Consider the following 70,860-nt stretch of genomic DNA (forward strand, 5'->3'; position numbering starts at 1 on the left):
CACAAATTATTACTTGTTCACTTGAAATATGACTCAAATGGTGGCTCATAATGCAAATGAATGACGAGTCTGTGACTCCTAAGTAAGCCTAAACCCTGCAATGAATTTTATTATCCACATCATGTTCATATCTGAGACAATCATACCAGATTACAGCATAGCAGCTTTGCAGAACTAATATTTTGCAGCATTTAACGATCAGGCAAACCTTTGAACTAGATGATCGCTTCTGCTTGATGATCAAAATACCTGCAGGCAGACGCTGTGTGGACTGGAAGAGTGGAGCTCAGTTTGCTGAGTGTGGGTTGTGATTGTATTCATTCGATATATATTTATAATGACCTTCTTTGAAACTTGGTTTGAATAACATTTCCTTGTGCCATTCACACTGTCAGTAGAAAATCAAGAAAAATCCTTTCATGGTTCATTTAGTATTATAATATTAGAAGTATTTCAACGAGCTCTATAATTTTCTACGTTTTTTTTCTACAAGAGACCCACCAGCCTGCTGGCTCATATTTATCCTGTCAAGGAGGGACTTTTCATCACACCGCACAGCAAAACCTCCAAACACCAAAACGTTCCATATGCAGTGCAAACTGGTTTCCCAAAGGTTTATGTTGAGGAGTGTTAAAACAGCTTTTTAGCTTTTTACAGTCTGATTCTGTGATCATTAAATTTGGCCTAATAGTGAGGAGTTGCGAGATGGAGACAGTTAATCAGGATTTTGCAATTGCTTTCCAAAACATTCTGCAGCCCATCTGCTTTCTACAAGGGCTGGTTCAAGCCTCTGGGGCCACGGGGCAGAAATGAATGCTGCAGGACCCCAGACACTGAACGAGATTAGCTATCTCTGGTTCTGCCGCATCGATTTAAATCCAATTTTTAAAACTATCCGTCCATTACTTTTATTTAAGTGCAGTGCTAATTACCAGGGGCACATGCTGAACTTGAGGCTCCCGCGTTTTGCAATCCATCTACCACATACAGGCTCAGAGTGAAGCCAATTTAATGCCTTGGTATCCTCTGCTCAAGACAAGCCAACTTCTTTTCATGCTAGAGGAATTTAGATAAGTGAAGCAACAGTTCAGCTCTTACTCTCCTGTATTTTTGATCATTAACGCGTGTCTTATCCTTTCGTCTCTGACATCTGTTTGTGGCTTTTCTTACTGCTCTCGCCAGTGTTTCTGTCACTTTTCCCATCCTTTCAGCCTCTGACTCATCTGGACTGAGTGGCATTTAAAAACACTGCAGCAGACACTGTAATTGCATGGAAGCAGACTGTCAGAGCAGCTATTGATTGAATAACATTAACAGTTTATTTATTTGATACTTTAATTTTAATCTATTTTTCTGAGAGTTTTTGCAGCACACTGAGCTTAACCGGTACAAATAAAACAAAACTGTTTGCATCTATAGTGTAAAAATCTGAGTCTTGTGAGCACTGGAATCTATTTATCACCTGTGTTACACGTGTTTGTCTTTTCCTTAATTTACATATATAATTTATGCTGGTATCCTATTTCTCCTCCCAGCAGTCCAAGCCTCTTCATGGCTGATTTCACTGCTATTATCGCTCTCAGCAGGGGACTGTGTTATTTGCTAATCTGAGACTGATACTACTTTATGAGCCAGGTATATTTGACTGCATATACAATGCTTATAAAAGGTATTCACCCCTTCAATGCTTTAATACATAAGATCATGGTCAAAACCAGAGGCGGAGCCAGACATTTGAAACACCCGGGGCTTAGCCCAAAGAGTAGTATGCATGTGGGATTTTTTTTTTTTTTTTTTTTTGGGGGGGGGTGTAGAAATGACTGAAAGATTAATAGGCTCTGTTCAAAAAAGAATGACTTCATATAGGGAAAAATATATATCACATGTGCAGGACACCTTAAACTAGTTTTTTAATTAAGCAGCAAGGCAGAACAAGGTCAGGGCTGTATCAAGACACGAGGACTGAACCCCAATTCAACCAGACCCAGAACTGATCCAGAATTAAAACAGGACTACAACAGTTCAAAATCAGGACTACTGAGGACTTAACCAAGACAGAACCAGAATCAGAACTAGATGATAGTAGCACTAAAAATCATCATAGACCTGCACTACACTTATTTTTTAATTCTACCAAAGTCCACTATTTAGATTGAGAAAAGTTTATATAATTATTTAGCCTTGTTGTGCAAACAAGCCTGCAGAACTTAATAAATACAGAATTTGAAAAATAACAAACCTAAAAAGAAACACTAGGTACGAGATACATGAGGACCTATGATACGGTGATACTTTTGGTAAACAACCATTTGACTAACATGTGTGTCTCACCTGCTCTTGTTCATCTGTTCTGTCCTCGTTCTCCTCTCTATCCCTCTTTGTGCTGACAATCATCAAATATACAGTTGAAACCAGATATTTACTCTTCAGATAAAAACACTTTTTTAATTGTAACATCAAATCAGACTAAATGTTTATTTTTTTAGATTGATAAATATAAAAACATATTTGTTAACTTTAAGAGTAAAGAGAGAAACTATCTGTATTTCTTAATTGCAAATGGCACCAAATTGTATTCAAACTTGAGCCACATTTATGGAGCTCCACAGTTCTTTTCCTGGTGTTTTGGTTGATATCTCTTGATTTTCCCATGTCAAAGAAACAGGCTCTGTGTTTTGCCTTATATGCATCCACAGGTGTGCCACCAATTTACTCACATGGACTCTACTAACCTATCAGAAGCTTCTTCAGCTCAGAATGGAATCGTCTGGAGTTTTCTTATTAATTAACAATAAACTTAGTGTACATGTACTCCTAAATTTGATGAAAGTGATAAAAATAGCTCTGTCTCTCTTTATTCTGAAATTTAACTAATTCAAAATATATTTCAATATTTATCTAAAACAAAAATTTACTCTAAATTGATGTTGTACAGTAAAAATGTTTTATGTTTTCTCCCTAAAGTGTATGTAAATATCTGGTTACAAATGTGAATATCCTGCTGTGTACTGAAATCCCTCTTGTTTTGCATAGAAATATACTGAACAACATACAAAGCATAATATATAAAATAACATTTACCTGAGTTTTTTCTTTGAAAGAACCCTCTAATGTCCATTCTTATGTTTCAGTACATAACTGAAACCGATTTAGTCGGGGAGGGTAAGAACTGAGAATATGAAATAAACACACGTAAGCTAAGACTCTCTAAAAAAATAGCATTTGTTCGGCTTTTCATTTCGCCATTTGTTGATTCACTTGAAGAGCAAGTAACGTAATATTGGTCAAGTGATCAGTTTCATATCAATCTTTCGTGATGCACCGTCATATTTACATTATTTGTACGGTACGAATGATTTGCTTTGGTACCTGGTCAAACTTAAGCTCTCCTTAGTATGGCTGGCTCCGTCTCTCCAACAGCGCACTCACGGGCAGCAGCTGCCCCGCCCCCTCGCTCAGTCGCTTAGTGCCTGAGCTTGGATCATACCAATATCAGGGGGGGATTCACGCACAGTCGTAAATTCCCACAGTGTGCACTATGTGCTTCGAATATTGTGTGTACTTTTTGTTTTATACAGTTGTCAGCCAGGCATCTAACTATGAAAAAATTACACTCCAAAATACCCCGGGCTTCTGACAAAACAACCCGGGCTTAAGCCCCGTAAGCCACCCCCACGCTCCGCCCCTGGTCAAAACAATGGTCAAGCTTCTTTCATGTTGATAAAATAATGCCAGTTAATTAAAAGTATATATAGTAAAATAAACATTTGATCTTTAAAGTGACAACCTAATTTATCAGAGGTCCAGCTGATTCCAGCAGTTGGGGAAATGGAGATCACCTGTGCATCTACCATGTATGAAGCGATTGTATAAAGGCACCTGTATCTGTAAGGTTCAGACTCTGGTTCATCAGCTGCTGCAAAAAGAAAACATAAAGGAACTCAGAAAACTCTGTCCTTGAAAGTTGGGAGTTGGCTACAAAACAATTTCCAACTCACTGGATATACCACAGAGTTCAGGTAAGTCCATAATTAAGAAATGGAAGAAGTATGGCAGTTGTCTAAATTTGCCTAGAGCTGGTCATCCTCGCAAACAGAGTGACTGGGGAAGAAAAACACCAGTGATGGAGGCCACCAGGTGTCCACTCTGAAGGATTTAAAAGCTTCAGGGGCATAGATAGAAGAGACTGTACATACAACTACTGTTGCCTGGGTTCTTTCATCAGTGAAAACTGTATGGGTGAGTAGCAAAGAAGAAGCCACTGCTGAAAAAAGCTGCCATGAAATCTCACTTGGAACTCACCCAAAGCCATGTGGGTGACTCCAAGGTCAACTAGAAGATGGTTATTTGGTCTGATGAGACAATTTCCACATATCACCACAAACACACCATCTCTACTGTAAAGCATGACGGTGGCAGCATCCTCTGGCCTTGCATCAGAGGAACAGGCCTTTGAAGGCTTGTAAACGTAGAGGGGATAATGAACTAAGAAAATTATCAGGAAAAGATTTATTTTCCAGCAAGGCAACGAACCCAAGCAGACAGGAAACGCCACACAGAAATGGTTCAGATTTTTAGAAATCATTAACCTCTCAATTATGTTGCTGTAGAAATCCAGGGAAAACGTGGGGTTGACTCACCTAGGAAGGGATCTCAATACTGCATTATAGGCAGAGGTGGTGCAAGACAGTGAGGTTTTTTAGGGCTGTTCTTAAGCCTTTATTGAGCGATGAACCATATTTGGTGACTTTATTGTTTTCCCCTTCTCTCTCTGCGATTGTGTAGGGACCACACAGCTGTCTCCCATTCAATCAGCAAAGCCCAGGTTATGTGACAGACAGTGACATAACCGCATCTGACCAATCAGCAGATGGCCTGAGCATTTCAAACAAGTAAGCCAGACTTTAGGATTCTTTATTTTTTATTAAGAAATCACACATTATGACTTAGGAGAGTAGTACTCAGTGGTCCATAGGATATTGTGACAGGTTTGTGTATCATTATAAAGTAACCCAGTGAGAAATTAACCCATTTATAGACGTTTTCGTCCTGTAAATAATGAAACGTGTGCGTGACTGTTTCACTCAGTTTTATGGCCTTATAGCAGTTTTTAATATACTTAAATTGCAGATGTCAGTGTTTGTTTTTACTGTGGGTCTTATTAGAACTATAATTGGTTTAGTAATTCAATATTTCTGATTTTAGTTTTTACTGATTTATAAGAAAAAAGTGGTATCATAAGTAATTGTAAAGCTTTTTAATGCTTTGAGTTATACATCTACAATTTAGCCAGAGGCAGACAGAGATGTATCCAGGAGAAAAGTGCCGTCAGCAGCCCGCAGACCTGAGGCCACACATCTGGGCGACATCTAAGCGTCCATCCCATCAGGACAAGGACGAAGGGCCCAGATGGGGTGCCCACAGCAAAAGGGGGAGAGTCCCAGTGAATCTGAAGCTGCCGACCCCGCCAGAGGCCGGCCACCATGGCCCCAGACACCCACGAACCACCCGGCACCAGAGGGAGCTCCCCCGACAAGGAAGAGGTTCAAGCCACCCCGGACCAGCGGCTCCAAGAGAGCGGGTCAAAATCTTTTTCACAAGAGTGTCCTGGCCAAGACAGACAGCAGCCCAATCAGTGGAACTGTAGTTAGTAGCACACACACCAAATCCACACAGGGGTAGGAACCGGCAACAAAAATGAGCAACAAGCAAAAATAATAATAATCTTCATGAATACCTTAGCAAAAGTAACTGTAAGATGTCAGAAACAAATTTAATAATATAATAATTTTATTCCGTACTTTTCCCTCTCATAATTTATTTATTCATTTTTTAGAAAGACGTTTACCCTAAATCAGGGGTGTCCAAACTTTTTTCACTGAGGGCCACATACATAGAAATATAGGAGGGGCTGGGCCACTTAGGTATACAGTGGGGCAAAAAAGTATTTAGTCAGCCACCGATTGTGCAAGTACCCCCACTTAAAATGATGACAGAGGTCAGTAATTTGCACCAGAGGTACACTTCAACTGTGAGAGACAGAATGTGAAAAAAAAATCCATGAATTCACATGGTAGGATTTGTAAAGAATTTATTCGTAAATCAGGGTGGAAAATAAGTATTTGGTCACCTCAAACAAGGAAAATCTCTGGCTCTCACAGACCTGTAACGTCTTCTGTAAGAAGCTTTTCTGTCCCCCACTCGTTACCTGTATGAATGGCACCTGTTTGAACTCATCATCTGTATAAAAGACACCTGTCCACAGCCTCAAACAGTCAGACTCCAAACTCTGCCATGACCAAGACCAAAGAGCTTTCGAAGGACACCAGGAAAAGTATTGTAGACCTGCACCAGACTGGGAAGAGTGAATCTACAATAGGCAAGCAGCTTGGTGTGAAAAAAATCAACTGTGGGAGCAATCATCAGAAAATGGAAGACATACAAGACCACTGATAATCTCCCTCGATCTGGGGCTCCACGCAAGATCTCATCCCGTGGGGTCAAAATGATCATGAGAACGGTGAGCAAAGATCCCAGAACCACACGGGGGGACCTGGTGAATGACCTGCAGAGAGCTGGGACCAAAGTAACAAAGGTCACCATCAGTAACACACTACAACGGCAGGGAATCAAATCCCGCAGTGCCAGACGTGTTCCGCTGCTGAAGCCAGTGCATGTCCAGGCCCGTCTGAAGTTTGCCAGAGAGCACATGGATGATACAGCAGAGGATTGGGAGAATGTCATGTGGTCAGATGAAACCAAAGTAGAACCTTTTGGTATAAACTCAACTCGTCGTGTTTGGAGGAAGAAGAATACTGAGTTGCATCCCAAGAACACCATACCTACTGTGAAGCATGGGGGTGGAAACATCATGCTATGGGGCTGTTTTTCTGCCAAGGGGACAGGACGACTGATCCGTGTTAAGGACAGAATGAATGGGGCCATGTATCGTGAGATTTTGAGCCAGAACCTCCTTCCATCAGTGAGAACTTTGACGATGAAACGAGGCTGGGTCTTCCAACATGACAATGATCCAAAACATACCGCCCGGGCAACAAAGGAGTGGCTCCGTAAAAAGCATTTGAAAGTCCTGGAGTGGCCTAGCCAGTCTCCAGACCTCAACCCCATAGAAAATCTGTGGCGGGAGTTGAAAGTCCGTGTTGCTCGGCGACAGCCCCAAAACATCACTGCTCTCGAGAAGATCTGCATGGAGGAATGGGCCAAAATACCAGCTACTGTGTGTGCAAACCTGGTAAAGACCTATAGTAAACGTTTGACCTCTGTTATTGCCAACAAAGGTTATGTTACAAAGTATTGAGTTGTATTTTTGTTATTGACCAAATACTTATTTTCCACCCTGATTTACGAATAAATTCTTTACAAATCCTACAATGTGGATTCATGGATTTTTCTTTTTCACATTCTGTCTCTCACAGTTGAAGTGTACCTCTGGTGCAAATTACTGACCTCTGTCATCATTTTAGGTGGGGGAACTTGCACAATCGGTGGCTGACTAAATACTTTTTTGCCCCACTGTATAACCTTAACTTTACTGTATTAAAGTTAGAAAAATCCCTTAAAAGTGATACATTTCAAGTTTGTTATTTAAGTTATTAGGCTTAGCAAAACATCTATTAACGTCCGTTTGAAACGATTATCAACATTAACAGACTGAACTGGACTTAATAACAGGAGTCCATATAATTTTAGTAAATTATTCTGGTGAGTATCAGCTGCGCTGGGTATGTAAATCGGGCCATCCAGCTGCGGTGCTGATCCGACGCCACTCTGCTAAAAATCCGGACAAATGTCACTTGATCAAGGAGCAGATCTGCATCAGATGAGATCAGCTGACTGCGTGTGCGTGCGCTGTGCACAGCGGTGTTAACAAGAAAAACGCTTATAAGAAAGTGGTGCGCAAAAGCAGGGTAGTGACAGAATTGATGCGCATTATAGATATTTGAAGCATGTGTACCTGCACATGCATGCTTATTAACCCACGGGTACTGTGGAATATATTTTTTACTCACCTAAAGCGCTCGTGCTCTCGTCCACTCCCCGCAAAAAATTAGCAGCTGTGCGGTGTCTGTGGCATCGTTGCTCTCATCTCATGCGATGGAGTAAAAATCAAAAGCACAGCTTTATCAGACAGTTGCAGTTTAATGTTGGCTGACGAGTCTTCATGCAGTGCGTCCTGCACTTTTTCCGGGCACATTATTTTGGTGACTTTAACGAGGCCGTGTTTTATGAGGTCTCCATCTGAAAAAGGCTTGCTATGTCTTGCGATGAGTTGGGAGACCTCATGCTATTGGAGCCTTTTCCTGGACAATTTGAGCACGAAAAAAATACTGTTGCTGACCATGCAGGAGAGCTACCCTTTGCTTTAATTTCTGCTCTCGCTCAGCGCCACACTCAGAAAAATAAAAGTGCCAACTGGAACCAAAAGTGGTTCTTTAGACTGATGCCATAGAGGAACCTTTTTTGGTGCCAGAAAGAACCTTTCAAACAATGGTTCTTTGAAGAACCATTTCTTTCCGTGGTTCATCGAAGAACCTTTAAAGGTGCCCCAAAGAACCATCAAGAAATGGTTGGGGCACCTTTAAAGGTCGAACCAAACCAAAGAACCATGAAGACATCTGAAGAACCATTTAAGAACCATAATTTTTCTGAGTGCAGTGTAGGATGCATAGGCCTCTTGTTTGGTTTCATATGACGTCGTACATTATACTCAAACAGACACACTTCCCCTTGAATTCTTTGACGAAATATTCACTCTCCCACCGTGTCTGAAATTTTCTGCACTCACTTTCTACCTTTCGCTTCTTTGGTTCTGCCATGTTTAGTAACTTGGGGGTAAATTTCTTCTGTGATTGACCTTTTTGGTGGAGCAACTGCCTTGATTAACAACAGCTCCCCCTGGTGTTAAAACTGAGAAGTGCAATACACTCAAGCAAAAGTTGAAGTGCGGGCCATATTCTATTCTATTTATAAAATTACTTGCGGGCCAATTAAAAATGGACTGCCCGCGAGCCGGAGTTTGGACACCCCTGCCCTAAATGAACAAGGAACCATATTTGGTGACTTCACTGACCTTGACTGGCAACATATACCTGAAAAATCTTCGAAAAAAGCTTATACAAGTAAAAAAAGCAAAGTCCTTTAATATCATCTAAGAACACACTGGGGTTTAAATTACGAATTTCCAAGTATTTAACAGAATGCTCTAAATGGTCGATACGTTTACAGGCCATCAGCTTAAATGTCTGTTGCCAAAACAATTCAATTATAAACCACCAGGCGGTTTAATTTGGCACGCATGGAGACCCGAAGCAGCCTTGGACTTGCAAATCAGCCAGCTTCACCCTGCATCACCCTGCAGGTAAACATCTCACTAAGAACGAATCAATAAAAGCACAGAAGGAAGGAGTCTCTCTCCCTCCCTCTCTCTCTGCTACACACAGACACACACGCGACAGTCTGAAGCTTTATAAACAGCAGCCTCTCCTGCTGCTGAGTCGCTTCACACAACTTGTTGCCCACGCTTCAGCCTCTCTCCTTTACTCCAGTGACACGAATGACAGAGAAGCAGCTGCAAACCTCTCATTCTCTCATTAAAACTACAGGCAGGGGGATGCGATAATTACACTGTTAATAATAATAATAATAATAATAATAAAAATGACAGCAGTATGTGTTTGGCTCTCCGTGGTCCTCTGGATGAGCCGGGCAGCAGCGGGACACAGAACTAACGACTCTTCACTTTCGGGAGAGGAGATACTTTCTTTCGCGGAGCGTTTCATGAACGTTTCGGGACAGAGAGGGAACGCGAGTTCCGGATTGTTTCTCCTGGACTTTGATGAGGGTCTGCTGGAGGGCTGGCGCTCTCTGGCCAGCAGCGGCGGAGAGTCTCAGGACAGGGGCATCAAGGCGCTGCTTGTGGCAGCCTATTCCCTCATAATCGTGATCTCCCTGTTCGGGAACACCCTGGTGTGTCACGTGGTGGTCAAAAAAAAGCGCACCTTGTCCGCCACCAGTTTATTTATCCTAAACCTGGCGGTGGCTGATATCTTCATCACAGTCCTCAATACACCCTTTACTCTGGTAAGACCACTGTGTGTGCGCGCGCGCGCGTGTGTAGGTGTGCATGTGTGTGTGATGGGTATGGCAGCTCTTATCTTCACACATAAATGTTTTTTTAATAACAACATTTGTAATGTCCTGCAATAATTAAACTAAGTCAAATTAGGGGAACCTGCTCTATGGGGCGCCGTTTGTAAACTGAAACATGCCGAAATTAACAGCAACATTTTTCCACATTTAGCTCTAAATCTTACAAAAACATGTTTTTTCGAGTCATTTTTTACAACATTTAGTATAATATTTGTAACTTTTCATATTTAAAACAGGATTTTAAATGTTAAATCTAAATGCTAAATGTTAAATGTAAATATTATATTTAAATGTAAATGTTAAATGTTAAATGTAAATATTATATTTAAATGTAAATGTTAAATGTTAAATGTAAATATTATATATAAATCTAAATGTTAAATGTTAAATCTAAATGTTATATATAAATCTAAATGTTAAATGTTAAATCTAAATGTTAAATGTTAAATCTAAATGTTACGTGAAACTAAATATTTAGCTAATATGCAAATTTATTGTACGGGTCAACGGAAATACCAAAATAAAAGCTTCAAGAAAACCTCCCGCGCTAAAGTGTGCCGGTCGCGGTCAGGTTCTGTGTTTGCGCTCCTCTTACGGTCACTTTTGACTGCCATGAGCTGCTTCGACTATTCCCTACCAGCATGTCCAGCGATTTAGCTGAAAACATTGGAAGAGCCGTTTTGTCGGCCATCCAACGATTCAGCGGTAATGCACCCTCGACCTCACAAACGCCGCAGCACTTGGTAAGTTTATTGTATAGCATTTTGGACGGGTTGATAGCAGTGTTAGCAAAACTAGCAAAGCTAAATTACTTAGCTAGTCCTCAATTATTTCATTTGGTAGGCAGCAGACAGAGATCGAACATCATACAACTCTATTTATTTATTTGGTAGGTAGGTAACAGTCGTTCTTGATGTAAATGTTTCCTTAGGAATCCAGCAATGCACCTGGACCAAGTAGACCTGCCGTCTCCACTGGGATACCATACTGCTCGGTAGGCCTTCTTACACATATCATTTAGCTGACTAATTTTTGTTTTTTCTTTGGTGTAATATGTCACCTTAAATTAAATCCTGTCAAAGTAATGATTCTGATTCTACATACATTTCATCTTCTTAGGGGTCCATCACTAGCAGTGTCACATCACCACCAACAACATTCACAAGTTTTACGTCATATTTTATTACTGTTTTTGCTGTGAAGTGTCTTTTGATTGCTCACTTTCATATTTTAAAACTATTGATAAAATATTACTCTAGCTAATCTGTCACAGTACAATTGCCTCAAATTACCCATCTTTTGTTATAGAATTGTGCTCATTGAGATTTTCTGTGCCGTGTTCTAGGATGGTTACCAAGGAAGGCTTCAGATTTCCAAAGAGGAATTGGAAAATGTTCTTTCCCTGAAAACATCTTTTACTGAAGCTGCATCTATCCTTTCCATCTCCAGGCCCACTCTGTATAAGTTACTGCAAGACTATAATATCTCAGAGTCAAAATTCAATGTAATCAGTGACCATGAGTTAGATCAGATAGTGTCCCAAATAAAAACTGAACATCCAAATGTTGGAGAAGTGATGCTGATGGGTCATCTGCGTTCCAAAAACATAGTGGTTCAAAGATGGCGCGTAAGAAAGTCACTGCGGAGGGTGGACTCGGCTGGTGTTCTATCCAGGAGAAGAACTGCAGTTGCTCGGCGAGTATATTCTGTGCCTCATCCAAATTTCATATGGCACATAGATGGAAATCACAAACTGATTCGTTGGAAGTTTGTTGTTCATGGTGCAATAGATGGATACAGCAGGATGTTGATGTTTCTTCGGTGCTCCAGCAATAATCGAGCTGAGACTGTGAAAGCCCTCTTTACTGCAGCTGTTGGACAATTTGGCAGACCCCTGCATATCAGGACTGATCACGGAGGAGAGAATGCTCAGGTTTGGGAGGACATGCGAGCAAGCAGGGGTGAAAGCTCTGTCTTAATGGGAAGTTCTGTGCACAACCAGAGGATTGAGCGTTTCAACCGAGACTTAAACAACAACTGTAGCCGCATTTATGCACCTATATTTTATGAATTGGAATCACTTGGTATCCTAGACTTAGAAAATGCAACAGACCTATTTTGCCTTCATTATGTGTTTCTACCACGAATCAACCGCACTTTGAAGGAATTCAAAGCTGGATATAACAATCACTCTGTTTCCACTGAAGGTAATAGAACTCCCATCCAGCTTTTTGCCTGCGGAACTCATGTGTCTCATCGTCACAACCCAGAACTTTCTACAGCAGAGGTCTCCATACCCTCCTTGTCAAACTCTGAAAGTAGGTTTGTCCCATTAAATGACAGCGATTTACAAGAGCTATATACAAGCATTCACCCTTTTGAAGAAGACAACAATAATGGTAAAACATTGTTTCAACGAACACAGCAGTATATTTTTAACAAACTTGTAAATGTGTGACCTCAACCACAGGATACCAGCGATGTTCTAAAGAGTGATGACACTTAATATTCTTAAATGCTGTACAGCAAATGCAGTTTTTGTACTACTGCAGAAGCCCCTCCCCTCTAGCAGTGATGCCTCCTGCCACATAAGGACTCAGAGTTAATGACTGACAGTGACTCATAGGCTATTCAGAAGGCTACAACCACTTTTAGTTTATGGGTAAAACCAGTTATTCAGATTGAAGTAAAGATCAAATTCACACTGTAATACAGTATAACAGTGAAAATTATCAACACGGAACAGTCAGTCTTTAAATCAATTCACAAGATTATCTACAGTATTGTTTTAATCATTGTAAAGTTGCAATAGTCTTAATAAATGTTGCTGTTAGATGTCTAAGTAATCCTGGCTTGTTATACAAAGCATGTTTAGTATACTCTGTGCATAAACTGTTTTGAAGTGTCCTTGTTTAAAAAAGAAAAGCTTAATAAAATTGTATTACACCAGTGACTTTATTGATTTGTCGTTGAAAATACAGAGTTAGCATTTTTATAAATCTATTGAAGCTTTGAAAATTATTACATTTCAACATTAAATGCAGTCAGAATTTATTTCAACTATCTTGTATGAAGCAAAGTTACTTGAAACTACAATTAATGAACAGGATTAGAGTTAACAAACCCACCATTTTAATTTCACTTTTTTTGGAACATGTTTAGATGGTGCTGAATAAAGCTCCATTCATGAGTGCTACTAAGAAGCAGTAATGAAAAGCATCATCATCAGCCATTGTTGTTTCATTCACAAAAAGCTGAAGCTCATTTGCACATGTGTGTGCAATCGGGAGATGTTTGCTTTCATCGTGAATGAATGTTATTTTAGGAGCTGGTTGAAAACCTATGGCTGGAACCTTGCTGCTCCCGGTGGCAAAAGCCAAGATGTGACCAGGCCTCAAAGCCTTCACAAATGCCTCTTCATCCTTGGTAAGAGTCCTTTCTCCAAGTGAGTCTCTCAGCTCTTCATCTAAAAACAAAGAAAAACCACCGTTAACCTGGGGACACTAAAATAGTTAAAGCTTGAGCTAACAACTAAATGATGGCTAATGTTTTTATAAAAAATACAGAGGTTCTGTCTTTGCCTTGCTTGTCAGTTGTAAGCTATCATACATCTTTATTCCTGTTTTGTGTGCACGCATGTGACATAAAAAGACAAAGTTTTACTTTAGTGTCCCGAATTGTTTCATGGCCAGACTACATTATGTGAATTTCTGCTTACTTTCGACACACTGGAGAAATTCCCGAAATTTGACCACCATCAGCTCCTCTCTAACTCTTCTGTTGCTCCCAAGGACAGAATAGCTTGGCCTGAGAACCCCAGCAATTAAACTGGCTGTCAGATCTTTGTCCTCCCCCCGATAGGTCAAGCAGAACACGCAAACTGGGGTTCTCTCTCAGGAGTGATAAAATCTAGACAGAAAAGTTTAAATAATGGTTAAATTCCAGTTTTAAATATAAAAAGTAGCTCACTCTAAATGATTATAAAATAATGACCAATTGATACAGAAAAAATATAACTCTCACTCCATAGTAGGACAAGCCATCAGTTAGTTGATCGAAACAGCTTTGCCGTTGCAGAACTGCAAGGTATAGAGCTGCATTTTTCACAAACAGATCTTTATTGGCCATGGTGATTGTGAGTGGAAGACCTTCAACTTGATATCGCCATGAGTCGCAGCAGCTGACTGCTTCCTCCAAATCATGTTGAGTTGTTGCATTTACAACCTAAATATTTAAGAAAAACACTTTAAATGTTTGTTTTTTACCAGTGTACACAAATACTGCAGATGGTTCATTTTAATTGGACTCGAAACGTTTTTGTTTTGGTTTATTTGGCTGTATTTCACCAATATTTTTTTTTAACAAAAAGGAAACAAATTGAAAATATAATACATGGAATTGCCTCTAATAACCAAAAGTGTATTTATTATATATTATAAAAGAAGACCAGAAGACTTGTGAATATAGGAAATATTACAATATTCTTGTTATAATATTGCAATTCACCTTTTTCAGATTCTCTCTTAACTCAGGGTCACCTATATCATCCGGTGTTAGGTGTACTTGAAGAATGTCTCCTGACACAATGTAGTCTACTACATGTGGAGAGAGAAAGGCAGGTGCTTCTCCACCTTGCACTATTATCGTGGACAACATCCTGCCAATGGTTCGATATACTCCATTTTGCAAGTGTAGGATGTTAAATTTCAGTGTGCATCCATTTGGTGTAGCTGAAAAATAACACACAAAAAAGTATATTCTGTACAGACCCCAAACTGATATCTTGAGATTGACAGACAAAAATGTATTACTTTTTTTTTTTTTACTGTTTCAGACACACAGAACATAACAGATTTATTATCTGTAGTCATTTATTAACTTGTTAATGTTCTGTCAAACAATGTTCAGATCAGGTGGTTGTTGCGTTTGTAACATTATAAAAACGAGTGTCGTCAACAAGCCTTTAGGCCTTGAGTAAGTAAGTAAGTTAGTTAGTTTGACTGTGAAATCCTATTACCTTCAAAAGCACCACTGTCCTGAAAGATGGCCTTCACCAGTAAACGGAAAAACTCCCGCCTTGGCCCCCCAAGGTCAGCAGCATCTTCCTCTGTATCATGTTCATCGCTTGCAAATGTGACATAAAGCATCTCACAGCTTTCTGCAAACTTGGGTCTCTTGAACTGACGCAAAGCAGTCGACCACACATTGGCTCGACTGATATGGAGTTGTCTTGTTCCTGGTGTAATGACTTTCTCACTATGAGCTCTAAGAAGACCTTCAATTTCTTCTTTGCTGAGCTTCTTAAAAGACCTATATAAAAAAGGGACAATGACAAACAGATCTTGGGGAAAAATGGAAATTTGCTGTACATTTGACTCAAGTGCACAGAGTTACAACATATAATTATGTTGTGATAGTCCATATTAAATTAGTCAGAAATGAGCAATTACCTTTGTAATTGTGTAACTGCAAAAAAATGATGCAAGTAAAGATGCAAATAAAATATTCAATTATCAAAGGTTACTTTCAAATCTTACCTTGAAATATGAACTTCACTCTGTCTATCAGACTCTTCTAGGAGGCTACGCTGAATTGCCTCTTCAAGAGCTTCATCTTCCTCCAGAAAAATAGGGCTAAGTAGATAAGAGATATTAGAAATCATAAAACATGTCAGCCTTGAAGAATTTCTCACACTACATCATTAAAAAAAAAAAAAATTAAATGTAAATCCTAAAGTTGCAGTCATTCAGCAAAAAAACCCCAAACATGCAAATTGGAAACTTGCATCAAAACAATATCCTAAACAACATCTAAAATGAAGGATTTCTTTAACCCCTAGACAACAGCTTACACAAATTCTGCCACATTATATGGAAACATCTGCTGTCCCTCTGCCTGTCCCTCATTTTCACTCTCTTGAATGCAGCTCTCTGTTTCCTGATGCTTGGCCTCACTTTCACCTGGTGTTGTAGACAACGCATGATGCACTGAACAAAGGAAAGAAGGTCAGCATGACTTGCTTCATAATGTTAACAGCCTTTATATATCCTTATATTAGTTTAAGTGAAAGTTGGGCACATATTCCTCCTTGGCTGTAATCACCTGTGATAATTCGTAAACATTAAAATGGTAAATGGCCTGTATTTGTATAGCGCTTTTACTAGTCCCCCCTAAGGACCCCAAAGCGCTTTACACACCCAGTCATCCACCCATTCACACACACGTGGAGGCTACAGTTGTAGCCACAGCTGCCCTGGGGCAGACTGACAGAAGTGAGGCTGCCATATCGCGCCATCGGCCCTTCTGGCCAACACCAGTAGGTGGTAGGTGAAGTGTCTTGCCCAAGGACACAACGACCGAGACTGTCCAAGCCGGGGCTCGAACCGGCAACCTTCCGATTACAAGGCAAACTCCCAACTCTTGAGCCACGATCGCCCCAATCGGACAAATTAACGATGCTCTCATCAAACAAACCCCCCAGGAATTATTACGCACTGCAGTAACAAAATCTAACTGGTCATCGAGCTTAGAACCTCACTAGGTTTTCATTCACATCACATACCTCGTCTTCTCCGGCAGACTGGACTTTCAAAGTCACTGTCAGACAGCTCTTCTGGTTCCTCCTGAGGGAAAAGAAAGCATGTTCTACATAAAATCAAATACAGTTGCACCAAATCACTGGTAACACAGAGGCACATGGCTGCACTAAAAACTGTTTACACCTGCTGAAACTGCAATATTAATTAATACAATTAATAAAATTATGTTAAGGGAACAGACTCACTTTTTAGACAAATATTTCTGCACTGCAATATAAAATGTTTACCTGTGCAGGTTTTTGTATCCCTGCCATTATATAGAGGCAGGTGGTGGAACAAATCGAGCCAACTTCTTGGCCACCCCAAAGAAAACTGCTAGAAACATTTGGTTTCATTAGTCGTTTACATCCTCTAATTGTACTCAAATACTCAAAAGGGAATGTCTGGCCAGTTGACAGTGCAAATGTTCTTCTGAAGATTGCTGCTATTTCTTCTCTAAGTTGTGCTTCAGACCAGTCAGATGTAAAGGAGATCTTCCCAATAAGGCCATCTTGTGCTAGTTTTGCTCGTGAATCTCCTCTCGGTATGAGAAACGTTGATGCTGAAGACAAGGGCAAGCACACAACATCTTTTGTATAGTGTTTGCAGGTCTTGTTTTTTCTCACAAAATGTGAGCGCGTAGCATGAGCTTGAGGAACTGATGGAAGAGGAACCTGAAATGAATTCAAACACAGATAGACACCTATGCATTACAATACATCCGTAAGGTTTCTGTTATCTGTTCATTAAAACAAACAAACAAACTGTAGACTCAGACCATCTTACTATTGTCTACCCATTACACAGAAAACTGAACCTTTTGTATCTTGTAGATTAGCATTTGATGATTGTTGGTCAAGTTGGTGATTCAGTTCCCAGGTGCTCTAATCTAGAGCTCCCAATGAGTTTATCCGACTATGACTGTGTGCGAATGTTGGACAGAAAAAGTGCTTGTATTAATCTGTGCCTGTGAATGGGTAAATGAGATCTGTTGTATAAAAGTGCTTTGAGCACTCAATTAGAGTAGCAAAGGCCTGCAATTAGGTCAGTGTGTATTTGGACCCTAACAAGTTTTATTTTGTTGCCCGTTTACTGAAACATATTCCAATCAAAATTATATCATGGACATGATGTGCAGACTCAGCTTTAATTTAGGGTATCCATATTAAAATGATGATGTCATTACCAATTAAGCAGATAAAAGGCCTGGAATTGATTTGAGACGTAGTGTTTGCATTTTGAAAATTTTACTGTGAACAGACAACATGCGGTCAAAGAGAACATAACAGAAAAAAGAAAATTAAGAAATTAATACAGCCACTACAGTGACCATCAAAACGATGAAAAATATTGACGTAAAATTTATTTTGCGACACCACAGAACAAATGATAGCGTATAATATGAAATGATAGATGTTTTCATATTGTCATATCGAACAGCCCTAATACAGAGGGTTCACTGCAAGGTGCAAGCCACTCATAAGCCTCAAGAATAGAAAGGCTAGAATGGACTTAACAAAAAAAAAAAAAAAAACATCTAGTAAAAGCCAGCTAAATTTTGGAAAAACATTCTTTGGACAGATAAAACCAAGATCAACCTCTACCAGAATGATGGCAAGAAAAAAGTATGGAGAAGGGTGGAACGACTCATGATCCAAAGCATACCACATCATCTGTAAAACATGGCAGAGGCAGTGTGATGGTTTGGGCGTGCATGGCTGCCAGTGGCACTGGTAGTGTTTACTGAATATGTGACACAGGACTGAAGCAGCTGAATGTGTTCAGAGACATACTTGTCTGCTTAAGTCCAGCTAAAAGTAGTCACATTGATTGGGCAGCATTTAATAATAAAGATGGAAGATGACCCAAAACATACAGTCCAAGCACCCCATGACTTTAATAAAGTAAAGAAATAGAATATTCTTGAATGGCCAAGTCAGTCACTGGATTTTAACCCAATTGAGCATACATTTCAGTTGTTGAAGACTAAATTTAGGACAGAAAGGCCCACAAACAAACAGCAACTGAAAGCCAATGCAGTAAAGGCCTGGCAGAGCCTTAGTAAGGAGGAATGCCAGCATCTGGTGGTGTCCATGACTTCAAGACTTAAGGCTGTCATTGCCAACAAAGGGTTTTGAATAAAGTAATAGAAATTATCATTTTATTTTCAGTTATTTAATTTGTCTAATTACTTTAGAGCCTCTGAAATGATAGGATTGTGTTTACAAATTAATTTTTCCCCCTCACATTTTTATGCATTCATTTAGTCCAACCCACTGAATTAAAACTTAAAGTCTGCACTTCAACTGCATTGGAGTAGTTTCATTTTTAATTCATTCTGGTAATGTACAGAAGCAACATTAGAAAATGTGTCTGTATCCAACTACTTATGAACCTGACTGTATATCAAAACCAGTCAGCTAAGATAAGATAACATACCTTTATTAGTCCCACAAGGGGAAATTTCATGATAAATGAATTAAATGATATGTGTAAGAAGGCCTACCGAGCAGTATGGTATCCCAGTGGAGACGGCAGGTCTACTTGGTCCAGGTGCGTTTGTGAGGTCGAGGGTGCATTACCGCTGAATCGTTGGATGGCCGACAAAACGGCTCTTCCAATGTTTTCAGCTAAATCGCTGGACATGCTGGTAGGGAATAGTCGAAGCAGCTCATGGCAGTCAAAAGTGACCGTAAGAGGAGCGCAAACACAGAACCTGACCGCGACCGGCACACTTTAGCGCGGGAGGTTTTCTTGAAGCTTTTATTTTGGTATTTCCGTTGACCCGTACAATAAATTTGCATATTAGCTAAATATTTAGTTTCCCGTAACATTTAGATTTAACATTTAACATTTAGATTTATATATAACATTTAGATTTAACATTTAGATTTATATATAATATTTAGATTTAACATTTAACATTTAGATTTATATATAACATTTAGATTTAACATTTAACATTTAGATTTATATATAACATTTACATTTAACATTTAAATATAATATTTACATTTAACATTTAACATTTAGATTTATATATAACATTTAGATTTAACATTTAACATTTAGATTTATATATAACATTTAGATTTAACATTTAACATTTAGATTTATATATAATATTTAGATTTAACATTTAACATTTAGATTTATATATAACATTTACATTTAACATTTAACATTTAGATTTATATATAACATTTACATTTAACATTTAACTATAATATTTACATTTAACATTTAACATTTAGATTTATATATAACATTTAGATTTAACATTTAACATTTAGATTTATATATAACATTTAGATTTAACATTTAACATTTAGATTTATATATAACATTTACATTTAACATTTAAATATAATATTTACATTTAACATTTAGCATTTAGATTTAACATTTAACATTTAGATTTAACATTTAAAATCCTGTTTTAAATATGAAAAGTTACAAATATTTTACTAAATGTTGTAAAAAAATGACTCGAAAAAACATGTTTTTGTAAGATTTAGAGCTAAATGTGGAAAAATGTTGCTGTTAATTTCGGCATGTTTCAGTTTACAAACGGCGCCCCATAATGTCCTGCAATAATTAAACTAAGTCAAATTAGGGGAACCTGCTCAACACTCCGAGCACTGCTCCAAGTTCTGTATTAAACTGCTACCAAAAGATGGCGCTAGTGGTGTCATTGTGATATCTCTCTTTGGCTGGCTGTGTTGTATTATATATCTCATGTGTGAGTGGGGTAGTTACTTTAAAGCAAAAAATATCACACCCTGTTTCCATTACCAACTTAATATTAAAAAACCGCTTCATAGTTGAAAGTGTTTTTAGCTGGGAGCTAAACCGTCCCGTGAGGTAGAAAACTGTTTAGAAAAATGAGCATTTAATAGGTTGAAAATGTGTCACTCCTGCTTTGAATCATCCTGGAGCCTGCAAACTCACAGCTGACATTGAGTTTGGGACTTACTCTGAATGCATGAAATGTATTTATTAAAAATGCTGCTTTAATCAGACGTGGGCAGCCCACCACCTCCAGCCTCCGACCTCATGTTGGAGTCCACGAAACAGAGTGCGTTTCTGAATATATGCTAATTGAGTCTCTCCATGCAAAGGATTTTTTTTTCTAACAACCTTACTTAGCATTTTTTTCAGTTTGGACTTGTGTTTTTGACATTTGTATAGTGAAACCCCGACTACATGGAGTATTTTTCCCTTCCCACTCCTTATATTGTTCAGCAGTAAAGTGTCACGCATATTTGTCACACTTAAAAATTCAGATAATCAAACAATAATATTAATATTATATACAGATAACCAGAGTAAACACAAAATGTGTGAAAAGTAATTGCCCCCTAAACCTAATAACTGGTTGTGCCGCTCTTGGCTGCAAGAACTTTAGTCAAGCATCTGCAAAAACTGGCAATGAGACTTTCACTCATCGCTGTGGAGGAATTTTGGCCCACTCTTCTTTGCAGAATTGTTTTAATTCAGTCACACTGGAGGATTTTCAAGCATGAACAGCCTGTTAAAGGTCATACCAAAGTATCTCAATTGGATGTAACTCCAGATTTTGACCAGCCCACTCCAAGTGTGTGCCAGAGTGTTTTGAATCATTGTCTTGCTGCATTACTCAAGTGCACTTAAGCTTCAGGGCACAAACTGATAGCTGGACATTCTCCTTCAGGATTTTTGAGCCTTTATGTTAGTTTTGGTCAACAGTGTTTTTTTTCCTTTGGAACTCTCCCATGGATGACCTCTCACCTAAACTGAGACAGGTGAGGCTGGCAGTTCTTTAGATGTTTTTCTGGGTTCTTTTGTGACCTCCTGGATGAGTCTTTGATGTGTTCCTGGAGTCATTTTGGTGCATCGGCCACCTCAGCACTGTTCCAGGTTTTCTCCATTTGTGGATAATGGTTCTCTGAAGTGACAAACCCCTAGAAATGGATTTGTAACCCATTTCAGACTGATAGATATCAATGACTTTTTCACACAGGGCTGGTCAGGTTTGGAAAACCCCTTTTCCTTAATAAATGAAATCACTGTTTAATAATGGTGTTTTGTATTTACTCGGATTATCTTTTTCTAATGTTAAAATTTACTTGATAATCTGAGATCAGATTATCAAAGAGATCACGAATGGGACAAATAATCTTTCAAGGCACTGTAGCTGCAAATGACAGAGAAAGAGAAAGCTTGGTGTTTGTGTATTAGTGGGGCTGGAGCAGCAGCTCCAGTTTGAGGACTGGCATGTGTTATTACGGAGATAAAAAAGAAAAAGAAAAAAGCTTCACCTTGAATGAGCCCTCTGTGGCATGCCAGGCAACTCAATATTACTCTCCATTCTTACCTACCCCAAGGATCACTAAACAACTCCTGCCTCACACACCCTCACCCCACCTTCTCTCTCTCTCTTTCCGACAGATTTTCTTTCAGCACTTTTTGAAATAGTGCACTTAGGCTATTTAGAACATTTGATCATATGTGCCGAAAAATCTAACACGATGGCTGTATCCTGCATGACCTGTACAGCATGTGTCACTGTAACTGTGATTATAAACACTAGAAGAAGCAGGAGCATACCTCAAGTGGGGATGTCTGACAGTGCAGGCTATAAACTGTAATCTTGTGTTACAGGTGCGTCTAAAATTGCTCCCATCTTTGCTGACATTTCCTCACCTGAATCAGAGCAGTGTAAAAGGTTGCTATGCTATGAAAGCCTCCAATGGAAAAAAATCTATAACAAAGCAAAATGTTCCCCACATGGCATACACTATTTTTAGGGGTCTACACTGAACTGCAAGAAAATTACTAATAATTCTGATTTGTCTCATTGGTGCACTAGTATTCCAGAGCTGTTACTTAGAGTTAAGGCTTATTGTTGCTGTGGGAACTGGAGTATGAACATAGTTAGCGCATGTCTGTTTAGTGGCTGCTAATCAGAGGTGGGACCAAGTCATTGTTTTGCAAGTCTCAAGTAAGTCTCAAGTCTTTATCCTCAAGTCTCAAGTCAAGTCTCAAGTAATGTCAGGCAAGTCAAAGTCGAGTCTCAAGTCACTGGTGTAAAAGTCCGAGTCAAGTCACAAGTCTGAAACTTTGAATTTCAAGTCCTTTCGAGTCTTTAAAAAAACAAAAAACGAAAAAATAATGTTGCAGTTATGCTAAATGTAAATATTAGACCATGTAATTTTAAAATCTGTGTTTTTCTCAACACATGACAAAATAGTGAACTTAGAAAATATACACAAATTGTGAAATTGCACCTCTTTAAAATGCAGCTCAATTAAACCTAGCTCCAAGAATAATTTTCACCGACAGTTCTGAGATAAGCTGCATGTTATTCTTGGATGCGGTTGTAGGACCGGCTTTAAAATCGCATGACAAAAATATCATACATATTAAAAAAAAACTGTATCACCAACGTAGCCTGGACAACATTTGCTAGTTAGATGAAGTCAGCTATCTCATCGTAGCATATTTATATGCATATTTATAATCATACGGTTCTTGGAGTGAGTGCATACACTCATGAAGTTTAGTAACTTCAGGTCACTGCAACAAGCCCAGGTACAGTTTACCGACGGATGGGTACAGGACCTTGAAATGCACCGTGTAGAACGAAAGACCATCGTACGTATCATAAGTTTACCAGTCTCACAAATCGTCTTCATAAATACACATTCCTTAACCGTTTATTAATATAACCTTTGAGCTCAACGGTAATTAATTAGTAGTGGAAATAATTTCTGGTAGCATCACAGAAATGTAGCAGTGACAATAATACTGTATGCTGTAATCGTACTGGGCAATTAGTGATACAAAAAACCTGTTTTATCCTGTGAATAAAAGCATATGTTTTTGTCAATGTACCATAATAACAGAAGCGAAACGCAATATTGTGTCAGGACAATTCACTATTTATGCACAATAAATAAAGGAGCATAGCGCGACAATTTCTGTTCAGCGCCAGACTTGCTTGTAACCTATATCACCAATTATGTTATGAAAATGACGTATTAACTACTAAAAAACACTGACCTTCGTGTAAATGCTTGGAGCAGACTAACCTGTGAGCTGGAGTGTTCTGGGACGTTATATTTGGTCTTTGAATGGCTGCAATCCAGGCCATCCGTCGCATCTTTGTTACTTCGGAAACATGGCTCGAACAATTTCTCTTCAACGACGTAATCCGATAACAACCGATCTCTTTACCCGTCGGCTTCCCGTGGCTGTCATGCGACCGGCTATTGCAGTTAATAATACATCGGCTTCTTGACATTTTTGTGTTTCTTTTTATCGCTGTATAACTGATTTTAATTGAAAGCCTGCGTGCGCTAGTACCGCTTGCCACGAGTTCCCAGAATCCTTTGCGGTTCTACCCCTGAATGACGTCACATTTTCAATCTCTATATAATATGCATGTTAAATTTTATATTTGGGGTAAAATATCAAGTCTTTTCAAGTAAACCGGTTCAAGTCCAATTCAAGTCCCAAGTCATTGGTGTAAAAGTCCAAGTCAAGTCACAAGTCTTAGAACATTTTTTCAAGTCAAGTCTAAAGTCATAAAATTAATGACTCGAGTCTGACTCGAGTCCAAGTCATGTGACTCGAGTCCACACCTCTGCTGCTAATCATTATAATCATAATGAGAAGTACTCTAGAGAAGTACTCTAAGAGCAGCCATGTTAGGCTGCTCTTAGAGTACTTCTCATTTTTGCAGTTTTAAAAGTTGACGTTCCTCCCAGTGTGTCTACCTGATGAGACCGTTGACATTTCTCATTTTGGCCTGCCCTGTGTGTGTGCACTCCTTTAGGTCCGCTTTGTGAACAGCACCTGGGTGTTTGGAAGAACTATGTGCCACATCAGTCGCTTTGTACAGTACTGCTCACTGCACGTCTCCACCCTCACGCTCACCGCCATCGCGCTGGACCGACGACAGGTTTGTCTATAAGGGAGTTGGGGGGATGAATCTGTGCAATTTTTCAAATTTTAAGGATACTTAGGAGCTTCAGAGAGTCTCTGTGAGTTCTATGATGCACAAAAGCAATGGTAAAACAGCAACAGTTGGTGAAAAGTATTTGAGTATAAAGCATAGTAAAGACAGAAAATTATATGCTGGGAAGTCACCATTTTCATATTGTGAGCACATGAGACAATTACTCCACTTTTATTATCACTAGTACTTTCGGGTGCTCCCTATTCCCCAAGTGGTAACCACAGTCGATGGATTCGCATATTTGATTTGGAACAGACTTCCTGCTGAATGTCCTTCACAAAACCTTCAATTTTTTCTGGAATCAACATTAAGAGTACACTAGTTTGTGACCCCATGAGGCTCAGTTTGTGTCTCAGTCTTTATTTTTATATTTATTTTACTTGCTATAATAAATCAAAGAAGCAGACAATAAAGTTTATCTATGAAGGGCAATTAGTGTGTGTGTGTGTGTGTGTGTGTGTGTGTGTGTGTGTGTGTGGTATTTCTATTTTTTCAAACTGTAATGTTTATTGAACTTTCTAAATAAAAAAAGTAATTTTACATGTATGATTTTTATTTTGTATTGTCCTTGCTATGTTTGGAATTTTGGTGCAATTTATTGAGGTTTTTCTGGGGAAAAAAAATCACACTGACGATATAGAGGTCTTGAAAGCTCACAAAAAGAAATGTATCAAATTTTATATACTTGGCAGGGCTATTGTGATACAAAGTGCTACTGCTATTTTTCCTGTCAGATTTTAGTGCCTTTCATTCCATGCATTGCTGCCAGCTCTTCCATAATCCCAAACTCTGTTATCCCAAGTGCAAAGACGAGTAACTGGACTGTGTCACAGCCCAGGATAAAAAGAGTAAAAAGTGTTATTTTTCACTCCACATTTCCCATAAAATCCTCAATCAAACTTGTTACGGTTCACCTGGAGAGGGGCACATTATCAAATGCTTCTTTTGTCTCACTGTGGCTTACGGTGGGTTTGTGGGAAATCACAAAGCTGGTCTCCACTCCTCCATTCCTGGATTTGTAAAGCTTGGTGAAAAGTCCTTGCTGCACTTGCAGCATTGCTAGCAAATGGTCAGATGTGCGTTTTCGCTCTGCATCAGTCAAATTCAAACTGTAATGCTTAAACACAGCACTCTACTCTTTACAAAGTAGGCACTCACTCTTCCTGACTTAAGTGGTTAAATACAGTGGGGCAAAAAAGTATTTAGTCAGCCACCGATTGTGCAAGTTCCCCCACTTAAAATGATGACAGAAGTCAGTAATTTGCACCAGAGGTACACTTCAACTATGAGAGACAGAATGTAAAAAAAATATCCATGAATCAACATGGTAGGATTTGTAAAGAATTTATTCGTAAATTAGGGTGGAAAATAAGTATTTGGTCACCTCAAACAAGGAAAATCTCTGGCTCTCAGAGACCTGTAACGTCTTCTGTAAGAAGCTTTTCTGTCCCCCACTCGTTACCTGTATGAATGGCACCTGTTTGAACTCATCATCTGTATAAAAGACACCTGTCCACAGCCTCAAACAGTCAGACGCCAAACTCCGCCATGGCCAAGACCAAAGAGCTTTCGAAGGACACCAGGAAAAGTATTGTAGACCTGCACCAGACTGGGAAGAGTGAATCTACAATAGGCAAGCAGCTTGGTGTGAAAAAATCAACTGTGGGAGCAATCATCAGAAAATGGAAGACATACAAGACCACTGATAATCTCCCTCGATCTGGGGCTCCACGCAAGATCTCATCCCGCGGGGTCAAAATGATCATGAGAACGGTGAGCAAAGATCCCAGAACCACACGGGGGGAGCTGGTGAATGACCTGCAGAGAGCTGGGACCAAAGTAACAAAGGTCACCATCAGTAACACACTACAACGGCAGGGAATCAAATCCCGCAGTGCCAGACGTGTTCCGCTGCTGAAGCCAGTGCATGTCCAGGCCCGTCTGAAGTTTGCCAGAGAGCACATGGATGATACAGCAGAGGATTGGGAGAATGTCATGTGGTCAGATGAAACCAAAGTAGAACTTTTTGGTATAAACTCAACTCGTCGTGTTTGGAGGAAGAAGAATACTGAGTTGCATCCCAAGAACACCATACCTACTGTGAAGCATGGGGGTGGAAACATCATGCTATGGGGCTGTTTTTCTGCCAAGGGGACAGGACGACTGATCCGTGTTAAGGACAGAATGAATGGGGCCATGTATCGTGAGATTTTGAGCCAGAACCTCCTTCCATCAGTGAGAACTTTGAAGATGAAACGAGGCTGGGTCTTCCAACATGACAATGATCCAAAACACACCGCCCGGGCAACAAAGGAGTGGCTCCGTAAGAAGCATTTGAAAGTCCTGGAGTGGCCTAGCCAGTCTCCAGACCTCAACCCCATAGAAAATCTGTGGCGGGAGTTGAAAGTCAGTGTTGCTCGGCGACAGCCCCAAAACATCACTGCTCTCGAGAAGATCTGCATGGAGGAATGGGCCAAAATACCAGCTACTGTGTGTGCAAACCTGGTAAAGACCTATAGTAAACGTTTGACCTCTGTTATTGCCAACAAAGGTTATGTTACAAAGTATTGAGTTGTATTTTTGTTATTGACCAAATACTTATTTTCCACCCTGATTTACGAATAAATTCTTTACAAATCCTACCATGTGGATTCATGGATTTTTTTTTTTTTTCACATTCTGTCTCTCACAGTTGAAGTGTACCTCTGGTGCAAATTACTGACCTCTGTCATCATTTTAGGTGGGGGAACTTGCACAATCGGTGGCTGACTAAATACTTTTTTGCCCCACTGTATATTACAATCCATATCTTGTTAAAAACTCTATATTTATTTTTTAAATCTGAGCTGAAATCTTTCAGGACCAGCAAACTCACATCTCTCATAAATGTCAGTTCCAACACATTTATAGTGAGGCTGAATTAATTTGCATGCATGTACATAAACTGTTTGATGATTTCCCACAAAAATTGCAAAAATAGTAATTCTCGGATGGGAAGTTTATCAAAGACTCTTAAGTGTATATTTATTTATATTTGAATTTTAATTTCCCATTGACCTCCACTCAATGGGACAACCAAATGGACAGATGTGATCCAAAGGCTTTACAATGCCCAGGTGAGTCAAATGTGTTTACTACCAGGTCAAATTTCAACAGCATTCTGTGCTCTCATTGGTGGATGTTTCAATCACTTGCCTGGAAGATGGAAAAGTTTATCTTGTGCCCTGCCCACATTGTGTCACTAGTAGTTCCTTTGCCCTTTGTGACTTAAAGTTTTTCAACTTTCTATGGTCTGGGAAGGCTCGCAGCATTGTTACATGTTGTGTTGTCGGTGTGATCATGCAATTCAGAGTTGATTTGAATTACAGATATGCACATTATTTTCTTTGTTGTTCCAAGTCACAAGTTTTTGATTGGGTTGGTATTTGACCCAACACAAGATTTTATCCAAACTTTTAATATCCCAAATGCTACTATGCATTCCAAGGCATAAATAAAGTAAAACATCCACGGCAAAATGACATATACTCAGGCAGCGCAGCAGCATTAATGAGAATCTCAGCTCCTCAGCAACTGACTGTGGTAGAAAGGCAAGGGGGAGTGGAGTGGAGATGCCATGAGCAGAAAAATCAATATTTTATTTAGTTTGATGCAGGTTGTTAAATCTCTGATATTCAGAACATATTTAAAAGAATGTATTTCAGAAGTAAAATGAAAGAAAAGTGAGGTGTTGCTGTGGAAGAGCATACATTGTTGATAGCTGCATTGGTGTTAAGAGGGGGTTTGTTTTGTTTGAATTTCAATAAGGCAGCGAATTTAGTCAATTTATTTAAAGAAAGCAAAACATGCCTCTTGTTTTAGAGGAATGTCTCAATGAAGACAAAACATCTAAATTGCCTGGTCAATTTTGCTCAGGTGGCACCTATATACATCTGCCCCACTTGTAGACTGTTGGATTAGTCATAAATAACACAGTAACGCAGTAGACATGCAGAGAGGAGCTTTTTGAAAATGTCAGGCTGCAGGGGAGTTCATATCTTTTCTTCTGAAGACTCACAATTTTCAATAATGCAGTTTCTCAAAGGTCCAGTTGCTTTGGCCACCTCTTGGTGCTTACCTGGGAAATCAGTCAAATAAATGACGTCATCTGACCTGCATTAGATAAACTGCTTTACATGGTGTGATTATTCAACAGTGACATGGACTGTTGAAAGTTAAAATTAAATGTGGCTTTCTCACCAGCAGCACGAGGACAGAAATACGTTTTTCTTAATGCAGGTTTTATTAGGATTAAAATTGACCAAAAACGATCTGCTGCAACATTCGGAGCCATCAGTGGGAGAAGAGGAGGAAAAGGGATGATGAGTGCGAAGTCTTTAAAATTAAACGAATATAGCATCGGGGTTGCTTATAAGCAATAAGAACTATCATACAGAAGACAGAACAAGCAAGGCCTTTTTTATAGTTCTTTTATCTGTAATTGTAGAAACTACCATTGTTCTTAGCCACCTACACATTACACCTACAGGAGCTGCTCAGTAGGTATCTGAATTTATAACAGACGCAAATAAAAACTGAAAAAAGTAAAGACGGGAAAGAAACACCTTTTAACCATCTCATGAGTGTTAAGGTTGCATAGTTTGTCCAGCAGAGAGCACTCTGCAACCTGTTGGCAACAGGTGTTTGGAACCAACAACCAGCTGATCCTAGAGGGCGGAGCGCAAATAAGCCATTCACAACTTGTTGTGGCATTACAACTAGATTATTTTTAAACTGCACCGTCATATCATTTTATTATGGATTCATAAATAACTGCACATGCCAAATATTAGAGAAAGCTGTTTATTATTTGTGTGTCCTAAAGAAAAAAAATCTACTGATATTCACACCTGATGTTCTGTGGTTCCTAAACGCTGATAACCGCACTTTTTGTTTGTGGAAACAAACATTGTTATTGTGGAATATCTAGGAGAGAAGAATATTCACAAAGTGACTAGTTGTTGTGGAGCGGTTAGCACAGCAAGAAGCTCCTTGGTTTAAATCCAGTCTGAAACCTTTCAGTGTGGAGTTTACACTGTGGGTTGGTACTTTAGCTTCCTGCCACAGTTCAGAGACACACATGGGTTTGGCTGACTATAGGTGTGAATGGCTGTCTGTCTTTCCTGCAAAAGATTGGTGACTCGTCCAGTATGTACATGTCTCTTGCCCAATGACTACTGGAATAGACTAAATATGGTCATATCACACTGATTTTGTGTATTATCAGCTCCACTGCTCTGTCAGTGCCTCAAAGTTAGTGCAATAACCATAATTTTACATATGTCAGGCTTGTGACAGCAGGAAACAACTGGGCTTAACTTTTCGAATTTTTCTGTCAGAAACGCAAACCCATGACACACAGCAAACACACAGTTCCTGCCATGTCCTCCTCTGTCGCGTTTAGCTATCACTCCTATTGGCGGTGCAAATACAAACAGGAAAAAAAGAAGTATGTAGCACCCCAGGCAAAGCTTATTAAGTGAAAACTGCAGAAAAAAGAGACTAAATCCAAGTGCTTTGTGCCAGAGGAACCAAGAGTCCGTACAGGATACAATCGAATTTGGTTTGCTTATTATTACAGCTTTTCTCCCTCGTCTTTTCAAACCCATATCTGAACAGAGGACAGAACATCAACCTCATCCAACAAAATAGTCTGCAGTTCTCATGCCAGGATTTTAGCCTGAGGCTCACCAGAGATTTTACTGCCCAGTTATTTTTTGTGGTGCGGTTTCATTAGTAGCATACATTTGATTTAAAAATGTAATATTTTTTCATCTTACAAAATATGAAAATATTAATTATAACTTAGAAGCAAAGTAAAACTTAGAAAAACTCTGTGAGCATGCAGATATGAACAGAAAGTTGGTGTCTGCTGAGAGACTGAAGTAAAAAGGTTTTCTTAGCTTAATCACTTGCGATGTCCCTCCACTACTCCTTTCACTGTTATGAAATACTCAAAGAAACTATGAGCTTCTTGTGGAAAAAAAAGGTCCTGGACAGACACCATACCCTGAACCCACTGCTCCACTCCTCCCCTGCAGCCGAGCCACCAACCACACCCCCACTTCCTGACTTAGGCTGCGGACCGATCCGGCCTAGCCTATTCTCCCCCTCCAGCGAGAGCGGAAATGACCACCTCTGCCCCTGGCCTATGGACCACTTTGAACTTAAAAGGCTGGTGAGCCAGATGCCACTGTGTGATCCAGGCATTAGCATCCTTTATGTAATGGAGCCATTGCAGTGGGGAGTGATCCAAACAGAGCTGGAAGGCCAGCACCGTAGAATAATGACGGACGCACCTGCTCGCTCCCCAAGTGGTACCCCAGATACTGTACCTCCCTCCGTCCCACTGCACACTTGTTTGGTTTGGCCGTGAGCCCCGCCTGCCTCAGGAACTCCAGGACGGCAGCCACCGCTTCATATGCTCCACCCAGGTGTCACTGTGGATGATAACGTCATCCAGGTAGGCAGCAGCATATGTAGCCTGTGGACACAGCACCCTGTCCATGAGGCGCTGGAAGGTGGCAGGACCTCTGAGCAAGGCAAACGGAAGTGTGTCGAACTGGTACAAACCATACAGAGTGGAGAAGGTCGTTTTTTCCTTGGACCGTTAGATAAGAGAATCTGCCTTGGTTAAATCCAGCGTTGTGAAAAAACGAGCAGTGCCTAACCGGTCCAGGAGCTCGTTGACCCGGGGCATGGGATAAGCATCAAACTGTGACACTTCGTTCACCTTGCAGTGTCAACACAGAACCATATAGGCCCATCTTTCTTCACCACAAGAACTATGGGGCTACACCAAACACTGTGTGTCTCTTCTATTACTCCTAGCTTTAGCATTTCAGCCAATTCCTTTTGCACAATTTGTCTTTTGTGCTCAGGTAACCTGTTGTGCCGTGAACGCACCGTCACACCAGGGTTTGCTTTTAAAAATGGTGCTCTATGTGATTTGTACAGAGAAGGCAAGGGGGAGAACACATTTGCAAACCGCTGTTGTAATGCAGAAACATCCACTCTCTGGGCCTGTACGAAATGATCATCACAATGGAGGGAGGCAGGAATGGTGGAATTTGGCACCTTCGGCCCCAAATCACACAGATATATCACCTCAACCTCCTTAAAACATAGAGAAAGCCTGAAACTGCTTCTCTAGAGAACCTGCTTAACCTGTTGGGCCGTGAGCATACCGTCCTTAACCAGGCTCACTGAAGAAGTAGTTTCAGGCTCACTACATACTTTAAGGAGGTTGAGGTGATATATATTTGTGTGACTCCTCCCTATCTCACCGTACGACTTCACAGTCAACGTCCCCCACTAGCTGTGTGACCACGAAGGGTCCTTGCCACTTGGCGAGCAACTTTGAGCTAGAAGGAGGGAGTAATACAAGCACTTTTTCTCCCGGTGAAATTTGTGAGTTTAGCCCCTCTATTGTACAGGTGCTGCTGACATTCCTGGGCCTGGAACAAATATTTTCTTGTGATAACCTTCCCAACGTGTGCAGCTTTGCTCTCAGGTCCAGGACTTATATTGAATCTCTTTCTTGAACTTACGAATCATGGATTTTAACGTCTTATTCAGCCGCTCCACCAGCCTGTCAGTCTCAGGGTAGTCCAAATAGATTTAATTCCCAGCAACTGTTTGTAACCCAGTGAGTTTACACGAGTCAGTAATGCACTACAACATGTTATTGTTAATTGGGATTTATCATTACTCTGTTAATCAGTGAGTTGAGCTAAAGTAAATCAATAGTAAAAGATAAATAATATAAATATAAGAATAAAACCCCAAAGAGTATATTTAACACCCCTACTGGTTAGGAAGGAACAAGCCCCGCCTTCCCCTGCTCTGTACCGTCACATGTGCTCAGACACAGAGAGAGACGGAGGTGCACGAGACCATCGCTGATTTTCAACGCCAAGCTTGTTGCTGGAAAATAACTATTAACTTGATAAATTGAGCAAATATCCATACCGGAGATCTGCATGGACCTTGAAGAAACGGACCTGATTTGTTGTGAACATTTTGGACTTTGAAACCATCGAGATCTGCACGGGAGCGGATGAAGTGGACAAGATCCTCTCTGAGAGTTGAACATTAGAAGTGTGCTGGCTAGGTCTTTTATGGGATCGTGAGACCTGGATTTCTTCCTGACGAGGAAGATGGCGAGCCTTTCCCTTTGAACCGAACCGCAGCCATTCCGAGTTGGCCCAGAAGGGCAGGTTGCTCTTCTCTCACAAACAATTGCAACAGTGCGGTAGGACGAAATTGCACCAATCACAGACTTTTGACCTATTGGATTTGACTTGACTGAACACTGACTATTAACTCCGGCAAGACTGACATATCTGAGCTCAGATAGGATTCTGATTGTTATTATTATTGCTGTCACTGTATTTTATTTTATGTTTTCATTCCTGTTTATGAAATGCTGTTAAATTGTTGCTAAATAGTTTAATACAATTCATAGCAACTTTACCTGTGGCTCCAGTCATTCTTCTCCACGCAACTCACTTTATCCGAATCTAGCTATTGGCCCATTCTCTCCATCTTACTTTAACTTCCCCTACCCTGTCCTGTACTTGGCTACATGTTGATTTCTTTTACTGTGTGAGACATGAACGGTGTGCCCTGGTAAGTCAGTATCTCTTTCGGGATGCCGACTCAGGAGATGGCCTGAAACAGTGTCTGCGCCACACTCTTTCCAGAACTGGTGTGCAGCGGCACCTCTTCAGGATATCATGTTGCATAATCCACCAGAAATAACACAAAGCAACCCTGCATGTCCCTGCCCACTGTAAACACACCCTGACACACTGTCCCATTAACCTACTGTACCTGGGCCATTCTGTTCCCAAAATTAAGAAGTGTATCAGGCGCAAACTAACCAGAGCCTTCACTCTATGCACCTAATTTCCAGTGGAACCAAGAGATATTTGTGGATGTCCCCATGCACGCATCAAACCTCTACCTACTCTGCCTACAGCAATGCCCCTGGATGAAGCAGGGTTTGGTGGACCAGGGTTTGCATACAGCTTGAATCCACCATAGCTTGACGTGCACCCCCTTGGCACCTTACCGGTATGCATAATGCGTGTCCTGGACTTTGCAAGGGTTTCGGAGGTCTAGTGACTTGGAACACCTTTCCCAGCTCCATTTACAGGCATTTTCAGCACAAGTGCTCTGGTCCTGGAACCAGGACTAATCGGTAGCCCGCTGGTGGCCACTCCACCAGGTGGTCATCTGCCAGTGTCAACACAACTTTGAGGCTTGCCAGCTTGTGACAACGGAACCATTCCACTGTCCTGACCGGGAGTCACTCAACAAACTGTTCAAGGACCACTGTGTTGAGCAGCCGAGTCTCCCCCAGCGTGGGGCCAGGCTGTAGTTACCTGGCTGTGGGGTCGTGCAGGTGGCTGTGAAGATCAGCCTCACCTGACACCACGCCCTGAACCTGCTACTCCACTCCTCCCATGCAGCCGGGCCACCAACCACACACTGCCACACACTTCTATGAAGAAGTTGATATATCCAACAACCTTGCAGCTTCTATACTGTAATCTTTACAGATGTGTCTGGAATTGCTTCAAACTTTCTTGACATTACCTTGCACGACTCAAAACAAGAAAAAGTACACACCTTGAACAGCTCCCAGAACAAAAAAACAAACAAACCAATCGTTATTTTACATATTGCAGCTTTAGTGTTGGATAATCATGATTTAGTACCTTGTACCTTAAGCTTACTGATGTACCATGGGAGGTTTTTTTTAATTCTAGTAACACATGTTTTAAGTTTCAAAGGAAAATTCACGCTTGCCTCAAAATTAGAGGCTGTGAGCCTTGTGTTGTACTTAAATAACTTCTCATTCATGTTGGTTTAAATAATTAGTGACCTTTTTAGCTTCATTGTGGTAGATACTTGAGAGCTTCTTCTCACTGTGTCTGCTCCAGTGCTGACTCAGGAAAGCTAACTATGCGCAGGTAACAATTTGATCTGGCCCCGTTGATCTGGGCTCTCTGATTCATAACTGTGTTTTCTGCCTCCCTTCTCTATTTTGAGTATTTTCCAGCGTTGGAGGAATAGTTCTTAGATTTTTAAGTCTACCTCTTTGCTGTTTCATAAGAAAATGTATGATAGTTAGGGATGCAGCGATACCGATGCACATTATATGGTATCGGGCCGATACCATAAAATGTGCGTGTACTCATACTCGCAAAAGTTAACTGATACCATGAATCGATACCAACTTACTTCATGAATCAGAGGGTGGCCTGTACTTTCTGTGGTAATTTTTTAGATTGGCCGCTAGGGGGACATGTCGCCAGGGGGTTAGGCGAGTGAGACTGGCGGCTCTTGTAGCTACGCTAAACAAAATGTCAGCAGTGTGGACTTACTTCAAAATTTGTGAAGATGACAGAAGCAAGGCCGAGTGCAAACTGTGTACCAGTAAGATGTCCAGGGGAGGGAAGGAGAGTACATCGTTCAATAAAAGCAATTTAATAAAACACCTGAGGACACATCATGCTCTGGAGTACACCGAGTTTGCTAAGGCTAACGCAAGACCAGAACAGCCCACTTCAACTCGGGTTTTGGAAAAGCGATGAAAAATGTCAAGAGAAAATCCACGAGCAGTTAAAATAACAGAGGCTCGGACTCATTTTATCGCTCTGGATGACCAGCCACTGTCGGTCGCAGAAAACGTAGGATTTCGCCGTCTTCTCAGCATACTCGAGCCGCGATATGAGATTCCCAGCCATCACGGACGTAATGCTGCCAAAACTTTTTGAAGAGGTAAAAAAACACGTGCATAACCTCTTGCAGGAGGTTTCAGCCTTAAGTTTCACTACCGACATTTGGACAAGCAGTGTGTCCCCGATGTCGCTCCTCAGTTTAACAGCGCAGTGGATTGATGAGAAGTTTGTTCGTCATCAAGTAACACTACATGCAAGGTCGTTCAGGGGCTCGCACACCAGCCAAAACATCGCAACTGCTTTCGATAGTATGCTTTAAACCTGGGACATACCAAAGACGTCCGTCCACATAGTGCTCCGGGACAACGCAAGAAATATGATAAAGGCCATGAGTTATGCTGAGCTGCCCAGCCTACCTTGTACTGCTCACACTCTCCAGCTGGTTGTTCATAAGGGCCTTCTGTCACAGAGTGTTGCTGATGCGGTGGCAGTTGGCCGCAAAATAGTTGGACATTTTAAACATTCTGCTCTGGCCAGCTCCCATCTGGAGGACATTCAATTACAGATCAACCAGCCCGCGAAGCGGCTCCAGCAAGACGTGCAGACCCGCTGGAACAGCACCTTTTATATGATACAGTCATTGATCGAGCAGAAACGGGCTCTGGGAATATTTGTGTCTGAATATGGACTCCCTGATATGCTCACGGCTCACCAGTGGACACTGCTGGAGAAGGTGATATCTGTTCTGGGTCCATTCGAGGAGTTAACTCGAAAAGTCAGCTCTGCAGATGCCATGGCTGCAGACGTCATTCCAGCCGTCACTGTGCTCCACAGATTTCTAACAAGGGAGACTGGCGAGGACCATGGGATCAAAGCAATGAAGGGAACCTTGGCTGCAGCTGTCAGGACACGGTTCACTGATGTGGAGGAAGACCCACTCTATAGCATCGCCGCGCTACTCGATCCCAGGTGAGTGTTGTGCCTGTGTGTGTGTGTGTGTGTAACTGTTTGACTGTATGTGAATATGACTGTGTATGTAACTGTTACTGCAAAAAAAAATGGTGAGCAAACCTATTGTCAGCTAACTTTTTTCTTTCTCTGTTTTAGATATAAAAATCGTTTTTTCTCCAGCACCACAACTGCTGCAAATGCCAAGGAGATGCTAAAACTTGAGCTGCTAAGGTTGCCTGGAGAGGAGGATCATGACCTGAATGAACCACCTTCAGGAAAAGCACGCAGTGACCAGCCCACAACTAGTCTGGACAGCATGTTTGATGAAATTGCAGATGAGCAGGCATTCGCATCGGTGGGCAGAGCTGCGGTAGGTTCTACTGTAGAGTTAGAGACATATCTTGGAGATGCCGCAATTTTACGAGAAGACAAACCTCTACAATACTGGATGGTTAATAAAGTGCGGTTACCAAACCTGGCTAAAGTGGCGGGCAGATACCTTTCAGCACCATGCACAAGTGTAGATAGTGAAAGGCTGTTCAGCTCAGTGTCACACATTGTGAATGAAAGCAGAAACAGGCTCACAGCTGATCATGCAGAGATGATTATTTTCATCAAAAATAACCTGCCTCTCACTTTCCCAAAAACAGTTTAGTTCGGAGGTCACACCATTGCTTGCTGACTGAAGTTTTTTTTGTTTGATGAAAATGTGGACACTCTGCAATAGGTGGTTCATTAATGTTATGTGAATCTGAAAGCTGTAGACAGTGCCACATAGTTCACTGTTATTTTGTTTGGATATAATATGGGCATTGTGCAATAACTTAACAAAAGTGTTTATTTTATTCTGAAACCTAAGTTTTATTTGTTTTATTCTGAACATAAGTGTTTATTTTTCAATCTGAAAGAGGGAAAGAGACCCAAGGAGTTCAGTTATTTTATTTTTTTAAATTAAAATGTGGATACTCTGCAATAGGTTCATTAATGTTATGTCCCTCTGAAAAATGGAGGCTGCAAAACACTTTAGTTATTTTGTTTGTTTGTTTACAATGTGGACACTGCGATAATTTAAGAGAAGTGTTTATTTTTCGCTTGAAATGTAATTTCTGTGGTCATTTTTATTAATATTTTTTATTGACAGAGAATAAAATAAAATCTGTCTTCCAATTCATTGCATTTTTCTGTGTGTGTGTGGTAGACGTATCATTTTATGTACTCGGTATCGGCAAGTACTCACATCCAAGGATCGGTATCGTATCGGTTTGAAGAAATTGGTATCGTTGCATCCCTAATGATAGTGCTCAAGCATTTGACATTTGTAACTAAAAATGTTTACACAGTTGACTCAAAATAGCTGCAAAAGGTCGAAATGAACAAACTGAACTGTAATTTCTGGGAATTTTAAGCACAGAGCGTTGTTAGTTTCTATAGCGCAGACTGAACCTTGAAAATTCTCCAGCAAATGCTGGTATTTTAAACAACAACCAATTAGTCAATTAGTCAAACTTACCTACTACAATATTTACTCGCAGCTCAGTCAAATTTAAATCAATAAATTTGATTTAAACTGTGGCTCATGGGTCAAAGCTGGCCCATACAGGACACCGTATAGCAGACTATTAAGTCCTTAACTTGGATTCCAGTGTGTTGCAGGACTTAACATAACAGATCCTAATTCACCACCAACTCTGTTATTGTTTTATTTCAGAAAATGCCAATTAACAAAAACATGTAAGAAAATGATCATGAACAAATATGAAAGCAAAAAAAACAAAACAAGAAAAAGCATAACAAAAAACCCCTAGGGGTCTCCAAGGCAAAACCAACAACAAGAACAACAACAAATGTTTCTAGAAACAAAAGGAAAGCTGTCAAAAGTGAAATATCAGAGAGACCCTGTTGAAGACTTCATTCATACAAACACAGAAGAATAAGGACCCAGCATTCAAAGGCTTGTCACGAGTCACTTTCAGGAAATGCATTTCAAGCTATATTGGACAAACCCCAGCCTAAAAAGCCCAGTGGTCAAATGACAAGGAACTTATCACAGTTCTGGGTCATTTTGATCCAGCATTTTGAGTTCTCATGTTTTGGTTTGATTTTTGGTTATTTTCTTGATCTATCGTCAGGCAATGATGATGATGATGATGATATTTAGTATGTTCCAGCTTATTCGGGTTTAGGTTTAGCTCTGCCCGTGTAAAGTCCGTGTTTCTTAGTCGGCGTCTTTGTGAATTATTTCTTGTTTTATTTTCAAATCAAATCAAATCACTTTTATTGTCACATCACATGTGCAGGTACATTGGTACAGCACATGTGAGTGAAATTCTTGTGTGCGAGCTTCACAAGCAACAGAGTTGTGCAAAATACAATAATGTAAACAAGCAAAATACAAGAATGGCTACATCTGAAACTAATAAATATATGTACAATATATAATAGTATATGCATTTCTGGATGTGTATACTAAATATTTTTCTGTGTGTGTGTGTGTGTGTGTACACATATTTTACAAATTAAATAGAGTAAACAATGAATAGAATATATAAATAAAATAAAATATACAGAGTGAGACACGTGCAAAACAGTGGTGTTACTGTACAGTATGGAGTGCATAATGTTAAAGTTCCAGTAGTGAAGCTGAGGTGTCTATGACGTGTTCAGCAGTCTGATGGCCTGATGGAAGAAGCTGTCTCTCAGTCTGCTGGTTCGGGACCGGATGCTGCAGAACCTCCTTCCTGATGGAAGCAGTCTGAACAGTTTATGGCTGGGGTGACTGGAGTCCTTGATGATCCTCCCCGCTTTCCTCAGGCACCGCTTCCTGTAGATGTCTTGGAGGGAGGGAAGCTCACCTCCAATTATCCGTTCAGAGCACCGCACTACTCGCTGGAGAGCTTTGCAGTTGTAGGCGGTGCTGTTGCCATACCAGGTGGTGATGCATCCAGTGAGGATGCTCTCAATGGCACAGTGATAGAAGGTCCTGAGGATGCGGGGGCTCATGCCGAATCTTTTCAGTCTCCTGAGAAAGAAGAGGCGCTGCTGCGCCTCTGTCAGTGTGCCCCAGGGCAGCTGTGGCTACAATGTAGCTTGCTATCGCCAGTGTGTGAATGTGTGTGTGAATGGGTGAATGACTGAATGTAGTGTAAAGCGCTTTGGGGTCCTATGGACTAGAAAAGCGCTATACAAATGCAGGCCATTTACCATTTCTTCACTGTTTTGTTTGTGTGTACTGACCACGTAAGATCCTCAGCCAGGTGTACGCCAAGGAACCGGAAGCTGCTCACTCTCTCCACAGCAGCGTGAGAGAGGGATTATGTCTTATGTCAGTGTGTCTAGGTTCGCTCAACCCTGTCTCATTAGCCCTAATCTCTCCCAGCTGTGTCTCCCTCCTGTTTTCCATTCCCTGATTACTCCCCTGTGTATATAAGCCCTGTGTTTGCCTTTGCTCTCTGTCGTGTCGTACCCTCAGATTGTGCCTGTGTGTTTCTGTTCGTCGGGTTCATTGTTTCAGTTCATGTTTTGTTTCTTCGCCAGCAATAAAGCTGAAGTTTTCAGTTACAATTCAGTCTCTGAGTCCTGCGTTTGGGTCCTCATCTACGCTGCCTGCACACAGAGCCCTGACAGAACTGCTGCAGGGGTTACATATTTGCTTTCTTTAAGAAGTACAGTGAAGTTCAGCCATGATGCTGACTAGACTAATAAGTAGCCATCTAATTAAATCTGAGGTCAGTAGTTCAAGATTCATGATTAGATGTTACCTATATTTTTATTAAATAGTAAATTAACAAAAGACACTGCTTTTTGTTGACTTGTTTGATTTAACTCCTTAACACTTAGTGTACCATATTTGATACATACAGTTTTTTTTCGTGAGTTTTTGAGACTTCATCATCAGTGTGATTTTTTTTTTTCCCCCTCCTGAAAAACCCAAATAATTGCGTAATACATTTTTAAAGGATTTCATTTTTTTTTTTTTTTTTTTTAAATCCAGATGTAGCAAATACAATACAAATGAAAAGTCATTCATGGAAATTTCTCAGATGATTCAAAATATTAAAATTTTCTGACAATTATGGGGACCGCTGCTTTAAAGGGTTAAGCAATAAAAACAACTTATTAGTTAAAAGATCATGGTTTGGATTAAAAAACAGTTGTTGCTTTTTTTTAAAATAAAAAGCTCTGCTGTCTTAGTTGGCATGGTGATGGCCCCTGCTTTTTCTGCTTCCTGTGGAAATGCATTACTTATAAACTTGTGCTCACTCTCACCAAAAAATGTGACAATTCGTTTCCATGAATGCGAAATGAATGCAAACAAAAACAATTTGCTGAGTGTGTGTCCTGAGGCACAACCAACAGGTTTCTTATTGTTTTGTTTTGTTTTTTAAAAAGAAGAACGAAATAAAAATGTCTGCTTTCACTGTCAGATAGGATTTAAAATGTCACTCCCTGTAAAAATGGGCAATGGCTGCAATGTTTATTACTGGAGCTTTTCAAACATTAGACATCTAATTTCCTTTATTTAGTGCATTATGGGAGTCTAGTGTCCATCAAAGCCATCTCAAAAAGTTAAATGTTTTTCATTTGTAATTTTGTTAAATAAGGGTCCTAACTCCTGGATTCAGTGATAGATCTGTTACGAAATCAGTTTCACCCCGGTTCTTTTTTTTATTCCTCGAGGCATCCAGAGACGGCACCGGACTCAGTAGTCATTTTCACAAAACCTTTATTCATCTTCAGTTAAGCATGCATCTTCTAGAAGGGGAGATGTGCAAGGCCGGTGTCCCTCTGCAAATCTTCCACTCCTTTGTTTGTTACAGTCAGCTTTATAGAAGCGACCCCATCATAAAACCCTCATGGTGTACTGCAAACTCTGTGTTTGTGTGTGTATGCACGAGCACATGAGTGCCTGTGTGTGTGCGTACCCGTGTGTGTGCATGTGGGTGTGTGAGTGTAACAGTCAAAGCACTCTGTGTTTGTGTGTGTGTCTCTGTGTACGTGACTTCATGATGGTCATAAAAGTAATCTCCTCACCCAAGCTACACCAAATTCCTTTTGACAACATACAAAACAGAGTTAACATTACAAACACTGAGACCTCCACTCTGCATCCACTGGGCCATTGGCCTCTTATTGTCTTACATTTACAGATAAGCATGTGGAGAGTCTCCTGCAAACCTGCTTCTACGTTATAATAATTATGAGTTTTTATTAAAGGTACAAGCATCAGCAATCCCCAACTGTAGCTTCCGGTCTCCTTTTATGACAGGCAGACCCCCAGTGTCCATAAATTCCTTTCCCTGTACACAATTACACACACACACTCTCAAGCCTACAGCTAAACCAGACTAAAACACACAAACAAATCCTTCCCTATTCCTCTGATCTATTGCTGGACCCTTTCATCTAAGCAAATTTAACACATTATATTCTAATAATTATTTTCTTGTACTCACAGATCCTTCATGGAGTGATATCCCAAGTTACACCACAAGGGGGCACCACCTCCTCCTGAGTACGACAGTTTAGTGTGGTACTAGCTTTTGTCTTCAGACTTTGGCAGAAGCCAAAAAAGGAAAGCACACTATATACCTTACTTGTTCTTTTCGGGGAAAAATGTAACTTGTTCGCAGACCTTACGTTAGGGCCTGGTACAGATTCTTGGGGACTTGTCCAGTAGGGGTGCAACGATACACAAAATTCACGGTTCGGTTCGGTTCGATACTTTGGTGTCACGGTTCGAACAAAAAAAAATGTTCATGCCTTTTTAAATTTGTCATTTATTAAAATTATAAATATATATTTTAACTCAAAAGTACAGTTTTTAAATTTAACCCTAACCCTAACCCTTGTGCGTGTTTTCTATTTTGACAGCGAATGCGCACATGCGGACCACTTATGTGCACCCCTGGTTATATAGCTCATCATATTGCAGCCACAGAAATTATTTTGTCCATAAAGCTGCACTTTCTTTTTGCCTTGTAGTCTGATTTGTCATAACTTTTCCGTTTTGTGGTAAGCTTTTCTTTGGCTGTCACTTCTTCACCCTGACCTGTCTTATTTGGCTCAGCAGAACTAAAATATATATCCTGCTGCTTTTACACACGCACTCACATAAGCTCAGCGATTCTCTGCGCGATCAACCTCTTACATGTTTAAGCTTGCTGCGGAGATTTCACTTGTCATGTTTGCATAGTAAGCTAACGATTAATAAGACGATGTCAGAGGAATTGGTGCACAAATTATCATCACTCACAGATCAGTGCTGTCGCTCTCTATACACAGTTCGCGCGATTGCAAAGTGAAAGCAAAAAACAAGCACAAATTCAAACGCGACTTCAATATGTCACATATTGACAGTGGCTCACCGATGCCAATGACATAATTACCCAGCTACATTTCCGAAAGAATGCAAAAGCATTGACATATATTTTTCCTTCCTACAATAGCCCGACGGGCAGGGCAGAGATAGATTTTGGTAGCCCGACTGGAAAAATCGCTAGCCCCGGGACGTCGGGCTAGCGATATTGCGAGCCCTGTATCTGATTGAGGAATCACTCATCTTTGGAAAAGAGTTTATTACAGAGAAATGGCTCTTTCCAAAATAAAAGCTATACTATACGCTTCTTCTGGGCTATATTCTCAGCAGCATATTAAACATATCAGGTCCCCATAAGGAGAATCATGTGCTAACGGCTGTCTAAATGACTCGGGTAAAGTTAGTAGCATGCTTGTTGTTTTTGTCTGCTTCCACTTGTCTTTGCACTAGGATGATGTCGGCATAAATGTGCAGTCATATTTGTTGTGTTCCCACTAGTGTTTTCAGGTTAATCTCGTTGAAATGACGTTAACGCCACAACACGGCAAATCTCCGTTAACTAGCTACCGCCGATCGCCCCGTGCATGGGGCTGGACGGCCAACACGTTAACGAGCTAACTGCGCTAACACACTAGCTCCCACCCATGTAACTGAGCATTGCATGGCACATCCAACATACTGCTTTACTTTAGTCCATGACGCGCTTACCTTCAGGGTCATACGTCACATGAAAACCAAAATAGTTCCAAACGCCAGATCTGAATGAGGGTGGGGGAGGTTCAATTTGCCATGTTGCAAGGAGAGCTTAACTTCTGTCTCGCTAACTTGCCCTGCGCTCTTCCTTCTGACAATGCTGTCTGTGTTGAGCGCTCAGTGGATCTGCGCTCAACAGTGCAGCCTAGGCGGAGTAGTCGAACGCAGATTCACTGAGCGCTCAACACAGACAGCATCGTCAGAAGGAAAGTTGATAAAATAAATTACAATTTTGTATTGTTCGATACATATGCGTACCGAACCGAAAGCACTGTATCGAACGGTTCAATATCGATACGAGTATCGTTGCACCCCTATTGTCCAGGATCTGCTCTCCTTGTTGGTCATGAGCTAATCCACAGTCTACAAGACATGCGACTGATAGAATTGGTGGTGCAATGTAGCGTGAGAAGATGAGCTGTTTGTGGGAAGCAAGCTGGGACTAAACAAAGAAGACGAGATGTACTTGAAAGTAAACGGCTACAAAGGAGCGAGGAAGTTGTTGTCATGGCAGACTGCAAGAGGAAGAGTCCGCTTCCCCCGTCATCTAACAGGCTTTTCCAGATTCCTTCCAATATTGTGCCGGTTTCTGTCAGTAATACTGCACAGCTTATCGGTGGAGATGTTGAGGGGTGCTTTGATCATATCCACACTTTCATGTACAGCAAAAACTTGCTAGAGATATAAGATATTATCAATGAGGTTGTTCAGTCTCAAAATGGTGTGATCCTACTTACTGAGTCAAGTGTAAATGTAGAGTCACTTTTCACACCCGTCACTGCCACGTCAAGGAGAAGGCATCTGACCGTGTCACTCTTGGTATCCTGTTGGGGGTGTGGTTTTGTTGGCTTCATTAAGCAGCAAACTCCAGGTCACACTCGGGAGGTTTGCAAGCTGGAGGTGAATCAAATGGGATGAGAGTTAGCATCTCAAATTCTGAGGTCATGGTATCCCAGGTGGACCATTTGAGGTTTTGTTCATGAGTGAAGAGAGAGATGAGCACAAGATTGACAAACTGAAATGGCAAAATATAGGCCGAGGAGCTTGGCATTTGTGAATAAGTCAGAGTGGAGCCTCTATTCCTCCACATTGAAAGGAGTCAGTTAAGGTGGTTTGGGCATCTGACAAGGACGCCTCCAAGGTGCCTCCTATTTGAGTTGTTTTAATCATGTTATGCTGCAAGGAAGCCCTGGGGCACACCCAGGATATGCTGAAGAGCGTACATCTCTCGGCTGGCTTGGAAATGCCTTGGAGGTAGCCAGTGAGAGGGAAGTCTGAACCTGCTGAACCTGGATCTAGTTTTTGCCTTGGCATCTGCCAGACCCACTCTATGCTTGACTTGTCAATAGTAGTAGTGCTAGTAGGCAATAGCAGTTTTGTTTGTACAGCACCAATCCTGTACATATAAATAAGTTGACAAGTTCACAGACTATTTTGCAGGTGTCTCCAATAATTATTTAAAGTTAGTCACTGTAATCTTATTTCTGCTATCTCTGCCATATTTCTGCAGGGTTTCCCACTACACAAATGTGCTTTTATCAAAGTGCAAATCAGCATTACTGTAATCCTGTCAACATATGTGGAAAAAAATTAACAAATTAAATGCTGGTTGGTGTTTATATTATTTGAGTTTATATTCCACTTTATTCGGATTTTGGTAATGTGAAAGATTAACTCCAAGATGCACTTTCTGTACATTTGGAACACATGAATGTGAATAAAGAAAGACTTGGCAGAGGCGAGAGATGAAAACACACTATCCACTTTACCTGTTCTTTTCAGGGAAACATGTGATTTATTGGTAGGTATCATAATAGAAGCCTGTTAGAATTTGATGGCAGAGACATCAAGCATTCTGTGAAATCACAGAAGTGTGTGTACCTGTCAATTACAGCCAGTAGAAGTGTCATAGCCTTAAATGGTTAAAGCGTTTTTCCTTACGCTTTGGGCCAATTCTAAGACAACTAAAAAAAAAAACCTGCAAAGGACAAGGCTGTGACTGGAGTATGTCTAAGAGCAGTGTTAGCCTCTCTGTCTCCACTCTCTCTTATTTTTAGGCATGAAGAGACAGCAAGGTGTCACAGTCTGGCGGTGTCAGACTGTATTAATTGTGAAGAGTGGACCCAAAATGCAGACACGAAGGAACTTGGACCAAAGCTTGAGTATTAACAAAAAGCGAGCCGTTTAACAAGGCTGGTAAAAGGGTACAAAGAAAAGGCAAGGCAAACTGAAGTAAACTAACATCAACCTAAACTGGGAGAATTAAATAAACAACAAGGAAAAACCTAGACATGAAACTTAGAAACATGACATGGCAACCTTGGAGTGAACAACAGACGACCTGACAAGGAATGAACAGAAACACAGACTATATACACACAAGGGTGATTGGGGGAAGTGGAAACACATGGGGAAAGAGCTGGCACTGGTCTGACATAACGAGACAAAGGAAGCAAAGCTGACTACACTGACATAGGACACAGACTTTCAAAATATAACAGGAAACATGTGACGCAGACAAGACAATATAAACTTGACAACATAAGACACGCAGCATGAAACACAAAGGGCAAAGGGAGAGGGAAACTTAAATACAGCGGTAGAAGACACAAAGGGAAACTAATAAACAACTTAGCTACCCTAAAGAACTCAAACATATCATCCAAATAAACTAAAACTCAAAACGCTGGGTCAACAGACCCAGGAAGGTGACAGCAAGGGCCACTTTTGGACTACTGTCTAAAAACAAAGCAGCAGATCAGACTGTGCTGCTGAACTGGCTCATGAGTTATTTAACATATTCAGCTTCTCGCTATCTCTGTGCTCTGCAGCTTACTGCCTCAAAGAATCCATTAACATACATGTGACCCTGCATTAATGACTTCAAACCAACAGTTCTAACATCTGTGGTCACTGAGTCATTCAAGGATCACACTTGCATACCTGAAAACCTGATCAGCTCCGCTAATGGACCCCTAAAAGTGTGTATACAGGGCCAACAGACCTGCTTATGATGCAGTGACTCATCACAGTGCTGAAACTTGGAGTTATCTGTTTATATACATTTCCTTTGTGGACTTTTACCACCTGAAATCCCGTTAAGCTTCCATAATAATCACTGGACATGTATATTGACCCTCTACATCATAGGTGTCAAACTCTGGCCCGCCATACCAAATTACTATCAGAGCTGGCCTACTGGTATTATACAGCTAATATATATATTGTCTAGTATTAGGCTTTGCTTGTTCCATATTCAGTTTTTAAGCAAAACGTGTTTGAGTCCATAAGAAAAGATTCATTCTTATATCTGGAGGAATAAATATATTTCAACAAATATTAACGTTAGCCCGCGACGTTGTTCCAGTTTTGAATTTTGGCCCACTGTGTATTTGAGTTTGACACCCCTGCTCTACATCATGAAAAGTATAAACAGCATCTTAGTAACTTTAGGGCACATTATTAAAAACAGCTCTGATAAAAAAAAAAGTGACATATGCTGCTGGTAAGTATATTTTTTCTCTGAATCGTGACTCTATATATCTCACTGATGAAGCTGAGGGAGTCTAAAAATTACCCTCTGTAATATTCTTAATTAACAAAGCCACAAGCTTCTTGTGGTTCTTGTTTTTGCTTTAAATGCATTTAAACAGTATTTCTACATCTCAACAGTGTTTTCTCATTCTAATTGCAATATTTCAACTTTGCTCCCAGCTGTGGAAAGATAGGAGCTGTGCAGTCATAAGTTTGGGTATGCCTGTTAGTTCAAGGGTTATTCAGACTTTTTAATTTAGTACCCACATGGTAGAGCAGCACTAAAGACTTGAAAGCTATGTGCCCTATACGCCTACTGTTCAAATGCTGTTTCTATTTCTGATATTCGGATAATCAGGAGATTGCTGACTTAGATGGAGGGCAGCTGAATGAAGGCCCAGTATGACATAAAGATCATTTTGACCTGTGAATCATGCAGCGCTACTGCAGTACAGCGTGAGAATAAACATATGGAGTTCGATGTAACAGGTTCTCTTTAAACAACGCAGAATGTTTTTGGATTGCCTAAAATAGCCACCATGTGACAATGTCTCAACCAGTTTTATGAGACTGTGACTTGTATTTACTTTCAGTTAACAAGTGAGTTCAGTGGTACTGCTGGCATACAGTGGCATATAACCAGCAGTGAGACGTGGCAGGTGTGTGAAGTTCCGGTTTTTCAGTGGAGAGGGGGAAATGACTCACTTGGAAATAAGTGACATAATATTTTTATATTGTGAACTCTGGTAAATTAGTTTTCCACTGATTGACCTGTGCTGCTACTGGTTCTAAGGTTTACTGCATTTTGTGGGTTTAGTCAGTTGCATCACGTTGTATGTTACATAAACTGTCATGGAGGCTTCTTCAGTTTAAAGGAGAAAGAATACTCTTTCAAGGATGTCAGTGCTCAAATTTTGGACCAAGGTGGCAATCTATGACCACTGTGAATGATCATAGTTGAACAGAGTTGGTGACTTCTGACACCTACAGTGCAGTTTTGAGATCTGTTTCCAGGCATTTCAACCCTTACTCACATCTACCTCGGGTGACCTCGGTAGCGAAAATGATTGTCGAATGAGGCAAGTTTCCTAATGAGGCTGTACACTTTGGCCCTAGTGACAGTAAAACCTCGGCTCGTGTGATGGACCACCTCCAGAGAGTGTCCTTGTCTGGGAAGACTCGGGGTTTTTATGTTTGTCTTCCTTTTCCTCTCACTTGATTTTTTAGTTTTCTTTCTCCACACAGGCGAAGTGGTGGGAAAATGCTTCCATGGGTCATCAGGCGTGGCCCTCTCTCTGATTCCTTGTTCTGAGTCTCCTCATCATCCAGAGTATTTAATGGCTGGAAGTATGGCAGATCTTCGTCAGATCGTTACACCTCCCATGGTGGTAATTAGGCTATCCATGTTTGCTTTCCATCCGAGTTATTTACATTTATTAATTTCATTTCTCCCTCTGCCTTTTTGGAGTTAACTCCGTGAACCTGATTTCTTACTTACCTGCATCCCCTCCAAGTTTCACTCAAGACCCCAGCCACACTCATAGCCATGCTCCATGCTGCTCGCCTTGCCTCTCTGGGTGCCTGCTTGCTGTTCCATCAGACCATCCACAATTCACATCTCAAAAATCTGAAGTAAAACTTATTTATCTTACCTTCACTCTAAAGACAAAAGATTCTTAAGAGAATCAGAACAGCTTAGTGATTTGTCCAATAAACCTTTTAAAACTGTGAGTTAAGACTGTGTTTTGAGTCTGTCCCCTGCATTAATAAGATGGGGGGATAATCCTCACAACAGTTATCGCTCTGGCTCATGGATGAAAGGTGAAATGCCTTGGTGAACCTTAAGAAGTTGCCATCTTTTCAAGCACTAATAAAATTAGTGCAAAGGTAGAATTTGTCCTGGCACTCATTAGCCATGATGAAATAGGCACTTATTCAGGAAGCTATTTTGAGACATTATCTAAATTAACTTTAATTTCAGTGGTCAAAAGAAAATGGAAACACATGTACAGACTACCCAGTAAAACCTGATTTAAAAAAATATAATATTAAATGCAGACTTTGCCCAAAATATAGTTTTAAACTTTTTTTTTACCTCGTATGTCTCTACTGCTATTCATGACCTCATCTTTAAATAACCACAGTCTGTCTGTGTCATTGTTACCACAATGCTGCACAATAGCCAGTAAGACCTGTACTTACTGTCCCACGCACGTTTGAATTCGTTCCATAAGTCTTTACTCACACCCCTTCAGTGGTACTCGCTAAATGCTGAAGAATCAGAATCAGAATACTTTATTAATCCCGAAGGAAATTAGGGGAAGTACAAATACTGCAACTTTATTGACATCTGTATGCACGAGAGTGATGACAAGAAAATAAGGATGCTTGCAGAGTCTGCAAGTGGCACCATGGGATGACTTTACTTTCACTGATAAATCCTCCGGAAGGACTAGCAGGCAGCAGTAGATGAAAAGTGAACTGACTGATGGCATATTTTATTGTATTAAACTGCCTGTAAGATTTTATTAGTCAAAAACTGAAGGTGTTTGAACACTATTTCAGAAGGTCTCAGTCCACATTAATGATACTAAAACGGCTTATTTATCCAAAAATCTAGAAAGTTACTGTGGCAAAAAAACAATATTAATGCATCGCAGAGTAAAAAAAGCTAAGAAAGGTAAACAAATTACACTGAAGATGTAGTTTGGGAGTAAGAAGACCTTTTTGCCTCACAGCAAGGTCTTAGGTTCAAATCCAGTTTGCATGGTACTGTGCACTTGCTGCTTACACAGTTGGAGCTGGAGAAACTGGAGAGTGGGGTTTAGCTTAATTAGCAATTCTAAATTGGCCGTAGGCGTGAATGTGAGTGTGAATGGTTGCATGTCTCTGTGTTAGCCCTGGCAGATTGGTGTACCTCTCATCTCGCCCTATGACAGCGGGGAAAGGCTTCAACTGAATTGGATAAGGGGAAGGATGGTGTAATTGGGTAAAAGATCATTTTTTGAAAAAGCGATTAAACAAACCGAAATTTAAATATGACAAAATGAAGAGCTTGGGTCTAAAATGTATACAGGCATTATTGTGTGAGATGGTAAAGATTTTCTCTATGTATCCTAGTGGCAGTGGAGCTGAAGCCTATATTAGAGAAAGTGTTCAGTTGTATGTCCAGTAAGTGGTGCAGAGGATCCATTAGTTATGCCATAACTCCTGGGTATACAGCACATTTAAGCTCTGCTTAACCACAGTAGTTAAAAAGAGCCTTTAAAATATGCAAAGACAAAAGACAGTTGATTGGTATTTTAAGACGTAACAGTCAGCAAGTGTGGAAAAAGTCAGTTATGAAAGTTTCTTTGGGTGTGGTCCGGAAAAACATCAAATAGAAGGGAGTCATATTAGAGATACGAATACCAACAATTACCTCTGCTGCAGAGAATGACTTCATCAGAGCTACCAGGCTCAGAAATTGCCAATCACCACAGAGTAGAGCGCACATAAATACTTCCCAGAGTTTAATTAGCAGGCACATCCAAACGTATGGTGTTCAGAGGCGATTGTACAAATCAGGCCTTCATTGTTGAATTGCTGCACAGAAACCAGCACCGGGGGAGAACAGGACAATTATAACTGCTCGGTCCGAGAAACACGAACAACTTTAGTTTGATGAGCCAAAATTAGAGATTTGCTCCCAGCTGGCATGTCTTTATGAAACACATTGAATCTCCATAATATGGGTCCCAAGATAAAGCAAGAAGGATGAGATCCTTATTTTGAGTGGGATTGTATTTGTGTTTGCAGCAGCTTAATGAGCCAAACCATCTCTGTACACTTTGCAAGGACTTTTTGACCAAGAGGCAGCGTGACTGCCTAACTTGACCAAAATAAAACTTTAATTCAAGGAGGAAAAAAAAAGTGTATTTCAACAGTTATGTCATGCTTTTTGTTGTGGAGAAGGCACAGTATCTGGCCAGTATTTTTAATCTTATTGAACTGAAGTGAACAAAAAGCTTTTGTTTCCTTCCCTTTTCACTTGCTCTCCTGACTAATCTGTGTATCAGGGACATTTTGCCTCCTCACTCACACATCTGCTCATCGCTAAATACACACCGAGACCTTCCTCTTGTGACATTTTATTATCTTACGTTCCACACTGTAGTTGGCTTGTGGCACAAACAAAAACAGCCAGAGGCTGAGAAACAGCAGTTGGCTATACTGCAATACTACGCTGTTTTCGACTAGTTGGAGCCACGCTTGTAAAAAAACATACTCTAATCTTTCTTTCTACTTCCCTGGGCACAGACTGGTGATTGATATTGATCTGAAGTGTATGCATTTGCACTGACTTTGATCTGTGTGTGGTGATTCTCAGGTGATTTTGCATCCTTTGAGGCCTCGCATGTCTCCTACACAAGGTGGTGTTTGGGTCGCCGTCATCTGGATAATGGCCAGCTGCTTCTCCCTCCCACATGCAATCTACCAAAAACTCCTGACCTTTACATACAGGTAAGCTACACAGGAGTTATATCTACAAAGGAGACTGATTAGCTAATTGAGAACAAGTCACACGTTCCCAGAGTTCAGAATTCAAATTTCTGTGCAAGCAGAAATTAATCGTATACAAAGAATTTCTTTTTTATCTCTTAGTATTTTACTCTGTGAAAATGTATTCATCTGTGCACTTTCCCTTTTCACCCAGTTTTAGGCTCTTATCAAATTTTTATATGCATTTTACACACAGTGTGGTTGCTTTTAACAAAAAGCATCAAATTCCACTGGGCTTTGAGTTACATACTAGTGAGAATCAGAGCAAACACAGATGAAGATTTGCCCTTAAATACACCAAAGACTTTGTGGTTGTGAGCCTTCTGTGGGGTGTGAAGCAAGATCACGGCTGAGTTCTTAATGAATTCATTAACTGGTGTGACCAGTTTTTCCTCCAAATTAATGTGGATAAAACCAAAGAAATGTTTGCAGATATTTGTCAGAGGTCCCTTCCCCATGCACTCATGTCTGATTAAAGGGGAGGAAGTGGCTTAAGTATTACTAATATATGCACTTGTATCCTATATTTCCTGCTCTGATGAATGTTTATCCATAATTTTAGTATAAAATTAAAAAGTCATACACAATATGATGAATAACTCTTTGGTTTAAAAAAACATCAGGTAACAATGAAAAGTGAAGAGCTAGAATAACTTTAAAATAACTATGAACTAATAAACTCAGTGGATCAGAGACAAATGTTGTTGTTTTTTAATTCATACTTCTCTATGAAATAACAATAGCCAATGATTATTAATATACAGTACTGGGTAAAGGCTCGAGCTGCACCACCAGTCAGACTTTCTTGTAAATTTAAAGTGGTTTAACTCTCCAGGCTTTCTGAAGGTCCGTCAGAGTTTTTATTTGGATATTGGCAAGGCAAGTTTATTTATATAGCACAATTCAACAGCAAGGTGATTCAAAGTGCTTTACAGAGACATTAAATAACAAAAACAAATAAAAAAAATATTATTATTATTATTATTTTTATTCAAATGCAGCTGAGAACAGGTGAGTCTTCAACCTGGATTTAAATAAGCTGAGTGTTTCAGCTGATCTGAGGCTTTCTGGGAGTTTGTTCCAGATATATGGAGCATAAAAGCTGAATGCAGCTTCTCTGTGTCTGGTTCTGACTCCGGCTGATTTTTCACTCATTTTCAGTCCAGTCCTTGTACCTGACCATTTTCAGAGGAATGTTTGTACTTGTTACTTAACACGGTACTATGTATCATTCAAACATATAAAGGAACCTTACTCAACAGATGACCCAGAAGTGTATCTATACATGAGAGACATTAAGAACAAAGAACCAATTTTCAATTGTAATTTTAGGAACTTTATTTTATTTTAACCAGCACCCTGTCACAAAAGTGCATCATGTGTTTTATTTTCTTTAATTGAATTTGTTAAAAATGGCAAAAATAATAATATTTGATAGACATAAACTACTATTTTTGAACTAGTAATGTGATTCATGGTGTGTCCTTAAAAAGATGTGGAAACTGGATGAGAGTTTAAAAAAAAAGTGGCAGGCCTAAAAAAACCATCTACAGCAGATGAGTGTCAAGTCCTTAAAAATAGGAAAATCTCTAACAAAGACCTGCTGCTTTACTGTTCATGACCTGAGAGATGCATGTGTCCCTTTCAGTTTCACTGAAGTTCATTGAAACCTCATAAGAAAATGGAAGGGTGGCTGTCAAGAAGCCATTCTTGCTGAAAGGATAAGGGTGATTTGGCATGTCACATTACACCAGACCTGCACTGAAAATCAAGAAATCCAATCAGAAATTTTGGGTTCGAATTGATGACTTATAGAAAAACACTGTAAGTCATGGATTGGCCTCTCCAGAGCCCAGGCATCCACATTATTGAAGCAGGCTGGGATCATGGTGACAGAACAGCCAACATCCAAAGAGGTGTTTTGAATGTCCTTCAAGAAGCCCGGAGAACTATTCCTGAAGACTACTTATTTAAATGAGAAAAACCTTGCCCAGAGAGTTCAGGCTGGGTTAATGAAAGGTGGTCGTACAGTCAATCATTGACTTAGAAGCTGGTTAGAATATTACAGCTTCAAGGTTTTTGTTTTGCCATATATAATCTGTATTTCCATTTATGTTTGCACATGTTGATAAATCATTGTACTTATTTCCCATTTTTCCTGACAAAATATAAAGATTTCTGCACAGTACTGTAGTATTTTCTGTCTTCTGTCTTTCTCCTGACAGTAAGGAGAAAGAGCGAAGCCTGTGTGTCCCAGACTTCCCAGAGCCGTCAGATGTCTATTGGCAGTACATTGACCTGTTGACCTTCATATTGCTTTACTTGCTGCCCCTCCTCATCATCACTGCCTCCTACACCATAGTGGCCCGTAGACTGTGGCGCCACAATGCCATCGGTGACACCACAACAGCTCAGCATGCCACGCAGAGAAGGAAGCGCCGGAGAACACTGGCGATGCTGCTTCTGGTGGTCGGAGTGTTTGCCGTTTGCTGGTTTCCCCTCAACTGCTATGTGGTGCTGCTGTCCAGCCAGGCCATCCATTCTTCTAATGCCCTTTACTTCTGCTTTCACTGGCTAGCTATGAGCTCCACCTGCTACAACCCTTTCATCTACTGCTGTCTGAACCCCACTTTCCGTCAGGAGCTCCAGCTCCTCGTTGACAGGTGCAGGAAGAGACGACGGGCAGTGGTCGGCTTGGATCCGGAGCTTCGCCCTGCAGTACCTCACGCTCCATGTCACAGAACTGCCTGGCCCGACAACCAGGACTCCTCGAGGCCAAGGAACGTTTGGTCACACCCGGTCCAAGCTTCCTCACAGCAGAGTCACCCTTCTTCAAGTCAGTCCCACAACCTGAAAGATGCACATGTGCTTTTCACTGCCCGGCAGGCGCTCACAGGGAGGACCGACATCCTCTCAGTGGAGCCCATTGTGGCTGTGAGCTGACTGGAGACAATCCTGGACTGAACTGAGTTGTTTAACCTCTTAAGCCCCAAGCCTAACTGATGTCCTGCCTTTTGAGGTTAAATCTCTTCTAGGGCTTCATCAAATAGGGCAGAACATTTGGTAATCTCAGATCTGTAAGTCTGGGCCAGTAATTTCAAAAGCAGCAGGGTGTGGAGTGGCTTTTGTGGTGACTGTGAATTGCTGAAAGATGTGACTTTTTCTCCCCTGAAGCTTATAAAGCAACCGCTCCACGTTCACACATGCTTTTTCTCTTTTCACGCCAGTTTTTTATTTGATTTCCCTTCCTGATGTTTGTTAAAAACAATGTCCCCGAGCCTTGACAAATGGATAAAGCATTCATCATGTTACTTAAACATCTTTTTATATTGTATTGTGATGGAAAAAAACAAGAAAACCTTCACAGACTGGCTGGCAGGGTAGCAATGAAGTTCAGTCTCTGTGAAAAAAAAAAATCCAATGTTCAAGTTTAACAGGATCAGTTGCTGTAAGATATGTCTTAACAACCTTGGTTTACCATTCAGGACACAAGGATGGATTCTCAGAGGGAAACTGAACCCACCTTAGCGTGAAAATATCGTCATATTTATCCGCAGACCACCTGAAATCCATCCTGCTGCAGTATTTTTCCTTGGTTTTCCTTTGATTTGCTGTCATCTAGCCAGAGGATTTGTAGAATATGCACAGAGGGGGAAAAAAGAAACAATTTCTATCTTTCTTACACCCAAAATTGAATTAATCCAAAAGTGATTTTGGGTTGTGAGAGGTGAAAACATTAAAAACAAACTATCAAAGATCTAAATAGCACTGTGACATGACGAGAAATTGATGTTATGTTTGTCTCATGCATACACAGGTCAAAACAGGAAATGAAAAAAACTATCATTAATAACCTTTTGATTGATTTCTTGTATTTTCAAACTAGAAGACTTCTCATCCCATATTTTTTTTCTTTCATATTCACTGCAATGCTCCAGTAGACACCGCACAGTGTGAGGCTGATGATGACCATGATTAAATCCATCTCATGCAGCAGGAGGTGTATTCAATGTAGGTGGGGGGTCGGGGTGGGGTGGGGACAAATAATGATGAAATTGGCAGCGGCGCGGTGACCAGAGACCATGGGCGAATTGAAGCGATGGCTGGGAAACAACTGTAACAGTTAATGCTGACAAAGCCTTGTAGAAACTGAAGGATGCCACAGACTGATGAGAAGGGATGCATGCACGCGAGGGTTATCTGTCCACTAGACACCAACTGTCTATTTGGACAGAAAGCAGGGGGGGCGCAAACATGGACATTGTGGCATCACTTTTTGTTGGCATTTTTCATGCTTTTCGTATAAAAAATGTTGTGCAATAGGGTGACAGTTGTGAACAGCACAAGCAAAACACTTTGCAGGATTTTGTTAATGCTACTTAGGGTTCATCTGTGTTTTCTTACATGTGTGTGTTCTTATCTGTCTGTCTTTGCTTCTCTTTCTCTTGGTTTATTCAATCTCCCGTCTTTTTGTTAATGGGTTCTTTCCCGTTGCTTTTACTTTGTCTTTTCCTCACCTTTGTTGTTCCTCGGTTCCAATACCTCATATATAAGCGTTTCAATCAGGTCGAGGTCTGGAACACAAACAAATCATTTGTGTGTACGAAACGCTCTCCTGGAACAAATGGTAACAATTTCAGACATTTTCTTTGCTCATTTACACGTTATAATAAATATATTATCAAGTTAGCTTTACTTTGCTCCATGGTTTATCTCAGTGACTGCAATGCTCCCAGGTCCTGTGGTTGCAGAAGAAGCCTAAAACGTTACTCTTCTAGTTGTTATGCTGTGTTTGGCTTTCTCCAAACATGGTGCTGCACATCATAGTCAAACATCTCCACGTTGGTCTCATCTATCCAAAGACATTGTTCCACGGGTTTTATGGTTTGTTCAGATGCAACTTTGTAAACCTAAGCTGTGCTGTCATGTTCATTTTAGAGAGAAGAGGGTTTTTCTTTAAAAGTCTTTTTCTGATTGCACTACCAACGTGAGATGTAGCTCTTGTTTTTGTTTTTTCCTTAAGCATTGCACTGTCTGACCTCACCTGAATCCTCAAGAAAAACAAATTGCCAAAACTGCTGCTTTAATAAAGATGATCACACTTGCTAGCGATGCCTGGCTGCTCTTACCCTTCTAATTCCTATTGAAGCAGTGAGGCTGTACTTAATTTTTCACAGCACTGCATAGAGTCCTGTGAACACACAGATAACTGTATCAGCATATCAGCAAGTTTTGGCACAAGATGGAAAACACACAGCCAGTTTACATGATAATGGGCATTCCTAATTGGTCACACTGATCATTTGTTTACATGAGTCATGTAAACAAAAGTAGGTCCAGTGGATCGTATGCTAAAATAGCTAACAAAAAAGCACTGGACAGCCTTTGGTTAGTATTTAGAGAATTGGATCAGCTCTTTTTATAGATGGCATTTAGATGTTTTTGGGCCACTACACTCAGGAAGCAAAAGTGACCATTCAAATGCAACCACAGCCTCTCCCTCGTTCTTTTCTGTGGTCCCTGACTTCATTTCTCTCCTGTGATTCTTACCTGTTTTTTTTCTGTTCCCTTTAGTTTTTCCTCCTTTGGTTGTGTTTTGGATTTATTTTTAACTTGATTTTATCTTGATGTGTTTTTGTGTCAGCTGTCTTCTTTAAAGCTCGCCATTTTCCCTGCCAATATTTATACCCACTTTTGTCTATACAAGAAATCTCCTTCATTTTGTATTGCTTACATGTTTAAGTCAACATATGCACTGAAATTGTGAAAAAAGAGAAAGAAATCACTTGCTAATCTCAGGTAGACAGGTAGAAAGTATGGAGACTAGGTTAAAAGACACCAATAATCTCAGTGATGTACATTCAAAGACAGTCATACAATCTGAAAAACTCACATCAACCTTGAATATTCTCAATGTTGTATTGAACTTAAAAAAAAAAAAACCCATATACTTACTTTCTGATGCATTCAAAGCCATAATTCACGTCTGCACCTTTGGTAGGTATTAGCGTTACTCTGGCAATGAAAGGAGGCAAACTGTGTACATAAATTATAATATGTGGTGGTCACGCATCCTCACCAGCTGTTCAGCTTTGTATTTAGATTCATCGTCTCCTATTAAACATAATCTCCATCATCTACACGCACGCTGAGAGCATGTTATTGCAGCACCACAACGTTGCATAGACATTTTGTGCTATGTTGTCATGGCGATCACAGGTGAAACCAAGTATTTTGAGGGAGATTATATGTGTCATGCTTTCAGCTTTGAATGGTATAACATTGTGCACCAGCGTTGCTGAGTGAAACGGTTTAGGGGACTTCAGTGTTACTCTCGGGAACTCTGAGACTCTGTCTGATGTGACATTTCGGCGTCAGCACAGGCGGCCGCAAAACCTTTGTGTTCAGCGTTAACATAAATATCGTGCTCCCTCGTTTTTTTAATGTTCCAGTAGGTGAAAATAGTAACGTGTGCACAGTTGCATGATGGGTGTTATTGTATGCAAAAGAAAAACGGCGGCCTGTTGCTTGATTCGAATGAGCTTTGTTGTGGTTTGTTTGCTGCCTCGCGGGCAGAAATGTACAGTGGCTTGCAAAAGTATTCGGCCCCCTTGAACTTTTCCGCATTTTGTCACATTAAAGCCACAAACATGAATCAGTTTTATTGGAATTCCACGTGAAAGACCAATACAAAGTGGTGTACACGTGAGAAGTGGAACGAAAATCATACATGATTCCAAACATTTTTTTTTACAAATAACTGCAAAGTGGGGTGTGTGTAATTATTCAGCCCCCTGAGTCAATACTTTGTAGAAACAACTTTTGCTGCAATTACAGCTGCCAGTCTTTTAGGGTATGTCTCTACCAGCTTTGCACATCTACAGACTGAAATCCTTTCCCATTCTTCTTTGCAAAACAGCTCCAGCTCAGTCAGATTAGATGGACAGCGTTTGTGAACAGCAGTTGTCAGATCTTGCCACAGATTCTCGATTGGATTTAGATCTGGACTTTGACTGGGCCATTCTAACACATGGACATGTTTTGTTTTAAACCATTCCATTGCTGCCCTGGCTTTATGTTTAGGGTCGTTGTCCTGCTGGAAGGTGAACCTCCGCCCCAGTCTCAAGTCTTTTGCAGACTCCAACAGGTTTTCTTCCAAGATTGCTCTGTATTTGGCTCCATCCACCGTCCCATCAACTCTGACCAGCTTCCCTGTCCCTGCTGAAGAGAAGCACCCCCAGAGCATGATGCTGCCACCACCATATTTGACAGTGGGGATGGTGTGTTCAGAGTGATGTGCAGTGTTAGTTTTCCACCACACATAGCGTTTTGCATTTTGGCCAAAAAGTTCCATTTTGGTCTCATCTGACCAGAGCACCTTCTTCCACATGTTTGCTGTGTCCCCCACATGGCTTGTGGCAAACTGCAAACGGGAATTCTTATGGTTTTCTGTTAACAATGACTTTCTTCTTGCCACTCTTCCATAAAGGCCAACTTTGTGCAGTGCACGACTAATCGCTGTCCTATGGACAGATTCCCCCACCTGAGCTGTAGATCTCTGCAGCTCGTCCAGAGTCACCATGGGCCTCTTGGCTGCATTTCTGATCAGCGCTCTCCTTGTTCGGCCTGTGAGTTTAGGTGGACGGCCTTGTCGTGGTAGGTTTACAGTTGTGCCATACTCCTTCCATTTCTGAATGATCGCTTGAACAGTGCTCTGTGGGATGTTCAAGGCTTGGGAAATCTTTTTGTAGCCTAAGCCTGCTTTAAATTTCTTAATAACTTTATCCCTGACCTGTCTGGTGTGTTCTTTGATCTTTATGGTGTTGTTGCTCCCAATATTCTCTTAGACAACCTCTGAGGTCGTCACAGAGCAGCTGTATTTGTACTGACATTAGATTACACACAGGTGCACTCTATTTAGTCATTAGCACTCATCAGGCAATGTGTATGGGCAACTGACTGCACTCAGACCAAAGGGGGCTGAATAATTACGCACACCCCACTTTGCAGTTATTTATTTGTACAAAATGTTTGGAATGAGTTTTGTTCCACTTCTCACGTGTACACCACTTTGTGTTGGTCTTTCACGTGGAATTCCAATAAAATTGATTCATGTTTGTGGCTGTAATGTGACAAAATGTGGGAAAGTTCAAGGGGCCCGAATACTTTTGCAAGCCACTGTATTCTGTCTGTATTAATACTGTTTTGTTATTTTGTCCGAATGTTACAGGAATGTGGGGCATGGATTTGCTGTTTATTTGGCTGTCCTCTGTAAAAGTGTGGCCTCCATGACATAAAATACTGTATATTAAACACGCACAATTAAACTTGACACTGAAGATTCAGATTGATTTTTTTCTATCCCGGAAGGGAGGTTCTGTGTAATCGTTTCCATTTGTTCGTCTGTCTGTCAGTTTTCAAGATCTCCTTTTTACACATTTGAGTGATGGTAGATATCAATAACGGTATGAACTGAGGTGAATTTAGGTGAAAATCAGGTCAAGGCTAAGCCAAATGTGAGGATCAGTAAAAATTTGGACCATTTTCACTTGAGGGACATGGGTACCTACTAGTTTGGCTAAGCGTTTGACATTGACTTTCATTGTTAGCATCCATGGTCAAAGTTAACCTTGAAAAATCATGCAAGATATCATATGAAAGGGCATGCAGAGAGCTGTGCAACACTTTATGTCTCAGTATGTCTCACTGATGTCACATTGACACCATAAAGTTTTTAAAATTAAAACGCTGCATGAATGTATCTTAAAATCTCAACTTTTTACAGCTTATAGAAGACAAAGATTTCAACTAATTCTTCTCCAGTCATATGGGTAAAGATAATAAAATACACAAATTTAGTATGTAATGCTTCATGATCATAGATCACCGATCACAGTCACAGGAGTTAGGTAAAAGCTTTAGTTTCCAGTCTATCATCTCCAAACTTTAAAATAATATATTAGTCATTAAGAGAAAATGAGCACTTTCTGTGTTTGAGCTCTTTAAAACATTATGTTTTCAATACAACTTTATAATGACACAAAAAGATGAATATAATACTACATTTCCATATTACCAGTGCTAAAATCAGCACAAAACATCAAAGCTTTAGGATAGCACTCTCTGGGTGTTCTTGTTTTCATTTTTGGAAAAAGGCAAGAAAAACTGTCATGGCTTTTGTTTTTCACAGTATTGGTTCTTATTTTTATGTTTTGACAACACTATCTGTGTTTTATAGCTCTGTTTATTCCTTGCTCGTTTGTTATTGTGTCTCCCTCCCACCTTTACCTTTGAGTTTTTCGTGTTTTCCCTGGATTCACGAGTTTCATCAGCTCAGCATTAAAGCATTCAGTGTTCCAGCCTCCTGTTTCCTTCATTTGGGTCCTCCGTTTAATAAAACAGCGGCTCAGATTACGATTGTATTGCATGCAGTGTTGGAAAAAGGCAATTTAGATAAAATGCATCTTCAAAAATAATAATCTGAGAGCCTCTCTTCTTTGGCTCTCGGAGGAGGTGGACGCACTTTTTCTCCTCTCCCTTATCTTCCCTGCTTATGTCCTTGTATTACTTTTCCCTGGAACACACTCTCACATTCTGTTTCTAAAACCTAAAGAGAATTATGGATTTGATCAACTGGTCTCTGAATGCTATTGACACCCTTTTCTCAACAAGAAGTCTGGGCTCGGGAGAGCCCGAGTGCCCTGGAGGGACTTTCCCTGCCGGATACACGATGGACGGGTGGCAGAAATGGAGGGTCGTGTGCCTGGCGGGACTGTCGATCGAGGACGCTGAAGATATCTACCTATTCGGAACCATGATAACAGGGTTTTTGCTGATCGGAGCTGACTTGGCCCTGACTTATCGAAGAATTAAGACAGCAGAACCGGCTGTTCAAACCCCCCCCCCCCCAAGGCTGCCCGCTGGAATTGAAACGATGGGACGAGGCGCGACTTCTCAGAACGGGCTGGAAAGCAGAATGGTTAAGACCTTGGAGACGCTTACAGCTGCCGTAAATACTCAGAATAACACCTCTGAACATATATTGGGATACATCAAGGAGAGGCCTGCTCAAAATAACACCCTTGGGCGAAAGTTGGATTGCATCGCGGAACGGCTCACTGCAGTTGTGAGTTCTCAGAATCGGCTGTTTGGGCAAAAGAATGAAAACACCAGCAAGTTTGATACCATCATCGGGAAGCTCGCGGTTCTCCAACAGGAGATTGAGAGACCAGTGTCGGAGTGTTAAAGAACAGCTTTGAAATTCTCATGAGTTGTCGCAAAGAAAGAAAGATTACTATCATAATCCGGCTACCCCTTCGGCGCCAGCTGTGGGCTCAAGGCCCGAGCTCAACAAAAACTCCCTGATAACGACTGTGTTGAGTCTGTTCCTTCCCATTCCATGCAAGGCCACCTGGGTTGGCTGGAAGACTGTTTACTAAGCCTGGCAGTGTGAAGGACACTGTCTCAGCTGAACTTTGGACACGCACACACATACATATACTGATACTGATAAGCACTCACTGACGGATCACCCTCCCTACCCTGGATCCAACGCCACCTCCAACGCTTACCTCCCCTCTGATGTGGACATCGGGTCAGTTGGAGGCGCAGTCAAAAGATTGCAGCGGTCCCAGATCAGATGTACACACTGGAACCCTTTCCCATGTTGCTGTCTGTGTTTATTGTGTTATGGTGTGTTGATATCTGTGCATTCCTGTATTATCCCTCTGTGTTACACATTTCGATGTTTTTTTTCCTCGCTACCTAGCCTAACCTGTCTCCCCAATGTGATGTTTGTGTAGTGTATGTACGGTCGGCAAGGTCTGTCATCTCGAGACCTGCAACTGACAAATAAAGGCTATCTCATCTCATCTCAATAGAGACTGGGTGTTTCATATGATCAATACACTCGAGGCATGCTGCTGCAGTACTCAGCAGCACAAAAAGGTTTTCTGAGAAATGTTTTCCCTTCAAACAGACCACAGAACCACTTCATATTGCACATAAAATGGCTACTGGAAGCTTTCTATTCACTGGTGAAACAGGGTCCATACATTTCAATTGAAGATAGTTATTTAGTTCAGGCTCTGAAAGCATTTGAGTGACAGTCCAGAGAGGAAGCCTAGAATAAAAGCTCCAGCAAGGTGATCTATGGCCGGATCCATGTAGTCCACTTGTGATTCACCATGCACCATTATGTACTCGAGATCTCCTGATGAAGGAAACCAATTTTTTTTGTCAAATTTTAAATAAATAAATGTTTAAGGGTGGATATGTAGATGGAAATATCTTGGAAATAGTTTATGACACCCTGCTTTGATGCCACAAACATTGGAGCTGTGGAACTGGATGTGATGAGAGAGGCATCTTACTAAGAAACTCGGGCAGGGAAGCAAGCTGTCGAGGTATACTCACCCTAAAGTATACTCGGCTTCACTGTCTATAATTTACACAGTGAACATCATTTTACATTAAATAACACTTCAAACTAGGCTGTGAACTCAGGAGTGTTTTACTGTGTGGTATCAAACCATTAAGGCCCCTTTTATACTGGTTTATATCCAACTTTTATAAATAGCCTATGCCAGGAGTCAGCAACCTTTCTGATGATGAGGGCCATCTAAAATTTCCTCAGAAGTCAACGTGCCATATGATTGCATTAGCAATAAATTTAATAACGCTCTATATTATCAACAGTTACACACTATATAGACCAACTTTATAGAATTATATTTTTTTCGCAGAGGTTGGCATAGAACAGATCAGCTATTTTGAAAAAAAAAAAGACACTTTTTATTAAGAACAAGAACTCCATAACAGCAAATGAACTGTACAACAGAAAATGCAAATGCCATTTATGGTCTCCTCAAAACAATGATAAGAGAAACAGGTCTCCGAGTGTCCAGCATTCAGACGGCTACCTGAGGACACTCTTCGTGTGAGAGAAAATCTGCTCACAGGGATATGTAGAGCCAAATACTGTCAATAAGCCCTCTGCAATGTTCTGAAGACAGTTAAACTTGTCAGGTAGTGATGTCCAGCAGGTGAAAATGCAAGCTCCATGAACAGGCACACCTATGGATTCCAGCTGTGTTCGTAGTTCTGCAAACTTTGACCCCCACAGAGTCAACCTTTTCAGTTCAGTCAGCTGCATTTCAATGTCATCTGTGTCCAGCCAGATTCCATACCCAAATCCACTTGCTCATTAAAGCTTTCTGGTTTGATCATAAAAGAAAACATTGGTCCATACACCTAAAAGCCCCGATAACGCATTGTGAATTCTGCTCGAGTCTACGGATGTATCCGTGTATTTCCGCGGTGCTGATGCTGCGCTGAGCGGAGAGCTCCTGAAGCCTTTGAAGTGTCGGAATGTGGAAATTTCAACATCGCTTGAAAAAACTACCAGCTAGCAAAGTCCCTCTCACTGGTAGGCTACGTTATTTTTAGCCAACTACAAGTTGAATCTGGTACATGGGGTTGTTAGTTTAGATACCGTCATTAAGAAGCAGTACAACTAATGTGTCTACGCGAGTTAATTTGCGATGTGCTCCGCTGGCACGGCCATTAATTTTTTAATACACCTTCTCAGATTAATTCACTGGGTGGCGTGCCATCAGTTAACCCTTCGCGTGCCAGCTGTGTGGCAGGAGTGCCCAGGATTGCCGACCCCTGGTCTAACCCATGCAAAATACAGGGCTGCAAATTCCCCTCTTGTCATCTAAAACGATTGCCTATTATTGTCACAAGGGGGCGCTTTGATGCAGTCTTGCTGCGTTACGACCTTGTGTCTCGTGCGCAGGAAGCATTGGCTGTCTCTTCCTATGAGAGCTTCGCAATAATGGCGGTCAAGTGTTTTTTCAACAAAGTATGCAGTGCTGCAAACTAGATAATGATACCAAATTGTTTTTGTTTTTTTTACATATCAATGCTAATAAGCTACTCTTTTATTAGGCCCCGAACTCTGACCACAAAGGGAATAACGTGTGTCGAGTTATTTGTCCCGGTTAAGTTTAGACAATGTATTTTTCCCGCCGATTAAGCTCAGAAACATTTGAAAAAAACTAAACAAAACACCAATACAATCGGGAACTGTGAGAATGTATTGTGTTGTTTTACTTATCTTGTTGTTCCTTACAGTAAGTACAATAAGTGTTTAATGTTCCAAGCTACAGATGGTACTGCTGATGCTAGGTGTGATGCTATAGCTGCTATGTGCGGTTACTCAGGACTCAGGGAGGGGCGGCCCTCTGCTGCTACCGGTTGGTGTGAGAGAAGGAAAACAGGATAAAGACATGATGTGAAAGAGAGACAGAGATTAATAACAGGTACGATTCAATGCAGAGAGGTCTATTAACTAGGGGTTTGCGATAGAAACGATATACGATAGAAACGATATAAATTTGGCCAACGATAGAGATTTTATACCGCTCTATCACGATAGCGGATGTTGATGATGTCATCAAGCTGCGCCTGTTTTGGTCGAAAGCATCGCAGTGGCTACAACCATTATCATCTGCAAATTATGCTCACAGTCATAGCAAAGAGATGAAGCACTTTTGAAATATGGGGAAAGCCAAAAACTGCGCTTCCTCCACTTCCGTAACATTGATACATTAATGTTGAATTCTCTCGCAGCTGCTCTATTCCCATGTTGTTGCAGTATATTAATAACTAACCTCGTATTGTGGATGAATAATCTCAGTTGTTCTCCTGACTGAAGTTTGCCCCGTGTATAGCATCCTGCTATGCGACTGCATTTGTCCCTGACCACCAGAATCCGTCACGTTAACCTTTATCGAGTGGGAAAAAAAGTTGGCGTTCATCCTCCAGCTTCACTGTGCTAATGTTATGCTAACATAGCTGTGTGGCTAGGAATCGCGTAGCACAACATTATATTCCAGGTAGTCCAACTTCAGTAACCATACAAACGCCACTGCTGTTTAGTTTTCTGTCTTCATTTATGTCGGAAGTGGTGGCAGAGCTGTACGTTTTAGTTAGTTTCAAAAATCTATCAGTCAGAACATGGTATGTCATGTTTAGGAGGAAAATAGCGAGCTAACGTCCTGCTAACTTCTAACTCCGTTAAATTTAATAACTTCTGTTTTCATGGATGCCTGGATGTCAAACTTAATTGTTACACCTGGTAAAGCAGCAACGATGATGATTTTATTAAAGATTAAAGAATTTAGACCGTTTTTAACTCTGTGTTCGTGTGACTTTGGGACCTGAAATGGACGGCATTTTGGACCCAGAGTATTCCGCGAAGCTCCTACTACGGCAGCCGTAATTCTCTGACAATCCATCAAGCAGTGCGGCTTACCAAAGTTGTACTAAAACATTTTTTAACAGATCTCTGCACGCCCAAATCGGTTCGAGGTCAGTAAGCACAACCAGAATTCATACATAAGGCGCACTCTCGATTTTTGAGAAAATTAAAGGATTTTAAGTGTGCTTTATAGCGTGGAAAATACGTTATACAGAAGAAAAGAATATATCACGATATATATCGTTACCACGCATGCTTCAAATTATATCACATTAACACATAGTGAGTGAGAAAGGTGACTAGAAAGGAAAAACTCAATGCATCATGGGAATCCCCAGCAGCCTATGTCTATTGCAGCATAACCAAGGGAGGATTCAGGGTCACCTGGTCCAGCCCTAACTATATGCTTTAGCAAAAAGGAAAGTTTTAAGCCTAATCTTAAAAGTAGAGATAGTGTCTGTCTCCCGAATCCAAACTGGAAGCTGGTTCCACAGAAGAGGGGCCTGAAAACTGAAGGCTCTGCCTCCCATTCTACTTTTAAATACTCTAAGAACAACAAGTAGGCCTGGAGTGCGAGAGCAAAGTGCTCTAATAGGGTGATATGGCACTACAAGGTCATTAAGATAAGATAAGGGCTGATTATTTAAGACCTTGAATGTGAGGAGCAGGATTTTGAATTCAATTCTAGATTTAACAGGGAGCCAATGCAGGGAAGCCAATACAGGAGAAATCTGCTCTCTTTCTAGTCCCTGTCAGGACTCTTGCTGCAGCATTTTGGATAACTGAAGGCTTTTCAGGGAGTTTCTAGGACTTCCCGATAGTAATGAATTACAGTAGTCCAGCCTAGAAGTAATAAATGCATGAACTAGTTCAGCGTCAATCTGAGACAGGATATTTCTAATTTTAGAGATGTTGCCCAAATGGAAGAAAGCAGTCCTACATATTTGTTTAATATGTGCATTGACGGACATGTCTTGCTCAGAGAGGGGCAGCCATCTGCTGTGAGCGGTTGTGGTTGAGGGGAAGAATTCTTTGAATTTGATATTTCGGTGTGTTTTGATTAGCTGTAACCTCCCCTGTGTTTCTATGACTAGTTGAGTGTTAGTCTCTTGTCTCTGTGTGTAATTAGTTCAGTTTCTGTTTTCAGTTTTTTGTCTCTTGTACTTTGCCTTTAGTTTTATTTTCAATTGCTCTATTATTTAGATTGAGCTCAGCTGTGTCTTCTTGCACTTATTCAATTTCAAGTCACTTTTATTAATGTAGCGCCAACATCACAACAACGTTTGCCTCCTATGCACTTTATATTGAAAGGTAAAGACCTGACAATAATGCAAAGGAAAGAAAGAAAAGCCCATGTCACAAACTGGAAATGAGAGTGCAGTTGGACCTAAGAGCAGACTCAATCACTTGAAATATTTACAAGATTTATTCATGAGAGGAATCAACTTAAACAGGAGCACGGTCATTAACAGAAACTCTGCACAGGTGCCGTGGGAAACCAGGGGGCAGAGAAACAGTCGGGCATGTGGAACACAGGAAGAGCACAGGCTGGAACTTCTGCAACAGAGGAGAGAGGCGTGACTGGACTGGGAAACGAGTGAGAGAAGGCGGAGTGAGAGAGACAAGGCCAACTTTTACAGACAGGTAAGAGAGCGCAGACGGTCATTAGCATCACAGTGGATTCTTTTGTCACACATTAGGTGATCAGTCAAACAGCTCTATTAAATTTATGGAATTCACATTGAGTATAGATGGATATTAAGAAATATGGCTGGGTATCGTCACTGATTTCTAGAATCGATTCGATTCCGATTCACAAGGTCCCGAATCGATTCGATCCACGATTTGATTTGTTTCGATTCGATTTGAATCAGGGAAATTTTGCCTCAGACAGTCAGAAATATTATAATTCTGATCACTTATCAGTACATATCTATATTTTTCTATCTATAAATAGAAAGCTGACGCTTGCGAGACTTGGTCTGGGTTTTTATAGCAGATGACATTAAAAATATTGTGCAGTCAAAAACGAAGTGAAGCAGAGCAAAGTTACAGAGGTTTGATTAGAGACACAGCTAAGCGTACGTGCCGGCGGGTGAGAAAGCCACATCTCAGTGATTCTGATCCGTCGGGTCCGCGTTTTGTGTTTACATCTTTGTGCAGAATCCGTGTACCTGCACATATCAAGATGGCGCCGAGTATGGCAGCCTCGTCGCGAGCTCCCCCAAGCAACGGCTTTCTTCTGTGTTTAATTTTACTTTTCCTTTATTTTTTCACGAGCAGCACTTGTCTCCTTGTGTACGACCGACAAACCTTACTGGACATAAAAGACGGTCTTTCTTATAACTTTCCGGAGTTCAAGTTTTGCAACACGGACGCTCCGTTTGCAGACCCCCCATTCATCTCACCTGAGACGCCTTTGTTCTCTGGCCCTGGAGGCCGCAAACGCCGACGCAGAGGGAGAAGATCTGGCGTTCTGGTTCGACTGAGACGGCGCACTTACAGACCACCGTTACCCAGTTTATTACTGGCTAATATGCAGTCTCTGGAGAACAAGCTGTGCGAGCTTCGGGCACGGATCTCATTCCAGCGAGAGATGCGGGACTGCTGCGTGATCTGCCTCACAGAAACCTGGCTATCGGACAAAGTACTGGACTCCGCATTACAACTGCCGGGGTTCTCTGTGCACCGCGCGGACAGGTCACAGGATCTTACTGGGAAAAGCAGAGGCGGTGGTGTGTGTTTCATGATCAACAACAGCTGGTGTGATTATGCGAACGTGCACCCGGTCAAATCCTTCTGCTCACCGGACCTGGAGTACCTGATGATTAAGTGCCGGCCATTCTGGCTACCGAGGGAATTTACAGCAGTGATTATTACGGCTGTTTACATTCCCCCACAAGCCGACACTGACCGTGCACTCAGGGAACTGTACAGCGCGATCAGCAGCGAGGAAACCGCACACCCAGAGGCAGCGTTTATCACAGCCGGAGACTTTAATAAGGGAAACCTGAAGAAAGTCTCACCAAAACTCCATCAACACATCCTTTTCAACACACGTGGAAACCAGCAACTCGACCACTGTTACACCTCTTTCCGGGATGCGTACAAAGCCCTCCCCCGCGCCCCATTCGGCCAATCAGATCACTGCTCCATCCTGCTCCTGCCCGCCTACAGGCAGAAGCTGAAACAGGAAGCTCCAACCCGGAGGGCGGTGCACTGTTGGACGGACCAATCGGAGTCTGCGCTGCGGGACTGTTTTGATCACGCGGACTGGGAAATGTTTCACGTGGCCGCCAGAGACATTGATGAATACACAGACTCAGTCTGTGGATTTATCAGGAAATGCGTGGAAGATGTCGTCCCATCCAGAACAGTCAAATCCTTCCCAAATAAAAAACCCTGGATTAACGGAGATGTTCGCGCGGCACGGAACACCGCCTTTGCCTCCGCGAACACATCGGACTACAAACACGCACATTACCAACTCCGGAAGACGATCAAAGCAGCCAAACGTGAGTACAGGGACAGGGTGGAACAACAGTTTGACAACCCTCGGAGTATGTGGCAGGGACTAAACACGATCACAGACTTTAGAGGGAAAACCAGCACACCGCAGACCACGGCCTCTCTGTGTGAGGATCTAAACGTATTCTACGCTAGATTCGACACAGTGAACACCATGAGACCGGACAGTGTGCGCACCGCGGATGACGTCAGTGCGCACACTGTGTCTGAGGAGGATGTGCGGAAGTGCTTCAGGAAGGTGAACGCACGCAAAGCTACTGGTCCGGACGGGATTCCCGGCCGCGTCCTCAGGTCATGCGCGGCTCAGCTGGCTGGAGTGTTCACGCACATCTTCAACCTTTCCCTCTCTCTGTCTGTAGTCCCAGCCTGCTTCAAAATGGCCACCATCGTCCCTGTACCCAAATCCTCCACCATCTCCTCATTGAACGACTGGCGACCTGTAGCCCTGACCCCCATCGTAAGCAAATGCTTCGAGAAGCTGGTCAGGGACTTCATCTGCTCTGCACTACCCGACTCACTGGACCCTCTACAGTTTGCATACCGCCACAACAGGTCCACTGATGATGCCATAGCCCTGACACTACACACTGCCCTGTCACACCTGGAGAAGAGAGACACGTATGTGAGGATGCTGTTTGTAGATTACAGCTCAGCATTCAATACCATCGTTCCCTCGAAGCTGGACAGGAAACTGCAGGATCTAGGACTGAGCAGCTCCCTCTGCAGCTGGATCCTTAGCTTCCTGTCTGACAGACGCCAGGTGGTCAGACTGGGCAGCATCACCTCATCCCCCATCACACTGAACACTGGTGCTCCACATGGGTGTGTACTGAGCCCTCTCCTGTACTCACTCTACACCTACGACTGCACAGCCACTAACAGCTCCAACATCATTGTGAAGTTTGCGGACGACACTACAGTGGTGGGTCTTATCACCAACGGTGATGAGACGGCTTACAGGGAGGAGGTCAGCGCCCTGACCCACTGGTGTCAAGACAACCATCTCACCCTCAACGTCGCAAAGACAAAGGAGTTGATAGTGGACTTCCGGAGGTGCAGAGAAGTACACACCCCCATCACCATCAACGGCGCTGCTGTGGAGAGAGTGAGCAGCTTCCGGTTCCTTGGAGTACACCTGGCTGAGGATCTTACGTGGTCAGTACACACAAACAAAACAGTGAAGAAGGCGCAGCAGCGCCTCTTCTTTCTCAGGAGACTGAAAAGATTCGGCATGAGCCCACGCATCCTCAGGACCTTCTATCACTGTGCCATTGAGAGCATCCTCACTGGATGCATCACCACCTGGTATGGCAACAGCACCGCCTACAACTGCAAAGCTCTCCAGCGAGTAGTGCGGTGCTCTGAAGGGATAATTGGAGGTGAGCTTCCCTCCCTCCAAGACATCTACAGGAAGCGGTGCCTGAGGAAAGCGGGGAGGATCATCAAGGACTCCAGTCACCCCAGCCATAAACTGTTCAGACTGCTTCCAT

At 41.2% G+C, this 70,860-nt stretch overlaps 4 protein-coding genes across 4 annotated transcripts; 3 read left to right on the forward strand and 1 right to left on the reverse strand.

Annotated features, from left to right (window-relative positions):
- Positions 1–9,678: 9,678 nt before the first annotated feature.
- On the forward strand, positions 9,679–54,519 carry gpr83 (G protein-coupled receptor 83; the record flags this gene model as incomplete). Its single annotated transcript, XM_080880510.1, has 4 exons — positions 9,679–10,101; positions 24,568–24,693; positions 51,404–51,537; positions 53,802–54,519. The coding sequence occupies 4 exons, from the start codon at positions 9,679–9,681 to the stop codon at positions 54,517–54,519; spliced, it is 1,401 nt and encodes a 466-aa protein (XP_080736636.1).
- On the forward strand, positions 10,651–13,017 carry LOC308395595 (uncharacterized protein). The gene is made up of 3 exons (XM_080880511.1): positions 10,651–10,913; positions 11,102–11,164; positions 11,516–13,017. The coding sequence occupies exons 1-3, from the start codon at positions 10,812–10,814 to the stop codon at positions 12,626–12,628; spliced, it is 1,278 nt and encodes a 425-aa protein (XP_080736637.1). The 5' UTR covers positions 10,651–10,811; the 3' UTR covers positions 12,629–13,017.
- On the reverse strand, positions 13,117–19,295 carry LOC308395596 (G2/M phase-specific E3 ubiquitin-protein ligase-like). Its single transcript, XM_080880512.1, has 10 exons — positions 19,255–19,295; positions 16,997–17,422; positions 16,733–16,793; positions 16,022–16,157; positions 15,708–15,803; positions 15,188–15,480; positions 14,677–14,900; positions 14,194–14,394; positions 13,889–14,079; positions 13,117–13,636 (listed from the first exon to the last, which is right to left on the reverse strand). Exons 2-9 carry the CDS (start codon positions 17,102–17,104, stop codon positions 13,939–13,941), a joined length of 1,260 nt encoding a protein of 419 aa, XP_080736638.1. The 5' UTR covers positions 17,105–17,422; positions 19,255–19,295; the 3' UTR covers positions 13,117–13,636; positions 13,889–13,938.
- On the forward strand, positions 35,117–37,534 carry LOC308395598 (zinc finger BED domain-containing protein 4-like). The gene is made up of 2 exons (XM_080880513.1): positions 35,117–36,449; positions 36,588–37,534. The coding sequence occupies exons 1-2, from the start codon at positions 35,857–35,859 to the stop codon at positions 37,084–37,086; spliced, it is 1,092 nt and encodes a 363-aa protein (XP_080736639.1). The 5' UTR covers positions 35,117–35,856; the 3' UTR covers positions 37,087–37,534.
- Positions 54,520–70,860: the final 16,341 nt, after the last annotated feature.

This window comes from Rhamphochromis sp. 'chilingali', assembly GCF_963969265.1.
Source record: "Rhamphochromis sp. 'chilingali' genome assembly, chromosome: 4".
Classification (NCBI taxonomy): Eukaryota; Metazoa; Chordata; class Actinopteri; order Cichliformes; family Cichlidae; genus Rhamphochromis; species Rhamphochromis sp. 'chilingali'.

Bases quoted from the DNA above. Each gene is read 5' to 3' on its own strand.
- LOC308395598 (XM_080880513.1), top strand. From the start codon at position 35,857: ATGATAAAGGCCATGAGTTATGCTGAGCTGCCCAGCCTACCTTGTACT. The intron at 36,450-36,587 runs GTGAGTGTTGTG...TCTCTGTTTTAG, and splicing joins GCCGCGCTACTCGATCCCAG to ATATAAAAATCGTTTTTTCT.
- LOC308395596 (XM_080880512.1), bottom strand. From the start codon at position 17,104: ATGAAACCAAATGTTTCTAGCAGTTTTCTTTGGGGTGGCCAAGAAGTT. The intron at 14,901-15,187 runs GTAATAGGATTT...GTTATTTTTCAG, and splicing joins GGACAGTGGTGCTTTTGAAG to CTACACCAAATGGATGCACA. The intron at 14,080-14,193 runs GTGAGAGTTATA...TTTTCTGTCTAG, and splicing joins ATGGCTTGTCCTACTATGGA to ATTTTATCACTCCTGAGAGA.
- LOC308395595 (XM_080880511.1), top strand. From the start codon at position 10,812: ATGTCCAGCGATTTAGCTGAAAACATTGGAAGAGCCGTTTTGTCGGCC. The intron at 10,914-11,101 runs GTAAGTTTATTG...ATGTTTCCTTAG, and splicing joins CACAAACGCCGCAGCACTTG to GAATCCAGCAATGCACCTGG. The intron at 11,165-11,515 runs GTAGGCCTTCTT...GCCGTGTTCTAG, and splicing joins CTGGGATACCATACTGCTCG to GATGGTTACCAAGGAAGGCT.